The following is a 72,089-nucleotide window of genomic DNA, read 5'->3' as shown; positions in this document are numbered from 1 at the left end:
TTTGACGGAGATTGGAGACTGTAAAGTGGTGACTGGGGAAAGTGTAGTTAGGCAGCATAGGATGATGGTTTGTAGGATGACGTTGATGATCAAGAAGAGGAGGAGGCATGTGAGGGCAGCACCAAGGATCAAATGGTGGAAATTGAAAAAGGGTAATTGTGAGGTGGAGTTCAGGGAAGAGTTAAGACAGGCACTGGGTGGCAGTGAAGAGTTACCAAACAGCTGGGTAACTACAGCAGAGCTAGTAAGGAAGATGGCTAGAAAGGTGCTTGGTATGACATCTGGATGGAGGAAGGACAACAAGGAGACATGGTGGTGGAATGAGGAAGTACAGGACAGTATACAGAGAAAGAGGTTGGCAAAGAAGAAGTGGGATTGTCAGAGAGATGAAGAAAGTAGACAGGAGTATAAGGAGATGAGGTGCATGGCAAAGAGAGAGGTGAAGAAGGCTAAGGATAAGGCATATGAAGAGTTGTATGAAAGGTTGGACACTAAGGAGGGAGAAAAGGACATTTCTGATTGGCTAGACAGAGGGACCGAGCTAGGAAAGATGTGCAGCAGGTAAAGGTGATAAAGGATAATAAGGGAAACCTACTCACAATTGAGGAGAATGTGTTGAGCAGATGGAAAGAGTACTTTGAGGGGTTGATGAATGAAGAAAATGAGAGGGAGAGAAGGTTGGATGATGTGGGGACAGTGAATCATGAAGTGCAATGGATTAGCAAGGAGGAAGTAAGGACAGCTATGAAGAGGATGAAGAATGGAAAGGCTGTTGGTCCAGATGATATACCTGTGGAAGCATAGAGGTGTTTAGGTGAAATGGCAGTGTAGTTTTTGGCCAGATTGTTTAATGAAATCGTGGAAAGTGAGAGGATGCCTGAGGAATGGAGAAAAAGTGTTTTTGTATCAATTTGTAAGAATAAGGGTGATGTGCAGAGCTGTAGTAACTACAGAGGGATTAAAGTGATCAGTCACAGCATGAAGTTATGGGAAAGAGTAGTGGAAGCTAGGTTAAGAAGGGACATGATGATTAGTGATCAGCAGTATGGTTTCATGCCAGGAAAGAGCACTACAGATGTAATGTTTGCTCTGAGAGTGTTGATGGAGAAGTGCAGAGAAGGTCAGAAGGAGTTGCATTGTGTTTTTCTAGACTTAGAGAAAGCATATGACAGGGTGCCTAGAGAGGAGTTGTGGTTACTGTATGAGGAAGTCAGGAGTGTCAGAGAAGTATGTAAGAGTGGTACAGGATATGTACGAGGGTAGTGTGACAGTGGTGAGGTCTGGGTGGGAGTGATAGATGCGTTTAAGGTGGAGGTGAGATTACATCAACTCTGGGCCCTTTCTTATTTGCAATGGTGATGGACAGGTTGACAGACAAGATCAGACAGGAGTTCCCGTGGACTATGATGTTTGCAGATGACATTGTGATCTGTAGTGAGAGTAGGGAACAGGTGGAGGATACCCTGGAGAGGTGGAGATATGTTCTAGAGAGGAGAAGAATGAAGGTCAGCAGGACTAAGACAGAATATATGTGTGTGTGAATGAGAGGGAGGATAGAGGAATTGTGAGGATGAAGGGAGTAGAGTTGGCGAAGGTGGGATCAACAGTTCAGAGTAATGGTAAATGTGGAAGGGAGGTAAAAAAGAGAGTATAGGCAGGGTGAAATGGGTGGAGAAATGTGTCAAGAGTGATTTGTGACAGACGGGTACCAGTAAGAGTGAAAGGGAAGGTATACAAGAGGATAGTGAGACCAGCTATGCTGTATGAGATGGAGACAGTGGCATCGACAAAAAGGCAAGAGTCAGAGCTGGAAGTGGCAGAGTTAAAATGTTAAGATTTGCACTGGCTGTGATGAGGATGGACAGGATTAGGAATCAGTATATTAGACGGTCAGCTCAGGTTGGAAGGTTTGTAGACAAAGTCAGAGTGGTGAGATTGTATTGGTTTCGACATATACCGAGGAGGGACGCTGGGTATATTGGGAAAAGGATGCTTAGGATGGAACTGCCAGGTAAGAGGAAAAGAGGAAGGCCTAAGATAAGGTTTATGTATCTGGTGAGAGAGGACATGCATGTGGTTGGTGTGACAGAACAAGATGCATAGGACAGGAATAAATGGAAAAAGGTGATCTGCTTTGGCGACCCCTAACGGGAACAGCCAAAAGAGAAGAAGTATAACTACAAAAAATACTTGTATGTAAATCAGCTTTGTTAGCATTGTTCTAAACTACAATCAGTTTATCCTGTGTTAAAACAGAAATAGAAACTTTTTTCATAATTAAAACAGTATACCAAAATGATGTAATAACGTCTCCAAGAGATATATAGTAAACAGTATGGAGCCTTTGATGGTATAGAGTTTAAGGAGCTGCAAGATATAGTTACCATGATAATCCATAAACACTGCAGCTGCTAAAAAAAACATGTTTTTTATTTATTTATTTTTTTGTTCATACAGGTTAAGCAGAAAACTTTAAATAATGACTCTTACCAAGGGCTCTTGGGTTCAGTAAGTGGCTATAGCCAGGGTGAAGCAAGAGTGGAGCTTCTGATGTAAAAGCAGTTTGCGAAGCAAAGAAAAAAACAGAAACAACTCCCAGTTTATTAAACAAAGACGCAGGAACACAGGTGTGATGTAGTAGCTTTTATTGGTCCAAAATAGGGTCTGTGTTTAGTGTCTTTGTGTTTTCTGTTAGTGGATCAAGACAGCATTTTTTTATATATTTTTTTCTCATTCTGTCTGCCAACTACAAGAATAAATACATAAAATAATAAAACAAACAAACAAATAAATAAATAAATAAACTTTCATAAGTTTGCAAGGTCTAAGAGTTCAAAATCCTTCAGTATACAAAAATGCAATAAGTTAAAAAATATATCTGTGTTGTTCAGGCTCTTCTTTGTAATCACCTTATCCATCGAAGCACCAGAGAGGAGCAGAGGATCTTTAAGTACATTTCCTGGCTACCATAGCTGCTAAATTGCTCCTTTAGATAACTGGCATACTACAATGGGTGAAACTGTCCTTGTGTATTGAATTAGATGGAGTTGAAATTATAATAGGATAGCATGAAAAGAAGTGGCCTCTGTTGTTAGACAGATTATGGGGTTTGCATTGGGTACATACATCATAGATGCAACTTTCTATACCTTCAGACCAGAGGACTAGTTTCAGAGACTAACAATTTGTCAGAATTACTTTACTGTGGGTATCCTGGGTATCCTAGGTATACAGTAATTACTCTGCACTTCTCAAGCCAATTTTATCCATTAAAGTGCTTCTTAAGGTTAGAGACTTCAAACTTTTAAAAGAGTCTCTTTCAATAGTGGGATAGTACTGAAACTGTTTGTTGCACCTGGCCTGGAGTCCAATAATCACTCTACAATTAAGAAGCAGGACCTTCCAGTTGAGCAGGACCTTCCAGTTGAGCTGCTTTGTGGCATCCAAAGCTGAAAACTTTTAAATGACTCTCTGAGTTGGAGGGGATGCACCAGTGGAACTTAATCAAAGACATCTGAAGTAGTTCCAGACTCCAAATATTTATAATGTGGTTTGGTGAGGCATTCCATAATCTTATAGCTCTGTGATGGAAAAATGAACTATTTATTCAAGGATCTTGACTGGGGTAATATCACAAACAAGTTATTATTCTTAGTAGAGGCATTATTGTTGGAGAAGCTAATTCCCAACATTGCAGCTAGAAAATCATAAGGCACAAGATTTTGGCACTTTGCAGTAATCTGTATCCAAAAGAGAATAATTAAATATTCTAATTGTCTACTATAAGTACATGCTTAACCACTGATATCTTACTAGAAATTTTTCTGAACCCACTTCAGTTACTTCAAATGGGATGAGTTAAATGAGCAGAAAGACCCATGGTGTTGTAATGTAGATCTAAGAGCTGGTTTAAATAATGACATTAAGACTTTGTTTCTCTCTGCTGAATATGCACTGTAGGATATCCTTAATTAATCCATAGCAATGGACTCCCCAGGGTGAAGAACTAATGTACAAACTAATATCTGTGATTCCTATATTCTAACACTTTTGTGTAGTGTAACATATACTACTACAGGCTGTTACAATCAGTCAAGTCTTTGGAATTCATTACTGTGTATATACCTTACTATATAATGTTGCTCTATGACTCCCATGCACTGTCTTTTACTGTTAGGTGCTGCTGTATGACTCCCATGCACTGTCTTTTACTGTTAGGTGCTGCTGTATGACTCCTATGTACTGTCTTTTACTGTTAGGTTCATAGGTTCATAGGTAGGTACTAGACTATCGGCCCAAGAGCCTACTTAAGCCTAGCCAACAAGGTTCACTGGCTTACGCCACCCAAGAAAGTTATTTTCCTGTGCCACTGTTGAGCAGAGACACAGAAGTGATCCACGGGGTGTATTTCCTATTTCCCATCCACTCATCAAGATTTTTCTTGAAGAGTGCTAATGAAGAACTTTGCTTGGCATAGATGGGTAGCCTGTTCCAGAATATGGGAAGTCTCTGGGACAGGAATCTATCCCTCCAGCATGTCCTGTTTATTGCGGTGACAAGGTTTAGGTCCCTAGAGCATGTAGCTCAGAGGGATTGGGATTTCTTTAGGTGTAGCATGTCCAGCAGCTCTGGGGTTGACATAGCTTTATATGTTAGGCAGAGATCACCTCGGACTAGGTGATATGCTACGGAGTAAAGCTGGAGTTTTTTAAGGCAGTCAGTGTAGGGTATTTGTTTGAGGCCAGTAATCCTCTTTGTGAGGTACTTCTGTGGCTTTTCCAGCTGCTGCAGATGTCTTGTGAGGTACATTAAAAAAGGGACATTGTACTCTATAATGGGTCTAATGAGTGTTGAGTAGAGGGGAACAATGACCTCTTTTTTCCTGGATGAGAACCCTTTTATGATGAGGTGTGCCACATAGGACTCCTGACTACTGTCGCAATGTGACTATCAAAGTAGAGACTACTGTCTACCTGGGTCCCAAAGTCTCTTATCACACATTTGGTGTTAAGTAGATTGCTGCCTATGTGGTAGTTCATGGGTACAGAGTTTTTACCAAAGGGGATGACACTGCACTTTTTGGCATTGAGCTTGAGGCCATGGCTCTGACACCAGGCATCTGTCTCAGCGAGGTCCTTCTATAGGATGCATTATACCTTGTTTTGTGAGTTTAGCTATAATTCCAGAATTGGGGATGGTGTCAAAAGCCTTGGCAAAGTCAAGATAGGCTGTGTGAACTACCTTACACTCATCTATGGCTTTGGTGACTGCCTCAAAGAAGTCAGTCAGGTTCAGGAGGCATGATCTGCCTTTCACAAACCCAAACTGGGTGGGATCCAGAGTTTGGAGATTACCAATGCCTTTGTTTATGAGTTCCATGATGATACGTTCCATGGCCTTGCAGACCAGGCTCGTCAGGCTAATAGGTCGATAGTTCCCGGGATCAGTGGTGGCTCCTCCTTTGTGAAGTGGGATAACTGTTGCTGTGCACCATTCAGTGAGCATAAAGCCTGATGCAAGGCTATTATTGAACATAGTGCTTAAGTGGGGAGCCAGTTTGTTCTGAAGTTCATGTAAAATGCAGCCTGGGATGTTGTCCAGTCCCATGGATGCTGTGTTTTTGGCTTTAGAGAGTGCAGCTTTTACCTGCATAGTTGTGATTACAGGGACCCTGCATTCTTCCTGTATAGATATGGGCCCTTTAAGGGGTGGGGGGTATAGTTAGCACTGAACCTATCTGCCAGGATGTTGGCAATATCAGTTGGTTCTGTAATTTTCATGCTGTTGTGCTGTAACTCAGAGCAGATCCCAGTGTTGCCATCGAGATTCTTAACATAGCTACAGAATGCTTTGTGGTTGTCCTTAGAATTAGTGGCGGTTTTGTTTTTGTAGCTAGCTTTGGAGGATCTTATAAGGGATCTCAGCTTCTTACTGAGGCTGACCAGGGAGCTCCTCCACTCATGGGATTTTACTCTCTTTTGCAACAGTTTCTTCCTTCTGTCATACAGTTTGTTTATGGCAGGGGACCACCAGATTGGCTTTCTTTTTTTGGAGGATAGCATCTTGGCTATGTTTGGGATAGCACGATTCATGTACTCGTGTAAGTGCTTATAGAGTGCACCTGTGTAGGATTCAGCAGTTGTAACTGTATTGTCCATCTGCATGGGTGTCATGAAGTTCACCAATTCTGTCTTAAGAAGCATGAAGTTGGCTTTGGAGAAATTTTTTACAGTGGTTTCCTTAATGGGGGGTGGGTCGGGATGTGGATATCAAGGGTGATTGGCTTATGGTCGGATCGGACCAAAGAGGAGCTGACTTCAGGTGTGGAACACCAGTCACTCATGTTGGTAATGACTAGGTCTGGGATATTGTTGCCCCTGGTGGAGGTTTGGATAAGTTGATCCAGGGCATTGGAGTTTATGAATTCCAGAAAACGCTTGAGCTAAGGAGTTGGTGCATGAGTAGTTTTCCCAGTTAATGGTGGGGTAGTTGAAGTTGCCATTATTAGGGTGTTTGGTTGAACCATAATATTTTCCAGTACATCAAGAAAAGAGGAGTGGGAATCCTGGGGCATGATAGGGGATCTGTAGCAAGCTACAATTTGGATTGCAGTTTTGCCCAGAGTTAGTTGCACTTGGATAACCTCGGATGCATTATGCTGAGCAATTAGTCTGGAGGTGTGGATATCCTTAATGAATATGGACACAACTCTGCCTTTGCTGTTTCGGTCCAGGTTACATGGCCAAAAAGTGTGGTATGAGTTATAGTCTGGTAATGCAGGGGTGCTCTCTGGAGCTTAGAACCAGGTCTCAGTCACTGCACAGATATCAATGTTCTCCATTTTAAGGAGTGCCTCGAGTGAGTGCATTTTGAGATTTAGACTTCTAGCATTGAGTAGCATTACCCTCAGTTTTTGCTTGCCTGTTCCTTTTATGGTGGTGAATTTGTTATTTGAACCTTGCCTAATAAAGGCACTATAGGGGCAGCAAGAGCCATAGCCAGTATCCGGAATCCCAGGGACAACAGGTGCAGGCCATCTGTGGCAAAGCATCGTGGTCTGTCAACCATGTTATCCCAAGCAGACAGATACTGGATCCCCTTAGAATGACACCAGAAGCTTAGCCAATTGTTGAAGTCAATCATTTTTCCTTGTACTACAGTATCATTCTGGGTGATGGCAGAATGCTACTCAGGGCTAGGGTCATACCTGCCTGGGCTACAAGATTGTAGATCTCTTCCATGTCTCTTTTCATGTAGTCCAGGGAGGTACATCTCAGGTCACTCACACCAACATGGACAATGACAGAGTCATATTTGTACTTGTTGTGGAGTGACCTGAGTGCGTGGGTTATGTGGTGGATCCTGGCACCCGACAGGCAGCGGACAGTAACCTTCTCGTTGTTTAGCCTGGTGAGTGAGACATCAGTGTGCCTGACTATAGAGTCACCTATATAGTTTGGCTAGATAAGTGCATCTCTCACAGGTTGTAGTTTTGGGTGGTAGGAGGAGAGGGTTGTCTGTGTACATGAAGCAATTTCTACATTGCCTCAAGATGCCCAGATACATCAGATAGACAGGAGAGAACATTGGAAGCTGACCCTTGGGCATGCCTGAATAAAAATACTATTTTCCTCTAGATAAGTGAGTGCAAGAGCTGTTTTTCTCTAAGCAAGTGAGAAAAGTAAGTACAAAAACTGCTTTCCTCTAGGTGAAATGGCAGTGGAGTTTTTAACTAGATTCTTTAATGAAATCTTGGAAAGTGAGAGGATGTCTGAGGAATGGAGAAAAAGTGTTTTGGTACTGATTTTTAAGAATAAGGGTGATGTGCAGAGCTGTAGTAACTACAGAGGGATTAAACTGATCAGTCACAGCATGAAGTTATGGGAAAGAGTAGTGGAAGCTACGTTAAGAAGGGACATGATGATTAGTGATCAGCAGTATGGTTTCATGCCAGGAAAGAGCACTACAGATGTAATGTTTGCTCTGACAGTGTTGATGGAGAAGTGCAGAGAAGGTCAGAAGGAGTTGCATTGTGTTTTTGTAGACTTAGAGAAAGCATATGACAGGGTGCCCAGAGAGGAGTTGTGGTATTGTATGAGGAAGTCGGGAGTGTCAGAGAAGTATGTAAGAGTGGCACAGGATATGTACAAGGGTAATGTGACAGGGGTGAGGTCTGCAGTGGGAGTGACAGATGTGTTTAAGATGGAGGTGGGATTACATCAAGGATCAGCTCTGAGCCCTTTCTTATTTGCAACGGTGATGGACAGGATGACACACGAGATCAGACAGAAGTCCCCATGGACTATGATGTTTGCAGATGACATTGTGATCTGTAGTGAGAGTAGGAAACAGGTAGAGGAGACCCTGGAGAGGTGGAGATATGCTCTAGAGAGAAGAGGAATGAAGGTCAGCAGGTCTAAGACAGAATATATGTGTGTGAATGAGAGGGAGGATAGAGGAATGGTGAGGATGCAGGAGGGAGTAGAGGTGGCAAAGGTTAATGAGTTTAAGTACTTGGGATCAACAGTTCAGAGTAATGGTGAGTGTGGAAGAGAGGTGAAAAAGAGAGTACAGGCAGGATGGAGTGGGTGGAGAAGAGTGTCAGGAGTGATTTGTGACAGACGGGTACCAGTAAGAGTGAAAAGGAAGGTCTACAAGAGGGTAGTGAGACCAGCTATGTTATATGGGTTGGAGACAGTGGCATTGACAAAAAGGCAGGAGTCAGAGCTTGACATGGCAGAGTTGAAGATGTTAAGATTTGCACTGGGTGTGATGAGGCTGGACAGGATTAGGAATAAGTATATTAGAGGGTCAGCCCAGGTTGGAAAGTTTGGAGACAAAGCCAGAGAGGCAAGATTACATTGGTTTAGACATGTGCTGAGGAGGGATGCAGAGTATATTGGGAAAATGATACTAAGGATGAAGCTGCCAGGTAACAGGAAAAGAGGAAGGCCTAAGATAAGGTTTATGGATGTGGTGAGAGAGGACATGCAGGTGGTTGGTGTGACAGAGCAAGATGCAGAGGACAGGAAGAAATGGAAACAGTTGATCTTCTCTTGCGACCCCTAACGGGAGCAGCCGAAAGAAGAAGAAGAATGAGGAAGGTTGAGTGCTATAGCAATTAGTAGCTTATTTAGTGCGTATATGTTCTGAACAAGTGCTGAGCATGAATAAGCAAATTTAAGTGCTAAAACTATAAATCTGTATCTGCACTAGAAGAGTTAGAAGTCAGAAACAAGTGCAAATGCAGGCTTTGAAATCAGAAAGTTGAGAGAGATGGAAGAGATTGCCCAAACGGCCAATAACTACAATTTCTGGACCAGAACCACTCCTTATGTGGTACACAGGTTACCTAGCGCTTACCACTCCCACTGATAAGCTAGAAGGCTTCCCTCCAACACAGAAAGACTTGGGGGGCTCAGAAGCTTATATACAGTCCTGAATACAGCAAATCTGTTAGTGGAACACTAGTTACAGGAAAGGTAGGAAACAAGCTTACAGTTTTTTACGGAAAAGTGGCAAAAACAGTAGTAAAAACAATTCACATGCAGTGCAATTTAGCACACTTGAGTATGTAGCAATATTGGACCAAACACAGTTTAAAAAATGCAATTAAATTAAAAAAGGACTAAAAACAAGTGCAGAAAGAGTTTATTAGGTAAAATGTGGTAAAAAGATGGGACTGGGGGTGCGTCCCAGATCAAATCTACAGTAGGGCGGGCAACTGCAAAAGCCACCAAATTTAAAACTACAAGCCAAAAATAGGTAGGGTGGGTGGGACAAAACAGTTTCAACAGAGATCTAAGCAACAATTAACAGTACAAACTCTAAAACAAAAAAATATATACTCAGCTCTGTATATTTGCAGATAGATTGGAAGGCAGTGTCTCAGAACACAGGTTCCAGCAATTAAATGCAGGCTGTTACTAACAGGTCTAATTTTATGCAAGTGATCCTTGAGTCAGATAACACACAAGCTGTGAAAACCAGTTATACCAATTGAAGACACAGCAGAGAATAGGGGTAGGGTGGGGAAAACAGTTTCTACAGAGATCTAAGCAACAATTAACAAACTGTAAAACCAAAAAAATATACAAAAAAATATATACTCAGCTCTGTATATTTGCAGATAGATTGGAAGGCAGACTCTCAGAGCACATGTTCCAGAAATTAAATGCGGGCTGTTACTAACAGGTCTAATTTTATGCAAGTAATCCTTCAGTTAGATAACACACAAGCTGTGAAAAGCAATTATACCAACTGAAGACACGGCAGAAAATGGGGGTGGGGTGGGGAAAACAGTTTCAACAGAGATCTAAGCAACAAGTAACGAACTATAAAACCAAAAAATATATACTCAGCTCTGTATATTTGCAGATAGATTGGAAAGCAGTCTCTCAGGACAGGGAGACAATAGTTTCAACATAGATCTAAGCAACAATTAACAAACTCTAAAACCAAAAAAATATACTCAGCTCTGTATATTTGCAGCTAGATTGGAAGGCAATTTCTCAGAACACAGGTTCCAGCAATTAAATGCAGGCTGTTATTAACAGGTCTAATTTTATGCAAGTGATCCTTGAGTTAGATAACATACAAACTGTGAAAACCAGTTATACTAACTGAAGACACGACAGAAAATGTTGGGGGGGGGGGGGTGAGAGTTTCAACAGAGATCTAAGCAACAATTAACAGTAAAAACTCTAAAACCAAAAAATATACTCAGCTCTGTATATTTGCAGATAGATTGGAAGGCAGTCTCTCAGAACATAGGTCCCAGCAATTAAGTGCAGGCTGTTACTAACAAGTCTAATTTTATGCAAGTTGTTGTTTTATGCAAGTTTATATTTTGAAATGGTTATTTTACTATGCTATATGAGTTTGCTACTATGTGCTATGTATGCCAAGTAATGCATTATATTCTCTGTATTATGTACTAACTGCTATGTATATTTGTAATCTGCAGCTTTTCTCCCCAGGCCTCTGCTGAAAATGGACCTGTGTCCAGTCAGACTATCCTAGTCAACAAATGTAAAATAAAATAAATAAACAAATAAAAATAACATCTTCTTTCCAACCATTTGGGATGATCCTTAAATCTAAGGCCCGAATCTACCTTAATCCCCAGGTCCCTTCCATAATTGACAGAAGTCAAACTACAATTATTTAGAGCAGAAAGATAGCCACAGTTATTATTCTCAAAATGCAAAACTGTACACTTTTTAGCATTAAACCTCATACCCATAGTTTCTGACCAATGCAAATAAATATCAAGGTATCTTTGACAGGATCTATTAATTGAGCTGCTCTATATTCATGTATAAATATATATTTTTGTTAAATCTAGAGAAAATGGATATAATCCTAGAGAAGGAAAAACATAAGTCCTGTCATTAAAACTATTTTCCTTTGACAAACAATAATAGTAAACTCTTTTGCAAAAGAGTAACTCCCTGGACTGCTTATGTTTCTGTATTCTTTGAGTTTATGCTAAGGAAGGACCAATGTGCCTATGTTCTAGATTTCTAACAGTCCTCACTGGAAGATGCCATTCTGTTTTACCTTCCAAGTAAAGACATGCTGGCATGGCTGATGAAGAAGACTCAGCACCAAAAGGCATGATAAACAACAAAACCTGAGATATTGAAGCCCAGCCAGCTGATCAGCTCTCTGTAAAAATATTCAGATATTTCTGATAAAAGGACCCCTTCCCTCATTCTGGACTAGTGTTTAGGTAAAGTTAAAGGCAAGCTTCTACCATCTGAAGTATTCAGTTATCTAGTCAACTGAGAAAACTATGCATGACCACTTAAAAGACAACATATGGAAGCAATATTAACAGCTAAAGCTGAAACTGCTAAGTCACAGTTCACCAAAATAAACTGCTTAAGTGGGCAGCTCATCATATTTGACATCATGACACTTGCAAACAGTGGTTAAACCCATCCACCCTTGTCCTCTGTTGAAAAAGTCCTACATGAATTTCAGTTAAATGCTAATTTGGTCACTTTTCCTGTCAAGATTGTCTTCAGATCCAGATTTAGTTGCTTGAATTACTACTATATTTATGTCTTCTGCATTTATGTTCATATGATCTCAAATGTTTTTGCCTTCTTTGGCTAAACAGCGACTGTGTATATTGGGGGGGGGGGGTCACGTTCTGTGGAGTAATTACTTGTCTGTGTATATAACAAAATGTTTGCCAGAATTTTTTTCTTTCTTGTCTGCTATGTTTGTACACTTGCAAAAATGAACTGATTTCAGTACAGGGAAAAACATTGCTAAAACACACTCATACATTGCACACATTTGTGCTTTCTTAATTATCTTTCAGGTGTAAAACAACTGTACTTATTAGAAGGCAATTTTGCATCAGGAATGCAAAGTATTTTTTGTCATGCAAGCATAGTAGAATTATTGCATTTCCTGAAGAAATGTATATGCACTTTCTCATGCTGGTGATATTAAAACTCATCATTAAATGCAGGCCTCAGCACTTCAACTGTTGAAGAATATCTGGAGTTTACCAACATAAGCCAGGCTAGACTGGTAACACAGGGATAAATGTCATAGACTGGTTTAAATTATATAGTTAAACAGCTGGCAAACAGAGGGTTCCTTCAAAATATAGGAGCTCACTTTTGGAAATTGCAATTTTAAACAAAGAGGGAGTTCAGAGCATCACTGCATGTAGGATGGAGTTAAAGCTCATCTCTAGTGTTGAGAGAGCTCGGTCTGTCAAGTATAGATCCAGGTAGGGTCAAAGAGTATGGGTAGATTCAGTCCAGGAAGAGAAGATGGGAGATGATCTTCTGATCAAGTATTGTCTGGAAGGGGCAAGATGGGTATACAGGAGAGACTCCTGATAGCACAAATGTTTAAGGAACACGACACCTCATGAGAAGGGAAAGAATTAGCAGATTGCATACAGAAAAATAAGACATGACTTTGCTTCATGAAATAAAGCTTAAAATAACGGATGCACAGAAGGTGGGGTAGAGACAATGGTTTACTGCACTGTGGTTTATATACAGTGAAATGTGAAAGGAATCAGGGTGGGATGAAAATTATAATGTCCAGAAAGACACAACTGGGGGATGGGTAATAGCTAGGTTACAGTGTTTTGGAAAAAAGTGAAAAGGGGGCATATTTGCAGTCCTAGTGATGGCTCCTTTCAATTCTTCGTGGAGGTTTATGAGCCATGGTTTGAAATATCTGGAGGTTATTTCAATGCGTCTTTTGATTAATTATGAGATAGAAACTTTAAATGAATGGAAAATAATAGGAAAGCACAGAAAGTACTGTAGGAATGAGAAACCATAAAGGATGGGTGGATATATTAAGGAGGATGCACAAAGAAAAGAGGCAATGTATTTTCTTCGGAGGAGAAGAGAAGCAGACAGGTAAACTAGGTAGGTTTATGCTTAGACAAGAAATAATCTGGTTAGTTAAGGAAGCAAAAATAGGGAATACGAATCTGTCGGATTATACTTTACTGAGGATGCAGGTTAAGGTGTAGGAAGACAGAAAGCTGGAAAGTTGGTGGATACGGAAACCTTGGTTGTGTAATGGTACAGAAAAAGGAGACTAGAAGATGAATCAATGTTGCAGGAGGTGAAATAGCTGAACTCAATAGAGGAAATAGGTAAGACGGGCATGGTGAGATGCTGGTAAGTGTGTCATGAAAAGGCAGATTTTGTCATTTGAGGGATATTGGGAAAGACAGGAGAGTGCTGATGTGAAGCAGCTGGAATCTCAGTTGAAGAGACTACAGAAGGGAATGGATGAAAGAGAAGAGGGATTGGTCAGTTGAAAGTACTTGTGAAGAAATAAAATTTAAAGACTGAAATAATAGGGAGAGAAGCTACAGCAGTAGAAAGAGTACTAGTTGATAAGGTGAATTAGTGGTTTGCACATAGGTAGAAGTTGTGAAGGCTTTTGCCATGGGGCTACAGAAAAGAAAGCAGATTCGGAGTCCAAAAGGGGTGAGAAGGGAAGAGAGTGGTGTGAAATATGACAAGGAAGGTATCAAGGAGATAATGTGGAGCTTTTTTAAAATACATCAGACTAGTTAACTTTGGAACGATAAGGGGAAAGACTGAGAACTACTTCAATGCACTTAGAAGGGGACATTGAGGGAAGGAAAGTAGGTTAGAGTCTGATACAGAAATACAGTTATTGGAGGTAAAGAAGGTATGTTTTTATGTGGTTAAAGATAAGAAAGGCCACAGGAGAAGATGGGTTATCTGGAGATTTGTATAGGTGAAAGGATAGTAGAAGAGGCAATACAGGCTTCTTTTATTAAAACCAGACTATTGTTGTTGCTGAAAGAGGAACAAGAAAAGGTTGAACTAAGAAGGTGCAGACCTATCTCCTTAAAAAGTTATGCTAACATTTTTGTTTCAATACTTGCCAAGAAAATAGAAGGAATTCTAATTAGATTGATGGGGCAAGACAGAGAGGGTTTGCTAAGAAAAGGACATTGTAAGAGAGTAGGTGCCACCTTTGAAAATCTATTACTCAAGGGATGGCAAAAACCTGGGAACAGGTAGAGTTTGTCTTGCATTTGTAAGGCATTTTCTCTTGCCTGAGTGCAGATTTTTATTTAGTCTTTTAGAAGAGATAGGCAAGGAGCCAGGGTTTAGGGGGAGGATCAAACCATGGTAGTACTCCTCTAAAGTGAAACTTTTACTAAATGGAAGGTAACAAGAACACTAAAGGTAGGGAGGAGTTCAAGGCAAAGGTGCCTTTTGACCTCTGTCCTATTTTTTTGTGTTATAGTTATTAGCACAGATAATAATTGAGTGTTTGGAAAGGGTATCATGCAAGTGGAAAATATTTAGGCTATTTGTGGATGATTCTATGTTTGAAACAGACAGGTTGCATCTGAACACACATGGGTTGGAAGAGGTCTGTAGGATATTTGAAGAATTTTGAATGAATTGAAGAAGAATGGCAGTGTCTTAAAACAACATTGAAGACTATAGAACAGATATACAGCTGAGCTAGGTATTGAAATAAGGTACATAAGAAAAGCTGGTAGTGGAATGCACAAGTCCAGGAGGATAACAAAATAAACAAGGTGCACAAGAAAAAGCAGGAGATATAAAAGATGGACCAGGTTAAGCAGGATTACTGACTGGCTAACCAAGAGACTAAGAGGGCAGTCACAATAGCTAAGTAAAGGCATCAGAGGTACTCTACCAGCTTCTGCAAAGAGACTCATCACAAAGAAACTCTATCAGGTTTCAAATGTGAAAATATAAAGAAGATAGTCATCAAGAAATGTTCGTAAGGAATACTGACAATGATCTGCTCGCCAGTCCACAGGATATCAGATGCAGATGGAAGGAATACTTCCAGTAGCTTCCATACGAAGAAAAAAAACAAAAAAAGATTATTTCCCCTCCCAGCCTGCAATGAAAGAGGAAATCACAGCAGATATGATCAAGATGCCAGGAGAGTTTGAAGAGAAATGGCTTGTAAGCAGTAGACTTTAATATTCCAAAATGTATATGTCTACAAATTACTGCTTGTTACCACGGTGGTAAATTGCCGCAGTGGTAAATTGCCACGGTGGTACAGTGGTAGCGGTGTTACCTCACAGCAAAAGGTTCTTCTCTTCAATTCTCGGCGTGGCTTGGGAGTGATCTTCTGTGTGGAGTCTGCATGTCCTCCCCATGGTTGGGTAATGTTCGAAAGACATGCGTGCGTAACTGGGCATGCCTTCGTTGAAGGATGGGCGTTGAGCTGGCACCTCGGCATTTCGTAAAAATCTACTGCCTGTCATTAGCAGACTGGAGTTCTGCTGTGGCGACCCCTTACTGGGAAAAAGCCAAAAGACAAACAAACAACCACAACACACTGTATGTATACGTCTCCAAAGTACTGAATGTATCAGATGTGTACCTGTAAATGTTATATATGACTATAAGATTGTACTATAAACTGTCTTATATTATGTAATGTTATTATGCCTTATTTCTATGTAAATACCATTGTTCATATTTGCTTGTTCATGCATGTTTTTACTGGAGCTTTTCTCCCCAGGGTTCCGCTAAAAATGGACATGTGTCCAGTCGGACTTTCGTGGTCAACAAATGTAAAATAAATTAATAATAAATAAATATGTACTGCAGGGTTTAGTATTGCAAACATTCCAGTTTGATATTTTATACTCTCAATAGATAACAAGGAGCATGTTTGGATAAGCAAATTTGTTGATGACACTAAGACTGATAGCATTATAATAAATGTTACTGATCAAATATGATTTCAGCATTTTGTGGACTATTTGGTGAACTGGTCCAAAAATAGTAAGAGTCTCTTTCAATACAAATTAATGTAATGTGATGTTTTACACTGTAGTTTTAAAAGTAATAAATAAATGTATGTTTAAGATTGACATCATCCTTAATGGTGTTGGGTAACTAAGGAATTGGGGTTGTATGCAAAAAGTAGTCTTGGGTTTGATGAAAAACATGGCAAAGGTTATTAAAAGATGTTGCATCATTGTACAAGATTTGTTATATACAATATCAAGTAGGAAAGCTGATGCAGTACTGCCCCCCCACAATGCAAATCCTTGATAAGGCCAATAGGTTGAAGACTTTAAAATTATTTTCTGTTAGGTGTAGGATTTTAAGGGGTGATTTAATGTTACTATACAAATCAGCCATGCACTGGCATCTTGTACTGGGGGTGCCATTCATTTACAATCCCACATACCTAATAACACACAAATGGTTGATTTATTAATGTATTCTACTGGACTGAAAAAACAATAGTTTTAATGTTATAGCAGGAAGCCTGTGGAATTTGCCTCCTTTATCAGACATGTTTTAAAAGTTTATCAGATTCAGAGAAAGGAGATTGGGTATTTGAACCACAAATGAATGGAAACAAGTTCCTTGATGACCTTAAAGGTCTCAATCTTTTGTACTCAATACATTGTAACATTATAATATGCCTGTTTACAAATACTATAACAAGACTGTCTTACCACACAAGTCTAAATTGATAATTTCATATCAGCTAAGGGACATGCTGTTCTAACTGTTTTGCTATAACTGACATCAATAATATACACTCTTGGCTTAGTAGAGAAACAGGTCTATATAAGGAAAACTGAATAGGGTGCTTGTTGTCATTTGCTATAATTGATGCCACAGCCCCCCAACACGATTAAACAATTTTGCCATGTATGCCGTTAAACTTTCTGTATGAATGATCCAGAATCATATAGGAAACTATTGCTACCAGACATTTTCCCTCTTGCTAATTATTTAAATGCATCTGTTTTTTTCTGTATTGGTTCACTTTTAGCATTCTAAAACCTTGAAAATAATTTTGAATCTCATTTTATATTTACCTTGAGACCTGTATAACTCCTAATAATATTCTTGAAATATTTCAAAAATCACCACCTGGCATCAACTAAAATTAGTTGTCCCCTCCCTTTTCAATTCTTCTTTAATCCTATGTGATCACTCCTGTCTCATTCAAACCACTAATGTATTCTGATTGTTGAGTGAACTCTTAAAATTCCTAACATTTAATGAGTCCTATACAAATGTGCATTTCGTATGCAGCCAGTTTTCAGTCTATTGTTTCATTGCTTTAAACTTCCCTATGCAGGATGGAAATAACCTGCATTTATTTATTTACTTGGTAAGTGAACTAATCTGAGGACCCATTTCATCAATGGCCAGTGCTATTTTGACAAAAACAATCAACAAATGGACATCAAAATGTAGAATTTGTTACAACTAGAAGAAGGCAGAAAACATAAAACATCATTAGCAGGCATCAGAAAAAATAAATATCAGACTTTTTAAGTATCACTAATGCTCAGTAACAATGGAAAATAAGCAGTTTTACATGAAATGCATATGCAGTATATTAACAATAGCAATGAGGGAGTACGCCCATGGAGATATTTGCTTCTACTAAGTCTAATGTTGTAAGACATATAGCAACAAGAATCCCTGTAACTTGCAGAAGTGTAAAATACATATACAGGCAAGAACATACTCAGCAAGTTTAAACATATTGCAAATAAGCTGCATATAGTTAGATGTTTAACTTTTTCAAAGTATGTAGTCCTTAGACCTAAGTTGAACAAACTGCAACTATTCTCTATGTTAGAATTACACTTCGATATATGCATCTACATACTCACAATAACAACATGAATCAGTCCTAGAGTTGTATTCTGTGAAACACTTAAATGGAGAGAATAATACATGTTTAAATCTAGGCTGTGATCTAAGCAAACTATGTATGTTATATGCATATATACATAAGTGTACAGGTACAATTTCTACACAGAAGACCATAGTATAAGCAATCTACTTATGGTCTCTAAAACTATTTAATTATTATTTATTTATTTATTTATTGACATTTGTTGACTGGGAAAATCCACTGGGTCAAAACCCATTTTGAGTGGAGGCCCGGGAAGAAAAGCTCCAGTTACAGATCATAATTTTTACAGCAAAATAATATTTACAATAATAAAACAGTGTACAAAAAATAAATTTTATGTAATTTTCTAGTGATTAGTAATGCACAGAGTACAACGTTTTATACAATCTTGTTGGGTTTTAGTAGTACACATACAATATTTTAATGGCATTCATTATATGGAGGGAAAGACAGTAGATACATTCAGACTAAACAGTTCTTTTTTGTACTTCAATACATGGAAGTTTGGGGTTTAGCCTAATAATGATTATAAAGGCAAGAGAGTGACTGACATTCCTTAACTGTTGTAGAAAATTCAACAAATTTTTACCTGAAATTGAAAAGAGTAATACTAGTAGGCAAAATCTTAGGGCCGGATTCACGAAGGTTTGCATAGAGTCTAAGAGTAGAGTAAGACTCCATGCAGCCAACATGTCCGCCGAGTGATCCAGGAACAGCCGGTAGGGATGTGCAACAGAGCTCTTAAAACGAGTCCTACATGGACAGGGCTTGGATATGCAAATTACCTCAATTTCAGGTGAAAGCTATGCAAATGAGGTAAATTTGTGATCCAGGAAACCCGAAGCTGTCAGAGTAGGAGTAGTGTTATTTGCAGAAATGTACTCAGTTGACAACTGAGTACGGTTCTGCAAATAGCAAAATGGAGCCATGACAGCTCCAAAAAAATGATGCATTTACATGAGGAAACATGCCAATGGCCAAAAATATGGCCATTTGAAACGTTCAGTGATGCAAAATAAAAATAAAATAACTTTTTATTTTTCGTCCCGATCTCTGGGGTTTAAGTGTAGCGCAGCGCCGCGCAAACGCGCTGTGCCCTAAAAAACAGAAAATCAATAATTAAGATCCACAAATGTGGATTTTATTGCTAATATGAATTTACAATGCAAGGGAATGGCAGGCTGAAAACAACATGGCCACCGAGTAGAGGTTGCTAAGGGGGGAAGCTCAGTCTAAGAGATGTAACCAAGCATTAGTAGGCAATCCTATGCAAATGAGGGTTAGGATAGTGAATCGCAAGTTTACATAGCAAATGAGCACAGTCAGTGGAGTGTAGGAGTAGGATAAGGTGAGTAACAGAGTAGAAGATAGGTGACATCACGAGGCGGGTATGTATGAAAGAAGTGAAGCTCATTGGAGCAGAGTGGCGTGTGTCAGCTGTCATTTACACATCATTGAAAGAGGTGTGTCAACAGGTAGGCTAGGTAAAGGCAAGAAATTGAAGGTGTATGCCGTGGATAACATTAAAGTTTCTTGCTGAGCGTGTATGTGCGTGGGTGCATGCCTGTAAACCCGAGTAAGACTGTGTGCATGCGTGTAAGCATGAGTGAGTGCGTTTAAGCCAGAGTAAGCATGTAGAAGGCTGTTTAAAAGAGTTGTAAGCGTGTTTGCGCTTGCGCCGGTGTGCGCACGTTTTAACAAGAATCAGCAAGTTTTAGTCAGTGTAAGCATGTGCGCATGCGTGTGAGCTGCTGTGCGCGTGTTTGCACTTGTGTGCATGGCACTGCCCCCCTTAGGAAACAGAAAGGAAAAAGGAAGCACAACAAATAGTAGGAAGTTACCAGGGAGTACTAGCAGCGCTAGCAGGTGAAAACAATCAGAATCAGGCAATTACACAGGCAGTACACTAGCCCAGCCCAGCACTTAAAACTTTGCAAACAACATTCCATTATGTTTCTCTCAAGAGACACTGCAACACTGCAGTAAGCTAATAGAAGTGAAAACTGAAAAAGCTTTACTGAGACAAAGAAATGTTAGGGGCTGCCATTTCTGTTATAAGACGACATATGCAACATGCTGAGGGTGGTGACAATGCAAATGCTGCTAGACAAACCACAGTGAGGAGATGGAGAAGAGTGTACAGGCCCAGGGTAACCTACCAGGGGCTACATGAGCTGGAGATAGTGGAGCGCTATAGAGTGGACAGAGACCTCTTGCAGCAAATTGTTGAGCTGTGCAGGCCATCCCTCACACACAGAACCAACAGAGGGGAACCCATGCCAGTGGAAACCAAGGTATGTGTTGGCCTACGAATATTAGCAACAGGTACCTTCCAGAGACCAACTGGTGATATGATGGGGATATCACAGGCATCAGCATCCAGGGTACTGCACCAGTTCCTGGATGCCATGTCAGTACATGTCGGTGATCATGTATATTTCCCCAATTCCCGTGAGGTATTGGCCAGCAATATGCGTCTCTTCCAGCAAATAGCGGAATACCCTGAGGTAGTGGGTGCAATAGACTGCACGCATATATGCATCAAAGCACCAGCCAGTGAGCGGGGTAGGGTCTACTTCAACCACAAGGGCTTCCCTTCCATCAACTGCCAGGTCATGTGTGCTGCCCAGGGCATAATACTGAATGTGTGTGCTGGCTGCCCTGGAAGCTACCATGATTCCCATATCTGGCATCTGATGCAGCTATACCAGACATTTGCCAGTGGGGACATCCCACATGGTCACCCAGTGGGGGATGCTGGCTATGCACTGGAGCCGTGGCTGATGACACCCATCAGAAATGCACACACCTGAACAGGAATGCCATAATGAGGCACACGCACAAAAATTAAATGTAATTGAGCGTGTGTTTGGCCTGCTCAAGTCACGGTTCTGGTGCCTGGACACATCTAGTGGAGCCTTGCAGTACTCACCAACTACATGTACCCAAATTGTCATGGTATGTGCTGTGCTACATAATATGATCCTGTGAAAACAGCTGCAGCAGGACCAGCATAGACCCAGGCCAAACAGCCCCCCACCATTGCCAAGACCATCACAGGCAGAGCGTGACTCGGAGGATGAACAACTTGAGCCTGCCCCAGTAGGCAGAAGGAGGCATGCCCAGTATGCTTTGGCCTTGGCAAAGAGGCAACGCATAGCACATACACTGGCTCAGTAGGAACTCTGGAAATGATACCTCTCTCTGACTCACACATATAGTAAAAGGGATGCCTAACTTGACACTACCTGTTTTCAAACATGTATAGGGAGTGTAGTATGTGCATCCGACATAGGCAGCCCTGCAGCACCACCTGAGGCATGATTGCCATGTGTTAAGCAATATAAAGCAGTGCTAAACAGCATTTACCACCATGTAGTATATGTAAACAAAATCGCACACACCAACTAGCACAACTGTGGTCAATGTTGAGTAATATTGGGCAACGTTCAGCAATGTTGGTTAACGTTGAGCAATGTCGGACAAGCTTGGTCTAAGTAGGGCATAGCTGAACAAAAGCCAACATGCTCATATTTGCTCTACTGGCCCTTAAGCAGCCTGGCCTGCTCAGTATGAAAATATAAAGCAGTGACGGGCCTCGAACCCAGGATACTGTGCACTATAGTCATAGTACTGAACCACTAAACCATGACAGTATTGCAGTGGGCAGCCTCTATGAAGAAATGTTGATAAGTCTATGCAAAGTATCTCATGGAAACCCTGCAGGCACAGCATAATCCCTGTCAAGTTATGACACAAAGGTGAGGCCTGCAGTAAGAATAGAACCTGACTTTCAACACACACAGTATAAATGTTAATATTGGTCATGTTCACACACATCAACAAATGTAGTGGACCTCAGACAGCAACATACTGAAAGGTCACACTGGGCATGCTCACACACTTGAATAAATGAGACAAATGTCAGGCAACAAAACACTGAAAGTCCGAACTGGGCATGCTCACACACTTAGGCCATGTCTGAGTACAACAATGGCCCACACATATCCGGCAGTTGCATGTGTTAACCCAGGAACCTCTCACTATTCAGCAATCCGCCCTGTGCACACAGTTATATGACAACAGACACATATATAATATAGTGGAATCCTGTCATAATCAAATATGTTCTGCAGATGCCTAAGTTGTTCATAGAAAGTGGGAAAGCAAAGAAGATAAAAAAAAAACTGCAATCAGTATCATCAATAAACAATGTGCATCCCGAACATTATCATAGGTTCAGAGGTTGATACTAGGCTATCTGCCCTAGGGCATATACAAGCCTAGCCAGAGTGTGTTTGGCCTTCACAACCCTGTCAGATTAGTACACTGTGCCTGTGAATAGTAGGTCACGCAAGATAGCCCATTTACGTTTAGTCTATTGTGCCTCTGTCTAGCAGGGACCCAGAAGATATCCCAGGGGTAAACATACGATCACCCATCCACTTGTCAAGATGTCTCCTGTAGGTGGTCAGTGGGTGGCTGTGCCTATGTGAAACTGGGATTACATTCCGGAGTGAGTGAAGCCTCTGGGATAAGAATCTGTCCCTCCAGCATGCCCTATTAACATCTGTGCTGAGGTTTATGACCCTGGAGTGTGTAGCTCCAAGGGATTCGAATATCCTGAGGTGGAGCATGTCCATTAATTCTGGGTTGGACATTTCCTTAAACAGCAGGCAAACATCAAATCCGAGTAGGCGGTAAGTGACTGAGTAGAGCTGGAGTTACTGTATCGGAACTGCGCAGGGCATCTGTGTGAGTCCCTAGATCTTCTTGTTGAGGAACTTTTGTGGCCATAACAGTTGCTGCAGGTTTCGGGTAAGGTACATCCCAAATGGGGCATTGTAACCAAGCATGGTCATGATGAGTATAGGGGCACAATGACCTCACTTGATCTAGATGTGAAACCATATGGGATAAGTTGGGCTATATAGAAGGTCTGTCTAACCACTTTGGCAACGTGATTGTCAAAGGCGAGAGTACGAACAAGTTGTGTCCCCAAACCCCTAACAACTCCTACCGTACGTAATGGATTACCACCTATGTGGTAATGTGTGGGCATGTTGTTATTCTCAAAGGGGATGACTATGCATCTAATGGCATTTAGCTATAGGCCATGGCTCTGGCACCAGTCATCCAATTCTGTGAGACCATGTTTGAGTATGCATGTGCCAGCTGGAGAGTTGATTATGGCATCCAGTTTGCAGTCATCTGTGAACATGGTCAGCCATATTCCTCCTTTGTTAGCCTGTATGTCAGACAAATATATACTGAACAAGAGAGGTCCCAGAACTGAGCCTTGTGGGATGCCATGTGTAACTGGTGTATAGTCAGACATGGCACCTGCAATACTGACCATGTGGGTGCTATCCCTGATCCAGTTAGCAATCCATCTTGTGAGATATGTGTCGATATCAACGCTGGTGAGCCTATGTATAATGGCTGAGTGGGGTATTGTGTTGAAGGATTTTGCAAGGACCAGGTAGGCTGTGTGGACAACCTTCCCTATGTCTATGGACCTGGTAACTGTTTAAAGAATACAAACAGGTTCAAGAGGCAAGATCCGTCCACAACAAAGCTGAAAAGTGTAGGACCCAGTGTCTGTAGGTTCCCGATGTCTATGTGTATGAGTTCCATGACAATATGCTCCATAGCTTTGCAGAACAGGCTAGTTAGGCTTATAGAGTGATATTGTCTGGGGGCCGTTGTGGCACCACCTCTGTGGAGTGGGACCACTGTTGCTATACGCCATTCCTTGGGTACATATCTTGTAGTAACTCTGATATTGAACAGTGACTTAATGTGAGGGTTATGTTTGTCATGAAGCTCGTGTAAGACGCAGGCCGGGACACTGTCTGGTCCCATTGATGCTGTGTTGTCTGCTTTGGGGAGGGCAGCACTCACCTGTTCATTTGTAATGTCAGGGAGGTTACACTCTGTTGGGATGGGCAGTTGCTCCTTAGGGGGGGTGGGGGGGAGACAATCTGCACTGAACCTGTTTGCCAGGATGTTGGCAATGTCTGTGGGTTCAGGGTATGTTTAGTCAGTATGCAGTAACTCACAGCATATCTGTGAGTGTCCACCCAGGTTCCTGACATAACTAAAGAAGGCCTTGTGATTGTCCTAAGTGTCTGGTGCAATTGTCCATTAGAAGCGGGCCTCAGATTAATTCATGAGTGATCGTAGCTTTCTGCTAGTACAGATCACAGATGCCTCCCCTGTCTGGGATTGTGCTCTATCATGTAGTAGCCTCCTCCTTTCATTGTATAGCTTATTAATGGCCGGGGTCCACCAGACAGGTCCCCTGCCATTGGAGGAGTGAGTCTTGTTGTTATTTGGGATAGCACAATCCATGCAGTCCACTAGGTGTCCATAGAATGCGTTTGTAAAGGATTCAGCGGTCTGATCCATATTTACCACTGTCCCAGGGTCATTGAAGGATACCACCTTGGTTTGGAGAAGTGTGACATTTGCTTTTGAAAAGTTCACCAAGATTACCTAGGATGGGTGTGGGGACGGGATATGGATGTCCAGTGAGATAAATGTATGGTCTGACCTTACCAATGAGGGGTATACCTCTGGTGTGGAACATAGAGTCCCCATGTTGGTGATGATCAGGTCCAATATGTTTTCCCCTCTTGTGGGTGTGGTGACCGGTTGTGCCATAGCATTTGAGTTTACAAATAGTAGCAACTGTTGGGCAAGGGTGTTGGGGCTTGAGTAGTATCCCCAGTCAATGTTTGGGTATTTGAAGTCACCCAGTATAATGGTGTTTGGGGAGACCTTCATATTGTCCAGTGTTCCCAGGAAAGCTGAGTGTGGTTCCTGAGTTTGGGAGGGTGGTCTGTAGCAGGCTACAAACTGAAAGGCAGTTTTGCACACTGTAGTTGCACATGTATGGTCTGCGATGCTTCGTGCAGTGCTACTAACCCGGAGGTGTGTGTATCTCTGATGTATATGGATACTCCCCCTATTTGTGTTGGCTGTTCCGAGTCTTGTGGTCAGAAATCATGGTATGAAGTATAACCTGGTAGTGCTGGTGTGGATTTGGGAGCCTGAACCAGGTGTCTGTTACTGCACAGATATCGATATTCTCCATACTGAGGAGAGTCCTGAGTGGGCGCATTTTGAGGGTAACAAATCTGGTGTTGAGCAGCATTACCCTTAGTTTCTTTTACCCTGTAATGTCTATGGAGGTGGGTTTGTCTTTTGAGCCTCACTTAAAAAAGGCACTATGGGGGTGGCAAGAGCCTTAGCCAGTATTTGAAAGTCCAAGGGTGACGGGTGCAAGCTGTCTATAGTGAAGCTACGTGGCATGTCGAGCATGTCACCCCAGGCTGACAGACACTGGATCCCCTTTGAATGACACCAATATGTTAGCCAACTGTTAAAAGTGATCAGTTTGTCTGTATACTGTGACATCATTCTTGGTGAGTGTAAGATTCTACACAAGGTCAGGGTCATACTGGCCTGGGCTACATGATCAGAGAGTTCCTCTATGTATTATGTCATGTGGTCCAGGGAGGAACGTCTGAGGTTATTCACAACAGCATGGACAATGATGGAGCCATTTCTGTACTTGCTTTGGAGTGACCTGAGTGCATGTTTTATGTGGCAGATCCTGGCACTCGACAGACAGCTCAAAGTGACCATCCCCTTGTTCAGCCTGGTGAGTGGGACATCAGTGTGTCTGATAATAAGTGTCACCTATTACAAGTGTATTAGGTGTGTTGTTTAGCCCTAGGGGCAGTGACTGTGTGGCACACTGACTTTGTGAACTATGTGATATGTCAGTATTGTAGTGGGGTAGCAGTTGTTTGTGTGTCTGCTTTGGAGGTCTCTGCTGCTTAGGCACAGTTTATTTGGAGCCTCTGAATATGTTTATGTGTGATAATGTAGTTTGATCGCTGTCACTATAGGTCTATGTGAGACTGGATTTGTGGTGTGTGTGGTTACCTTCATCACCTGATAGACTGTGCCAGTCATGGGTCAAGAGTATGTCTATATAGTTGCATCTCTCACATATATCTGAGTTTGTTGGGAGGAGGAGAGGGTTTTCTGTGTACATAAGGCAGTTGTGACATTGTGTCAAAATTCCAATATTCACCAGCTGGACTGGAGAGTACACACGAAACCAACCCCTGGACATGCCAGGATATTATGATGACATACTCTGTTGACTGATCACAAAGGATCAGTAGGGTGGTAAGTGTGTAAAAGAGTATAACAGGGGTTTAGTGCTCAGGTTTGTCTGTGTTTTGTAAAGAGTAGCTGCGAAGAAGTCCAGACTGAACCATGACACTTTCTTCAGCTATGTCATAAATAGCCATGTACACTCATATATGTCCTGAGTCAGGGCCAACTGTACCTGACTGACAATGCCGACATCCTGTCATCCACTGACAAAAGGCCCTATCATCATACCAGGAGATATCACATGTAGAATGGGTAAACAGCTCCCCCCAAAGCCGAAAGCATGGCAGCAATTGGATTACATTGTTTCCCTATATGTGTCATGAGTGAACTACAGAACAAACAGACCCTGCACCTGAAAAGCCTGTTGAGCCTCACCCTCTCCACAGGATCTGAAACCATTGAATGTGTTACAGCAACATATGGCACTCCCCCGCAAGTGTTGGTGCACAACACACCATGGGAAATATAGTCCAATAAGCCAATGAAGTCTGATCTGCAAAGCCATGGAGTCCATCATGATTGAAGTCATAAACAGAGTTATTGGAAGCTGACAAACACACAACCCTACCAACTGTGGTATGTTCATGGGCAGATCATGGTTCCCAAACATGCTTATATTCAAGGGAACACAATGTATGTTACACCAGTGTAATTACCAAGCTTCTGAATGCAGGAAATGATCTTCTGTAGTAGTTGTATATTTTGTCAGCCATGTTGTGGTGAGAAATATCACTCAGGAAAAGAAGGTGAATTGGGAAAGCCAAAATATATAGAAAGATTGCAGTTTTGCCCAATAAATGAATGTAGCAATGAATAAATGATGGAGCCAGATGTCATCATTTTAAGGTGCATTTGTTTACATGGTAAATGAGTAAAATAAGATAAATTTCAAAACAACATGGTTAGTGAATAAAACAGAAGAAATTTCAAAACAAAAATCAGGTACAGCAAAGTAGCTTCACTTCTTTTTCCAGATAAACTTCATTTCAAATGTAGTATTCTTTTAGATTCAGGTTCAGTATTCTTTTCTATACAGTGTTCTAGCAATAGCAGTTAATGCCAGATGCAATTTTCCCCTAACACATACGGTATGGACAAAACTATCTAGTTGGAAGGAAACCAACAGCACTGAAGGGAACTGTAACTCCAGAAATCAGTTGATTTGTTTCTCATTACTCTTCTCCACAGACCTGATAAATGGAGTTACCATTACTTTGCACTTCCAGACAGTAATAGATACCTTTAAGCAGCTTCAGGTCTGTGGGATAAGTGTTTATCTCCCTCACAGGAACACTGTTGCTATTTCCTTACTTATGGTACATGTAGCTCCTCCCAGAGTCCTCCCTCTGACATTTCAGACCATAGTGTCACAAATCTATTGAGTAATATGGTACTTGGTTATAAACAGCCCAGTCTCTACCTCTCCCTCATGAAGTTTCTGCTCATTTCTAACCTTACTGTTTACCTTTGATTTAAGACCCTTAAGGTAACGGTGCCCAGCAGTTATCACCCACTGTGCCACAAATGTAATGATGATGGAGATCAGAGAAACTATTACATTGTTTAAATTATGGTCTGTAGTAGCATGGGTTATGAACATGATAGCAGGCATTGGGCCAAATTCCAAAAGACTTAACTCCAGTGTAAGCTTGCTTTATAGATAGGCCTTGTTACCAGAGTATGTCACTTACACTAAGAGCACATTTTTTTTTCCAATAGGAGTAGACTTTCACCAAAGTAAGTCACTTATACCAAGAGCATGTTTTTTGGAATCTGGCCATTTTTGTTGTCCTTTTTTTAATCAATCCTGAAGAATCTATGTTAGAAAGCAAAATCTTTTCTAAAATGTATTAATCAAAAACATACTTTTAAAAGAGTGTTCATGTTATTGAATGAAATGTGTACTTAGACATTTTGGCACATTTGAAGTGAAAGGATTTAATACTGTCAGCCTGAAAAAATTGTTTTGAAGTAAAATGATTGTTATGACAGGCTGGTGGATATAGGTACTGAGAGTTAATGGGAATAATGTGAAATTTGATATAGTCAGAAAGTAATTTTAGAGTTTTGAGATGTCAAAATACAAAGGTAAAGGTTCAGTGCAACATTTTGACTTATTTTGATCAGCAGAGGCTCTAGTAGGTGAATAAACATCAGCCATGTAAGTACAAGGCTAAAGATTTCTGTTGTCATTTTTTCATGCACGAATTCTAATATTTTGGGCTGTGTGACTTTTTAAGAAGATAAGAATGCAAACAGAATTCATATTTAAGAGCAAACATTGCATGTGGTGAAAATCAACCACACTGTTAAAGAGACATATGTTGTTTTGCTCACAGACATAGAAATCAGACCCTACACTGTGACTAAAGCTCATGTCTCTAGCAAAGTACGTTTAGCAATCAAAAATAAAATAGATCATGAATGGAAGAGATAGCATATCCTAGAAGGAACTGCAGACAATAAAATAAATGTAAAGAACAGCCATAGTTATAAAGAAAGACAAGATTTGCATATGCAATGATCCTCCCACTGCTAACAGATGAGGACGTGGTCAGCTTCTAAAAAATAAAACTAGACAAAACATATTAAAATTGTAGACTTTTAATGCATTATTAGGAATACCGTTCCTTTGAATGTCTCTCTGATATTTTGCCAGAAATTGAGGTTTTCCATGAAGCTCTTGCCAAAGTAAGTAAAAGATAAGAGGATGCTACAAACTTAGTTGACTTTCTGAAAAATGTTAATAAGTAAAGATGGTCTGAGCAAAACTTATCAGCATGGAAGGAAATTTATCCTTACTTTTCATTCATGGGAGAAATACGTTATGTCCAGGGTTTAATGTTTAAAGCTGGCAACATAACACCACATTCAATTCAGAAAACAAGTGGAGAAGCAACATGCCATTTTCTTTACAATTTTTGAAGGTGAACAGGCACAGCTTTGTTCCAGTTTACATAAAGCTTGTGTCTTACCCGTGGAGGTCCTTGAAACAGTCAGACTCACAGAATAAGAGCAGATGCAATTAATTTTATTTTTTGAAGATCAAAAGTATTATGATGTTGTCATATCTGACAATTTTCCAGAAGTCTGTTCTTGTATCTCTCACAACCTGAACATGCATTGTCCCTGCTTATTATTTATTGTTTCTTGTTGTTCTTGTGTCTTGGATCAAATCAGGAAAGAGTCCTTGGACCAATGAAATAACCCAGTTAACAAAAGGTACATAAAATAAATAAAAATGTGCAAGTAAGGGTTTTTAAACTTTGTGTGTGAGTGGGAATTAATATATATATAGCATCCATTCAAGAGTCACTCAGTCACCCTCAATTAAACAGATAAGTGGAGAGAACTCTTGAAGCAATGAATAATCTTATGAGAAAGAGCCATAGCAAAAGCTTTGAGGGTTGTCAAAACACAGTTTTGGACTACAATAAGAATACTGCACTTCACAGGCACAGTCTCGCTCCAACTCATCTGTTGAAGGCAGGGGCTTGAAAAGCAGATTATGTAACATGGCCATATTACTGATGTCTATGAACTGACATTCTGCAATAAATATGCTGTAAAGGAATCAACAGTGACAGAAATATTTTGAAATAAATTGCAAAGGGCTCCAAAACTTACAGGTTGGAGACAGAACCATTTTCTAGAAGCCAAGAGAAAGTTCACAGCTCGAAGCTAATATAATTGATAAAGCAGTTGAACAAGATCCTACGTAATTAATAGGGTGGGTGGTAAGGTGCATATAAAAAAATGCAGACACTTTTCTAAGAAAAAAATATTAAAATTGAAGTTGCAGAAAGAGCAGTGACCACTCATTATGCATGAAAGAGAATTTTGAAATTTGTAACAGTTAACAATGATTCCTGAAGTTGTATTTTGAAGTGAAGATGTAGCAAAGTAGGAAATTTTCTAAAATCATGAGCAAAATAGTCATGTTAAAGTCCCTAGAAATGATGTACCATTTATAAAAATCAGGGTTATATATGGGGAGATACTTTTCAGCTACAACCCAGGCAAACGTGAAAGGATAAATACAACATGTTTGGACAGTTTATTGTAACAAATCAAATAGTATGTTTTTTTTCTTTTTTGATAGTAGTACCTGAAGAAAACCTAAGCAGACAAGGGGAGAGGATGCAAACTTCAAAAATGCAGTATCTAAAATTCATGATAGACTCCCAGACCCTGGGGATGTGAGGTAGAGATCTTATTACTACTAGTATGTTGCTAAGTTAAATGTAGATCTATAGACTGAAAAATTACATTATTAAAAATTACTTTTTCAGTGTGCGCTAATATTTCAGATTTTGGTCTAAATAGCTATGATGTGCATTTTATATATTGTTGGGGCAGTATAAGGGTTGGGAAGTTGGTCTAATGGTTAAGGTGCCTACCTTACAAATGCAAAGAACAGGGTTTGATTTTCATCTTTGAAAGAGAAATTAGGAAGACATAAAATGGCCCGCCAGGCCAGCTAGTCTAGTACTTACCTATGTTTATTTACAGTTATCAGTATGATGTAATGCATGATAACTCATGGATGCATATGTAGAAATATAATTAGCTTTAACAAGGGAAATGAAGAATATGGAGTATGCACTTTTAAATGCTGATGAATTATCTACAGTGATTAGTATATCATTGGTAGACTGTGTTTCCAAATTACTCATTTTGTCGACCTCTTGGATGTTACACCACTTCTCCTGTCTCTGTACTATTTCTTAAGCTTCTGATCACAACATCAAAAATTCATCACGTGACAATAATTCATCACATGTCAGGACTTTAATGGAATTAATAATAACTGTCAGCAGCTGTTTAATGTTACAATAGTGCACTGTATACCTATGCTTGTAATGGTACCATTTGTATAATAACTTCTTTGTACTAAAATGCCTGATGTTTGCATTTTGCAGGTTTTGTTTTGGATTTAATTGTAAGCAAGTTACTTTTTTTTTCTAGATCTTTCAGCAGTGCATGACACAGGGCTGGAAAGCAAACATTTGCTGTAGGTTAATTAGCACTGGCACTAAGTATTGCTGGTATGAAATGCCCATACCACTGAACAGCTTGACAGGATTGCTCTTTATTTTGAAACTCATTTTGAAGATACATGGGTAATGTACATGCTTTCTAAAATTCACACATTGTTCTTCATAAAGAACATAGCTAGTCCTTAAGACAGTGAAATGAATTCTTTAGGAAATTTAAAACGATGACAAAAAGTTAAGTCTCATAAATGCTCATTTCCATGACAAAATGTATACACCACTTGGAGATATTGTACCTTACCTAAGACAAATCCATAAAGCTTGCCTTAGACTAAACTGGACAGCTACAAGAAAGTTATAAGTTGAAGTCGTTGCTACATCATTATAACCATAATGGCAGCAAAACTATTTGTTATGTTGATCTTATTTTCAAGCCAGTATAATTGAAGAAAAATACTCAATTTTCTCATAGCAATCTAGAAATAGTATATGTAAGTGCAAAAAATTGTCATTGTTAGGTAAAAATGTAAATTCTCAAATTTGAACTATATTCCTCAATATTAAATAAGTACATCAGTCTGTCTATTGTAATATTTAATGGTAGCATCACAAAATAATGAATTTAGGGTTTTTTTTGTTCTGTTTTTTTTTTTCAATTACCAGTGATGGATTTAATTGTATTTTGTATTCATTTAATAACTTTCACACCTCAGCCCACCCTCAAACTCTTTCTTCCTACCTTCTATTCTAATGTATATAATTTTTTAGCAAAATGATTGCATGTTACTTAAACATCATTGTATAGTATTCCATTGTATAGATTGCATTATCATGATCTGTATAATGTTGTGCTATTATACTGTGTAATTTTGTGCTGCTACACTGTGTACTTGTATGTATGTGGTGTTTTACGTGGAGCTTTTCTCCCCAGGTCTCAGCTGAAAAGAGGCAACTAGCCTAGTCAGACTTCCCAGGTAAACAAATGTTAAATAAATAACTTGCTTTCCAAAACAGTTTCAAAATTAGGGTTCTTCTGATTTGCAAACTGAAAGAAATGAGTATGTCTTCATAAAATAACCTTTCCATTAGCACAAAACTAAATTCCATTGCTTTGAATTGAAAAATTCATTAGAATGTGGAATCTCCGTAACCCACCAGTTATATAGCCACTTCAGTACAAGTATTACTAACAATAAATAGTCATGTAAGTAATGCTTAAGAGTTTGCATTTTAATAAGGGCTTAATAGCTATCGGCATATTATGCTCTTTGCTGCATCTCAACATTTAGATTATTAGTATTTATTTTGTATTCCTTTAACAGCTTCAGGTCACCACATCTAATATTGGAATTTAATTTCTTCCAAACAATAAAATGTAAACTCCAAATTTTTCACATTGCAAAACAAAACAACAAATACATTTTACACTGGCTTAACCCAAGTGTCTGAGCCCTGGGTGCTCAAATACCTTTATCTCATAGGCAGGGACCAGAGCTCTGAACCTCATACTTCCAGAAATAATCAGGAACATAAAATATTAGTAGTATTAACTTGAAAATATGACAGAATTAAGAATATGTAGAAAAACATGTTTTATATAGTAAAATAAGTCTATCATTTTAATAATTGCAATTATGTTTAAAGCATAATCCATCACATTTCTCTTAAAATTCCTTAAAATAGGGACAGTTGAGGAGTGGCAGAGACTTGTGTGTCTTGTAGCTCTTATAGTCATTTGCTCACATTCAAACTCAAATACTGTGGCAGCGATGGAGAGAGAAAGGAGCTGCCACACTTCACCTTAACACTGTAGCCTAATTTGAGCAAGGTTAGAGTGAAATCTCTGAGGTGGCAATGGAATGAGGTGGGAATGCAGGTAAACAGTTAAATGTTCACAAATTAACTATATACCTCCATATAAAATAAGTATATCAGCATGTCTAGTGTACAATTCAATTTAACATCACTACTTAATGATTTTTTAATTTTATTTATTTGCACATTGTTGAGCAGTTTAATTCCACTAAGCCAAATAGCTCCTCCATCAAGGTGGTGTTCATGTTGATGAGGGCAAATTTAACCAGTATATCTGGAATCTTCCCCTACTCTTTGGAGGAGAGGAAGTAAAGCAGTCTCTGGAGCAACTATGTGGTGCTAAACACTGCTGATGTAGTTCCTGGAATTCCAAGATAGAGGAGCATGCAGCAGAGAATGAATGAGGTGCAGGAGAAAACTTACTGAAGGAAGGATGAGATGAAATAATATTTAACTAGAGGACTGGAGAGACATGTGCTGGTAAATTTGATGAAGTAAGCAGTACCAAAGGAAAGAGAAGAAGTGTGATGGAGTGACATGGTGGAGAGAGTGTAACAGGAGGAAGAAACTGAGAGATTGAGAACAAAATCAACAACTGGTAAAGAGAAAACACTGGAGGCATTCTTGGTTGGTGGAGTAGCCAGTTTTAAGGATTTACTTCTGCAACATGTTTTTTTATTACAAGAAAGAAAAAGTTCTGCAGATACAGCAAGGCAAGGAAGAACAGAAGAAGGAACTGTGAGGAGACAAACATTTTCAGTTTCTCATTTCTCAACAGCCAGTGAGAAGACTACCACCTGTAACAATAAAAAGTACAAATGATGGCAGTGTAAACAGGTATTGCATTATAGATAGTATTATTTGGCTTCTAGGGTTTAAAATTAAAGGAACAAGAGTATTCATTCATTTGGGAGTTGAACATTCTTGTGAAGTGACATTTGAAAGCTTTAATTTGCTAGAAACATTTATGGCTGAGACTGAAAAAAGAAATATAGTAGCAGAATGGAACACCTACTTGGGACAATAAATAAAAAAAAAATAATAATTGTGCAATTTAGGACTTTAGTTATGGATGAGCATGAGTTAAAACTATTTTTCTTTTACTATGTTCTAAAGTACATGAAAGTAAAAAAGTATCTTATGAAAGAAATGTATGGACTTGGGGGTTGGGAAGTGTTGATAACAACGAAGATTAAGAATGGGAAAATTCAACATATTTCAAATACAGCAACTATGAACAATAACAGAGGATTTGCTAGGTATTGAAGCCAACCCAAAATATGTTATTTCTGTGGGGATGAAAACCATTTACCACAAGACTATGACAAACAAAGGAATGGCCAATGTGGGGTGAGGGGACATTCATTAAAAACTGTAAATATGTGGACACTTATGGTTTTATTGTCCTATAGTAGAAAAGGAAAGAGCAGCTAAAATAAAAAGATCATTGTGGAAGAAAGGGTAGAGGGTGGAGAATAAATATTAAAGTAAGAAAGAATGAAAGAAATAGACTTATTTCACTAAATACTTTTGGGCTGATATCTTGTAAATAATTCTGAGTATGAATGAAAAAGGAGAGTATAACAGATTGATTTAAAGCTTTTATTATATGCTATAAAATGAATATAAATGTTAATAAAATACCGCCTTACTATTTCTGGTAATTCCTGTGCATGACAGTCTTGAAGGTAGTCACTTTATAGCACAGGAAATAATGGAGTTTACTGAACAGATTTCTGACCAAGAGTTGGTTCAGATTCCTAAGCCTGATGAAGGAATATTATTGAATGACAATTGATCAGTATGCTAATGAAGGATGTGAGGCCTTCCTTCCTGTGTCAGAGGGTATAGGTCAGATTTCAAGCTTTAGTTCAGTTTCCATCACAGTGACTTCATCATAAAGAACTGGCTGATCCTGAGAACAGTTTCTTCTAGAATACAGTCATAGGTGGTTAAGTATTCTTCTTCTTCTTCTTATATGAATTCTGCTGTTTTACAACATGCAAAGAAACTAATTGTGATCCAAATACTTTCTGAAAATAATGAAACTGTTAAAAGATATGTATTGTTCATACCACCTGCTAGTTATAGATGTATATACTTATTTTTTAAACTGACTTGGGATACTATAATATCTCCCCTCAGGTTTTCTGCTTCAGAATTATAGATCCTAATTCATGTTGGTGAAGACTCATTTTGTGATGGTACCCTTGAAGCATTCAAGTTTGTTGAAGGCTTTTTAGCTAAATATGACTTAAAGAAATGTTGTACTACCTAGGCATAGTATGACAATGAAGGCATAAATAAACAGCCAAAAATGTATAATTTTACAATTTAAAACAGATGCTATAAAGCTTGCCTACAGTCATTCTCCTTTGCAGCATTATGCCTTTCTGTTTTACATATAAACAAAATTGTATGATCACAGATTGTCGGGGGTAATATCTGACAATAGACGCTGAAAAGTAAGGACTACAAAACAGTAGTGCAACCAGTGCTACTGTCTGACACAGAAACATAAACGTTGAAGGCAGAGCAGTTGAGGAAGCTAGTGATGGAGATGACATACCTGATACTGGTGGTAGGATGCACACAGTGGGACAAATAAAGAAATGAGGACATAAGAGCAGAAGCTCAATGAGTCCCAATTGCAGAGAAGGTTAAAGAGAACAGAATACCATGGTTCAGGCACATATGCAGTAGAAGTCAATCTGTTGAGGAAGATTTGGGACAAACAAGAAAGCAAGAGATGGACAAATTATGTGAGAAAAGACCTGTGATGGTCCAGGATGAATGTTGAGGAAAGTGGGAGAGTGGTATTGAATCAAGAGAGTTGGTAACAGTTGATGCAAAACTCCATCCCCATGTAGAAAATGTGAAAAAGGAGGCTGATGATGAATGATGGTGATTAACAAAAGTATAATTTATGTACTGAAATGGTATGTAATATATCAAACAACTTCCAGCTTTTATGATTTAATATGCTTTTTTCAGATGAGACATTAAACTGAGGCCCCATCTGCTAGAATTGGTAGTAGCTCAGGTGGACATAAAAAGATCCCATAGCATCTATCAAAAAAGAGTATGGGTTTTTATTTGTATAGGTATATACAATTCATATTTTTGCATATTTACATATTTATAATATTTACATATTTTAACATCCTTCAGTATATTTATATTTCCATTTTAAGTATTCCCCCACTCTTTTACCAACAACCATAACCATATTTTTCCAGTATATTTTTGTCACTGTCCATTTTCCATTGTATCTGATTTCATTAAGTCTTTCATTCCATATAGTCCATGTTAAATAGAATATGATTTTGTCCATTTTCTTAGCTTCATTCCGGGATCTTGTCCCATAAACCCATACTCTATCATATCCATATTTAACATTTCAAAATTTAAATAACTTTTAATCAAATCATGTTTACATACTTCTTTACACAGTTTTTTAAATTCTGTCACATTAAAAAAAAAAAAACATGTTGTATAATTTCCAGTTGTTGACATTTATTACATATTCTATCCTGTTTTCTCTTGTATGGTTTATTAGCCCCAATGATAATTTTCCTACGTACAACCTCCACCAAAACCAAAATCATTGTATTCTTTAATTATTTTATAATTTCTGTATCTCATTATTGCTTTCTTCTTATCTCTCTTTGGATCCACCAAATAAAACGATATCATAATGTTAACATGCCATTATTTTCTGTTTTTTTTTATCTCATTCTTTTTTTTAATTTCCACAATACAATTTTACTGTATAATTCTTTCATTTCTTCATTAAAATCACTTTTACTTCTTTTTTTCATTTCCATTTCTGCCAACATTTCTCAATATTTACAATACATTATTATTTCTGTCAAATCTGTATTAGTTTTCATTATTTCTTTTAGTACTTTATACATACTTAAAGAGGCTGCATTCACAATCAGATTTATTAGCCCCAATCCCCCTTGTTCATCTTTCATATACAAAATTCCCCTCATAACCGGGTTCAAGCTTGACCCCTAAATAAATGAAAAAAATATCTGCATAATTTCTTTTTCATATTTCATTGCCATCATATAAACATTTGCAGTATAAGCTATTTTACATATTATTATGGTGTTTATTAAATGTGCTTTCTGTTTGTATGAAAACCTCTATGTCTTCCAGAATGTGATCATGTCTGTGATTCCTTTAATAAATTTATCTCATTGTTCATGTCTGTATTCCGTCCTTCTAAATACTATTCATAGAATATGTGTACTCTTTTCATTATATTCCACAACTCCTATAATACCTATATACCCAAATCCTTTGCTTTTCATTTATTTATGCTTAAATACATTTTCTTCAACCGGGTACTCAAATTTTTATTAATTTTTCCCATCCAGACTTTATTTATTGCTATTACTACAATATCATCAGCATAAGTATACATTATTGGTAACTGTATCTCCTCCATTATTCTATATCATCCTTTACTTGGCATTTTATTAATTTCCATTACTACTGTATTCATGACTATAGCAACATTCATACTGCTTGCAGAACATCTTTGTTTTATACCACACTCTATTTACAAATCTTCCCCAATCCAACCATTTATGTTCAATTTCACATAATTATTTTCATATATTGCTTTAAATGCCTGTAATATTTTTCACTTACTTTGTATGCTTGTAAAATTTCCCATAATGCTTTATACTGAATATTATCATATGCCTCACTGACATCACCTATCATGTGTTTTGTTTCCACTATTTTATTAATAATAGCACCAATTACTTCCCTTATTATCCACAATAGGTCTTGACTCCCCTTCCCTTTTCTCCCAAACAAATTCTGATCATATAGTCTTTCTATTTTACACTGTAGTCTTTTAGGTACTATTCTCATTAAAATTTTATAATCTGCATTATTCAGTGTAATTGATCTGCATGTTTTATTTCATCTTTATCTCCTTTCTTTAATACACATTTTATCACAGCTGTGCCAATTTCTTTGTACTTAATTCCTCTTTCTAACCATTCATTCAGTACTTCTATAAACACCATGTTTGCCAGTCATACATTTCTGTGTACATACTATATTCAATTCTGTCCAAACCTGTAGCTGAATTAATGTTTATATCTTTTAAGCTCTCAAGCAACTTACTTATATTTATTTTTCTCTCTAAATATTCAGTATCTCCCTTATTTAATTTTTCACCATTATAAATTTATTCTATGTTAACTTCTTTTTTACATTGTAACTCTAATACATATTCTTTAATTATTTCATATATTTCTCCTGTTTTTTTAACTTTTTCCCTTCTTTATTTTTAGTTCTCTTATTATCTTTCCTTCTTTTGCTATCTTAAATAAGCATGGAGCTACTTATTTTTTTCCCTTGTAAGCAATATTTTTGCTTATATAACAATTTATTAACCTTATCCTGATTTCTTCTATTTAATTCTTTTTATTTTCTTAAAACAATTTTTTACCTATCAAGTATTTAAATATTTTTGATTTAATATTTTGTATTCCATTTTTTTCTTTTTTCCTTTTCTTTTCTATACACTCTAAAATATGTTTTTGTATTTCTTTTTGAATTGAATCCACCATATTGTCCAGTTTTCATAAAAAAACTCTCATACTGATATGTTTTTGCCATAGTTCTGTAATTTATTTTCTTTTACCTGAATCTATTTTTAATTTATTCTTTTTATGCCTTTTCCTGTTTTAATATAATCCTCATTTTCATGAATTCTTATCCAAATCACCACATGATCAGAGAGGCCATTATATTTCATTCCTTTTTGTTTAATTTTTAGGCCTTCTGATATCAAAAAATAATCAATTCCAGTCTTAATTTCATTTGTTTTTTTTTAAGTCTAGTGTTTATTTTCCCATATTTTTAATTTTCCATTTTCATAATTTTAGTAACCATTTTAACATCCAAACTATTCTTTTTATTTCTCAAATTAACAATTAAAGTCAACTGTCATTGTTATATCCATGTTAACACAGACATAATTCAGTACACTATTAAACATTGTTTCTCTTTCTTTTTTTTTTTGTTAAAAATGCATATAAATCTATTAATCTATATATGTTTTCCATCTTCTATCTACTACAGTTAATTGGCCCAGTTCTACTATTGTAATATCTAATATTTTTATATTTTCTTGACATATACATATATCTAAACATGTTTCTTTGCTATATTCTGAATAACAGTACCATTCCAAAGTTTTTCTGTTTGTATCCTTTCTTCTTCTGTTAGCGTTCTATTGTCTTCTAGCACTATTACATGAGCAGCTACTGCAGCACATCATTATAAAATACTAATTCTTCTTTTAATATTTTTCATACTCTTCACATCCAAAGCTAATATTTTCCACTTTATAGAACAGTTAGTAGAATAATCTTCTTATTCCTTACCTTTCTAATTATCTTTTACCATTATATTTTTAATTTTTTTCTTTTTTTTTTCCTAAATCTATTTCCTATTGAACTTTTCTTGCCTTTTACTATATGCCACACTAACTCTTCTTCACTTGTTTCATCTGTCTATTTTTCTTTCTGTTTCTCTTTGTCTTTTACTTTAAATTTAAGCACAATTTCTATGTTTTTTCTTGTTGTGTTGTGTGTTCTTGTATAGCATTCTTTTTTCTTGTATAATTTCATTTCCATTTTCATTTCCATTTTCTTTCTCATTTGGTTATATTTCCACCTCACATTCTAACCATGAATGTCCTGTATTACCATATTTTTTACATTTCACTTAACATTTCTATGACCTGTCTGACAACATAAATAACATATTTTTTGTCAAATTCATTAATTAAATTATCAATTTTACTACAAAAATAAGCCTTTGGTTGTCCTCTGTACCTCACAAAACTTCTGTTGCCATGCACTTTAATAATCTAGGTATATGTATCACATTGTCATGGTCCATATTTTAAATTATTCCACATTCCCAACCCCCAGTCCATAATCCTGTTTCATCATAGATTTTAGTAGTATCCACCACTTCTTTACATATTGTTAACAAATATTTTCTCAGTTCTTTTGCTCCCACTTCAGTTCTAAACTGAATCAAGATTTATTTTGCCTGAAAAAGGCTTGCACAACATATTTTGAACATAGAAAGTCTGTTTTCTTTTTCTCATAGCCCCCAAATGTTTTCCATAGACTAGACAACTTCAAAAAAATAGTCACAAAAAGTTTTTTTATTAATTAAAATGAAAGATCTTACCAGCTTTTACTCCCAGAGGTGCAATAACATTTCCCATACCGTATATTTGTCCAGGCCTTTTTTTCTTTTTTATGGTTAGTTTAGATTTTGACTTTGAAGATGAATGTCATAAGTTGATAGAAATGTTTCTAGTAAGAGGGTATCCTCAAAAATGTTGAATTAATTGTATGCTGAAGTCAAATTTAAGAGGCAGAGTGGATATTTCATTCCTATTCTTAATAATGTCAACAATAAAACTGTTATGGAATGAAATAAGAACAAATATGACGATTCAACATCTTTTATTGCAATATTTACCACAGATTATTATGGGATTAAAGCTATACTATTGAAGAACCTGGTAGAGGAAGGCAGACAAGTTAAAGAAAAGTTAAAAATAGGTTCAAAATTGTGTCAAGAAAAGACACTAGTTTGAAAAATCTGATTGACATTAATAAGACAAAAGATAATATCAGGCAGTTTGGTATGAAAAAATGTGGAATTTTTGTTGCCACATATATGTGGGTGAACATTTTGAAATAAGGGGTACAAGGTATAAAATAAAAGGCTGGTTTCACTGTAAAACTAAAAAGGTTGTTTATTTAGCACATGTAAACAGTGTCCTGCCTATTATGTTGGCAAAACAGAGAAATCATTTAATGAAAGCATATGTGAGCACCAGTATGCAATAAGGAAATTGAATTTAGCTAATGCACTTACCAAACATGTTGCTAGCTATCATGACCATGTTTTTCAATTTTGTGTCATTCAGCAGGTAAATGAGAACATTAGGGGGAGTCCATGGTCTCTGCAACTAGAGAGAAGTAAACTAACATGGCAATTGTTAAATTCTCATGTATGGCCAGGGCTTAATGAGTATTGTTCAATTAATAGCATTTTAAAATTGAAGACACTAAGTAGGTAAATCAATTGTGATATCAAGCATATCAATGTTCATTTTTTGTTAATTTATACTTGCTAATTTTATCAGTTTTTGTAATGACTGATGTGATATCAATGTTGACAAATGCAATTGTTTTTCGTTTAATTAGATAACATCACATTTTATAAGTATTTAATATGCAGTTGAAGTGATGATTTATAATTGTTGTGATTTAAATTAATTAAGAAGATATTTATGGCAATGCAAGTGATCTAGTATGTATATGTCTTTAAGAAAGGGTTGATTTCACATCATTTTTGGTTTTTGAACTTTTTGGTGGACTTGTAAATATCATTTAAGGTTTGAGTTTTCTACTAGGAGAATATCTGAAGAAGTTTGATAGTTTATTAAACAAAAGCCCTAACGTTGTAAAATAAATTTGGGTTTTAATAAGCCACATGTTTTGTGCTGTTTTATTATTGTTATTCTTTTTTTCTTTTTTACTGCTCACACAAACAAACATTTTTTTTTCTTTACTCCCTTCATCTCTGTCTTTTCCTTAGCTCCTTCTTCCACAGTTTGAGCATAGGACTTTTTTCTGTAACCTTCTCTGGCTCTTTTTTCTTCTCTTTTTCTCCCTCTTCTATTTTTTATATAATGTCAATCCAGGATATAGCAGTACCACTTTCTGGCTCACTCTGGTTAACTAGCTTCTCCAGATACTCATCCCACAATCCTCCCAACTGTAGGACTGAAATAACACGTTTTGCCATTTCAAACATGTTTTTTTCTGGGAATGTTCTTCTGAATCCATCTCCACCACTACATTTAGCTCCATCTCCTTCCTGATCTCCTCACCATCAGTAGACAAGGTTTTCTCTGCTCCCACATTGCCTGAAGACATTTCTGGTAGTGATTCTACTATTTTTTCTTCATTTTCAACACATTTAACTTCCAAATTTCCTTGGCTGTTAGCAGCCATATTTCTCCCTGTTCCTCCTGGTTGCCTCCATGCCTGGGCTGGAAACAGAAAGCCGGGATGTGTAACACCCAATCTTGTCCCCTACTGCAAATAATAGGGGAAGATCCCTAATACTGAGGCCAAATTTCCCATTGTAGTATAAATTAGCACCTCTGGTTTCCCCTGAAATGAGGCTACTAACCTGGTTAACAAAGGACAGACAGATAGATAAACAGGGGTTCCTATTAGAATGACAAAAGCATATTTTGTCTAATGCATTTTCGTTGACATATGTAGAGCAAACAGGCAAAACAGCGAAGTGGCTGTTCAGCGAATTCTTTCCCTGGGAAAGAAGTCGCTTGACCGCTTTGTTGCTTTGCCGTGTTCTACAGTGTAGTGTGGTCTCTTGTCCAGTATAGCTCCCGAGCATGAATGTGCAACAGTTACTGACCTCAGGGTTTGGGTGCGGGTTAAGGTAAGTGCATATGTATGCAAGTGTTTACTGTTTTTTATCTTGCATTAGATGTATGGTTGAGTTACGTGTGTATGTGTTTTCGGCTGTTTACTTTTGTTTTGGGGGGGGGGTAAAATTAGGGTTAAGGTAAGTGTGTATGTGTTTGGAACTGTTTATGTAAATGTGTGAGAGTTACTGACCTTAGGGTTAGGGTGCAGGTTAAAGTAAGTGCATATGTTTTTAAAATGTTAACTTTTTTTTTTTTTTTTTAGCTGTATGGTTGGGTTACATGCATATGTGTATTTAGTTGTTTACTGGTTTTGTGGGTGGAATAATTAGGGTTAGGGTATGTGTGTATGTGTTTAGAAGTGTTTAATGTTTCTTTTCTTTTTTTTGGGGGGGGGGGTTGGAACAGCGATTTCTTTCCCTAGGAAAGAAATCACTGTTCTGTGGTTTCGACATTTTCAGCTTTCACTGAAAATATGTTGATGAAACATCGTTCGCTGTTTTCAGCATTCAGTGTTTCAATATAGGCCCGATAAACAGTATTAAAGAGTATAATTTGTGAGATGCTATTTCTTACAATATTATATTTCCAGTTCTAGTTCTTTTGCTGGTGAGTACATTTTTAGTTCATAATTAGCTCTGCAGGATTTGATTTTGCTCCTGAGGCATTTGTTAACTGTTTTAAAGTTGATTTTAACACACTGAATTTTTATTCTATTCTTTAGCACTATGAGCTTTTCCTTTTATTTGTTTGTTTAAAATCACCATACCTTACAAAGATGTAAACACAAAGTAATACAAAGATATAAACACCAAGTAATCCTACCAGTAATGCTACTAAAACATTATTAAACAAAGAAGCTAGACATTCTAAAATAAATATTAACATAAACTGAAACAGCGTCCTACATCCACCTTAACAACATTTATCAGTGTAATATGTACTAAAATGAAAAACAATCCCAGCAATATAGAAACATTACTTGTGTAACAGATAAATCTCACACCAAAAGTTGCAGGACGTCTCACCCCAAAGTTGTAGGAAATTACCTAAAGATAATAAACAATGTAATAGGAAGTAATTAGTGCAATAATAAGTAGCTAATTGATTAATCTGCTAGCAAAAACTGCACCGACATTTGAAGAGGAAGATGCCACAACAATGGTCATATGATCCCTATATCCTGGTATTATGCATGTAACATACCCATGTTCATACTTGTCCACATGCACATCCATAAGCAGCTATATCCCTAATAGTCATAATAAGGCTTCCCAGCAATGACCTACCATTTTATGTCATATAAATGTCAGGAAATAAATGTTTAGGATACTCAGAAAGGGGGAAGAGCAAGCAGAGGAACACACAGAAGGACATGGAGAAAGAAAAACTGGGGTAGTGATGGGAAAGAACGGTACCCTTTTTAGAAGGGTAGAGGGTGAGATAGTAAGGGGAAAAGTGGGTATGAAAGACAGTATAAAGTGGTACCAGGGACAGACAAACAAAGATCAACAGGGGTGGCTCTGACACAAAGGGGGGGGGGGTGACACAGTGAACAGACCCAGACAGACATAGGTAGGAACAACTGATGAGTGATTAGGGGGACTGGACTACACATTGGTGAGGAAATTGTAACACATGGAAAGTAAGAAGCATGATTACAGAAATGGAGAGGGGGTGATAGCTTCCCTTTCCACTGCTCAGGGCTTCACCCAGCTAGAGGTCTGTCCATTCTGCAACTGTCCTCCTAGGTCAGCCCTACCTCTGTTGATATGCTGGCCAGGGCCATGCAGAACTGTGACTCTACCAGTAAATGACATTCACAGGCAGCCAGTGCAGTTGTCAAGCAACCAGTCCACCATTGACATCAGCACATCCTCCATCTCTTGTCAGGTAACATACTGAAACCTATTGGGAGTGTTCCCAGATGATGTGATAACAGACACTTCTCTGTGCTGGACCTTCTGAGGACAAGGTGGATGCCTCAGAATTGCTCCTCAATAGATGACTTTCACAACCACCTGAAGAGGTAGGCCTAGAGTATGAGTATGAATGAAGCATAGAATGAAAGAGCCTCACAAAAGAGAAAAACATTAGCAGTTCTGTGTATGTGTGTATCACTATCTGGCATAAAAGTAACTAGTAAAATTAAAAATATATATATTGTTGGTTAAGCAGTAACAATATGGAAGATATTTCTGCCTGGTAGACTACAGGGTATTGTGGAACTGCAGGTAGTGGTTCACAAGGGCCATGAGGACATGATTCTTTCCCAGGCCCTCTACGTTTATGCAACAGTACAGTGCAGTTGGGGCAGCTGCTACATGCCATAGTAAAGGGATAAGGAAGGGCACAGTAGACATATAAAACTGTGTGGTGTCCCAGGGCAACATGTTGATCATATCATAGGATCATAGGATCATAGGATCATAGGAAGTTACTAGACTATTAGCCCTGAGGCCTTATAAGCCTAGTCTAGCCTAAAGTTTAGCCCATGTATAGACAATTCAGCACCCAATGCCCCTGTCTAGCAGGGACACGGGTGGAATCCCAGGGATGTATTTTCTATTTCCCATCCAGTTATCCAAGTTGCACTTAAAAACAGGTAAAGAGGTTCTCTGCTTGACGTGGAGAGGGAGTGTATTCCACAGATGAGGGAGTCTCTGGGACACAAATCTGTCCTGCCAGCAAGTCCTATTGATGTCACAGACCAGGTTGATGCCATGTGTGTGGGTTACCCTAGTGGAGCTTGACTTGTGGATATGGAGCAGTACTGTCAAGGTGGGGTCCGAGATCGCCTTGTATGCCAGACAGAGGTCACTTCTGAGGAGTCTGTATAAAGCAGAGTAGAGGGATCAGGCTTTTAGCCTACCTGTGTATGGCAGATTTTTGAGGCCCTGGATTCTCCTGGTGAGGAGCCTCTGTGGTCTCTCCAGCTGCTGCATGCGCTTTGTGAGGTACATCCTGAATGGGGTGTTGTACTCAATAATGGGCCTTATAAGGGAATACTACAGGGATGTTATGACCTCATTTTCCCTGGATGAGATACCCTTACTTATGAAGTGGGCCATGTAGAAAGCTTTCCGTACAATGGAAGCAACATGGTGATCAAAAGTCAGGTTGCTAGCAATCTGGCTGCCCAAATTCCTCATGACTGACTGCGTGCTTAGGACATTGCTATTAATGTGATAATTTGTGGGGACATCACTTTCCCCAAAGGGGATGATGATGCATTTTTTTTGTATTCAGCTTTAGTGGAATGCAGAAGCACCAGAAAAAAACAGTGACCTAAGCAAGAGCAACAGTCAGCACTTTGCAGAGAATTACACATATATATAATAGTTAGTCGTCCAAGTTAAAGTAGCATGCCCTAATTATAACAGTTATAAGAGGCATTGCCATGGCCTTTAGTTAATGCAGTGCATGCTGAACACAGAGAAATGTGACCAATGCACCACATATGACTGGCAGGGCTGTGGCAATGCACACAGCATGACAGGGAATCAAATCAATGAGAATGTGGTAGGGCATGGCGCTTGATATGTTGGAAGGTCAGGCTCTGTCAGGCATGCAGTCCGCATCCTGATAGTATGCACATCTCAGACAGATCAGGTAGGCAACTATGCCTACATGGACATTGCAGGTGTGTCCAAACTCATGTATTCCTGCAGGCAGTGGGTGTTAGTAGTAATCACAGCATATTATCTGTTGCTGTGACATAGGTTCAAAGGTTCATAGGTTTTGTACTATGCTAACAACCAATGAGGCCTTTCTAAATCTAGTCATGCTTACCTCTGCAAGATTGTTTACCTGCCTGCTACCTTAGATATTGCATAGAAACTATAGTTTTTAACTTGTGAAGGTTTTAAGTGACCTGATTCATCACTATGTACTTCTGTGTAACTCTATATGTTTTTGATATGATAGATTTTATGTTGTATGCTTTCAACAGTGATCTCTTCATATTGTTACTCTTATTACTTATGTCCTATATTATGAATAGTATTCTGTCTAACTTTGTATGTTGGAACTTTCCTCCCCAGGCCTCTGCTGAAAATGCTCTGTTGTCCAGTTGGACACTTCCAGTTAACAAATGCAAATTCAAATATATATATATATATATATATATATATATATATATATATATATATATTTATTTATTTATTTTTTTTTTTTTTTTTTTTTTTACCAAGACAACACCTAGCACATGAAAATCACTTCCCTGTAAACATCTATGGAGCTCAGGTATGACCCACCATTCAGAGAAAAACTATTTAATAACACTAGAGAAGTCACTCATTTTATAAAGGTGCAAAGCTGCTACAGTCTCTTGTTAAATATTACTCATTGTAAAGCATGTAACATCTGCATATGCAGCTAGCACACATATGATGGACAGTTATGCATTTTGTAAGTATATATTTCAACATTTTATTTTTCCATATGTGTATTTTAGCAATCCATTTACATCTACATGTCAAAACTAGCTTCTTTTTTTACTCAAAGAAACTTTATTAATTCTTTTTTAACATAAATAATAAATATTAAGGCATTGTAATACTATAACAATAATAGTAAAAAGATAAAATATAAACAAAGAAAAAATAACTATATACAATATTTATAAAGGCCAGATATCAAAGATGTAATTAACAAAAAAAAAATGAAATATCTCAAGCTTAAACAATCAGAGGAAGATTCATCTGATAAATGTCAATAAGCTGTAACACTTTCTTCCAAAGATTGATGATAACAAAACCAACTTTTGAATTGTGTATGTTATACTGCATTGTAATATTTTTATCACTCAGTTTAATTTCTCCAAGTCGGTTGGGTTTTTAATACCGTGATGGGTATCAAACTCATTTCTATGTCAGGGTATGATTAAAGTTCATGACATTAGTATTGTTTCAATCTCGGATGATAGGCAAAAGTGCTCTTCTCAGCACCCGCAATGTGGCCAGAAATGACTCCTGTAACTCATATGAAGTTACATGCATTGGTAGCATATGCAAATAAGACTGTGCATTACTTTTTATTAGGCCTGTTGATCCTACTAGTACTGCAACTTTCTTAGTATCGTTCTTTCACATTGCTCTTATTTCTGCCTGCAAATCCTTGTATTTTATGACTTTGTGTCTTTCTGTACATAAAACAGATCAGGTAGTTGGACCTTACCCCAATTATTGTTTTAAAAATTATCCCTTTCTTAAACGTCAGCTTTGTTATCGACCTAAAACGAAAGGACCCTATGTTTCTGATAGGGAGATGGGAATGTTCCCCTGTGGATCTTATATGACTTGTATTCATATATCTGGCATGAAAACTTTTGTACATTCCATTAATGGGTATAGGTTTACATCTTGTTTTTGCACAGATTGCAATAGTAAGAACTTAGTCTACCTGGCTCACTGTAATTATTGTACATGTTTTTATGTAGGAAAAACCAACTGCATGCTTAAAGAATGTATTGTGAAGTATATTAGCTACATTAGGAATGGTGATCTTAGTAGTGCCTTGTATAGACATATTGTTGACTTTAGTGACCAAGATTTTAGTTTCGTAGTGTTACAGGTGGTTGGTATGAGCCCTAGAGGTGGTGATATTGTGAACAAAGTGAATGTAGCTGAGAACAGATGTATTACTACCCTGCAGGTGCATAGGGTTCCTGGTTGAAATATGAATGTACCTTTAAAATCTCTGTTGAAAGCATGTGAATTAAGGCAACATGAAAGTGGTTACATTCATTAAATATACTTTTTTTTGTTGGCTGTGTTTGGATGGTGTATGTTTTGTTTTATTCTTGAAAAATTAAAAGTATTTTTTTATCACATATGTCACATTTAAGTGGCACTAAGCGATGCGCAAACATACTAGGTTGCAAAAAAAAAATTAAAATAGTAAAATATGATATTTAAAGCTATATTGAAGTTTCCCATTATACTGGCCAGCATGCAGAGTCATACAATGGCAGGTTATAGTGGTTGCTAAGGACATAGGCTCTGGTGTAGTAGGGCATATGCAATTATGTGTATGTAAATGAGCTAAGTTTATTGAATACCAAAATGGGCCACCTTCCCCGCAGGTGCTAACTGTGTAAGGGCTAGAAGCATGGTAGTGTAGGCAGAAGAGACAGCTGACATGAAAAGGGTGTGTGTCAGGGTTTGTGTAAGCACATTGGAGATCAGCAGCTCCTGTTTGCACTCATCTAAGCACAGCTAAGTGAGGGGTGGTGTCTGAGGCTGCTAAGCTGTGCTTAGCTGGTTAAAGAAAAGCTAAGCATGCTCATGTACAGGATAGGGCCCTTTCTGCTCAGCAATGTTAACACTAGATCCATGGGTTTGCATGGTGGTCTGCAGGACTGAGCAGTAGAAGAAATTAAAAAAAGGGAAATAGCCTGGGAATGCCAATCAAGCATAACTGCCTTATAAGCCCTGTTCAACTGACACTGGCCCATTCAAAACCCTTAATAATATAGGTGGCAGGTGGAATGTATCATAGTCAGTTAATGCACAGGCTGCATCTGCAGCACATCAGTGTAAAGTATGCACACACCTTACAATCTGATTTTTCCCACATACTCTGCACCATTGGAATACACACTTGGAAATGCTATCAGACAAAATGATAGGGGCTGCTGTGCTCTGCTACATCTGTATGCACTAGAAGCTGAGGTCAGTCATGATGATGATGATGACAATAGGCCCAGACTGAGGAGGAGAAGAGTGTTCAGGCCCAAGATACCCTTTCAGGGACTATATGAGCTAGAGATAGTAGAGCACTACAGGGTGGACAGGGACATACTACAGTAACTCACTGAGCTCTGCTGGCCTCACCTCAGACTCAGAAACAACAGAGGGGAACCCATCCTAGTGGAAACAATGGTATGTGTAGCCTTAAGAATTCTAGCTACATGTACTTTCCAGAGACCTACTGGGGACATTGTGGGGATCTCACAGGTATCTACATCCAGGGTACTACAGCAGTTCCTGGATGTCATGCTAACAGATGCCAGTGAGCACATTTCTTTCCCCAACACCCCTGAGGAGAGGACCAGCAATATGCATCTCTTCCACCATGTAGCACACTACCCAGAGGTACTGGGTGCCATAGACTGCACTCATGTGCACATCAAAGCACCACCCAGTGAGGAGGATAGAGTCTACTTCAACCACAAGGGGTATCACTCTATCAACTTCCAGGTCATGTGCAATGCCAGGGGCATTGTCATCAGTGTGTGTTCTGGCAGCCCTGGCAGTTATCATGACTCCCATGTCTGGCATGCATCATAGCTGTACCAGGCATTTGCCAGGGGGGGACATCCCATATGGGCATCTAGTGGGGGATGCTGGTTACGTACTGGAACCATGGATTATGACACCCATCAGAAATGCACACATACCAACTGAAGAACTCCATAATGAGGCATCTACATAATCTAGGAACATACTTGTAAACTGAACAGGCAAAAACAGACTACTGAAAAACAAAATTAGAGAAGAAACCATGCAATAGCACAAAACGAAATGATTAAGCGCTTTTCGTTTATTCCAGTAAACAAACTTCTTCAGATGAAGAAGTTTGTTTACTGGAATAAACGAAAAGCACTTAATCATTTTGTTTTGTGTTACTGCGTGAATTCTTCTCTAATTTTGTTTTTTAGTAAACTAGGAACATCACAGAGCATGTGTTTGTGCTGCTCAAGCCATGGTTCTGCTGCCTTGACATATCTGGTAGAGCCTGCAGTACTCTCCATCCTCATGTGCACACATGTTCATAGTATTTACCATGCTACACAATATGATCCAGTGGAAACAGCTGTGGCAGGAACATCACAGGGAAGGAGGACACAGCCCCCCACCATTGCCAAGGTTCCCACAGGTACAGGGGGACTAAGAGGAAGAACTCCCTGAGCCTCTCCCTGTAAGCAGACATAGGTATGCCCAGTATGCCCTGGCCTTGGCAAAGAGGCACTGTGTAGAACACACATTGACACCCTAGGGGCCCAGGGACTGATACCTCACTCCAACTCACATACACACAGTAAAATGGATGCCAGCCACATCACACTACCTATACCTTACCATTTATAGGCTGTGTACTGCCTGCATCTGACACAGTTAGCCCTGAAGCACTGTCCTCTTAACTGCTACTGGCATAAGGTAAGTCATTCTCATTAACAATAAATGAATAGGGAAGTAGACTGTGGTAGCATATGTGTTCTATTGCCGCATAAATGCATGGGATTGGAGTGGGTTACCAGGATAGCTGCAGATGATGGACAGCTATGTGGGACAACAGAAACTGTCTCCCAAATATTGGCTGCCCCACAATATGCAGTAGGCCTTAAACCAGCAAAATCCATTGCACTATGTGAGGCACTTACAAACACTGGAGTGAAAGGCAAATCATGGACGTCAATGTTGGAGTGCCATACATAGCTCTAATCCTCCTACAGCAAGAAATCTGTACAAAGCCATAAAAAATGTGGGGCAGAGGCCCAAAAACAGGAACAGGTCTTACATATTGCTCTTGCAAACATATAAAGTTGATAGAATAACAGGTGTTGCAGTAGCATAAATTCTCAGACAGGCAAGATGTCTGAAGCTCAAATGTCTGTCATTACTTTCTAACATCAGTCTTTAATGATTTCACTATTATTTGCTACACCACCACAATTTTAAGAAAAATGGACCTAAAATATGTGAAGATGTGTATAGTTGAGAGGTATGCCCTCCCTCCCCTCAACACACCCGTGTTCCCATACAACTACAGTAACATTTATGTTTGTAAGGTAACAGCAGCAGACCACACATTTCCAGGGCTGTTGGAATCAACTTGATAACTTGTTCCATTTCTACAATATGCAGGAGTCAATGTGCTATGTATGTTTGTGATTAATAGTGTCAGGAAGTAGGCAGCATTTACTGGTGGCTGCTGTGGTTTAATGGTCTAGGTACAGTCTTGTGGCTGTCAGGGACTGTGGTTCGGGCATGGCCATGACAACTATTTTGCATGTCAGCTACACCAATGGTAGAGTTGTACAAACTGTCCAGAAGTCAATATTTGTTACTGCAGGAAAGCTGGACAATGGAGGGACAGGGGGCCACACATATGGACAGTAGACAGCTCGGAGTAACCTACAGAATGCCTAGTAGAACAGCAGGTTGTGACAAGTTAATCAAGTGCCAGGATATAAAGGCTGCCATGTTACTGTGTCAGTAGTGACAACAAGTCATAGGGCACCATCCATACCCCTGGAATGACAGGATGTCACAGAATGTCCACACGTATGCCTCATATATCTGTTCTGCTTGTCATAACATTGTATGTGCCTGCCAAACTATTTGCAAACCAATAAAGATTGATCTGAAAACATCAATGACAGACAGCTGAGATGCAGATGTCATATCCATAAGTAAACGCAAGCTAATACAAAACCATTCTACCAACTGTCTACATTTTGAAGAGCAATATTAAAAGCCTGCCCCATGTCTGGGCCTGTATCTGACTGTTATATATGGGCCTGTCCAGATGTCTGTCTGTAAGAGTTTGAGACATATGGCCAACATGTAGCCTTATAATAACAGTGCAACACAAACCATCTGAGGACCACAGCAGATATATGGGGCACAATGATGGCCAACCTGCTAAACAGGTACAGTCAGAGGTGTGAAGTCTGTAGCCCTGTATGTGATGTTACAACTTCTACCCCACTCACACCATAACTACAAATACATAACAGCAGAAACTGTGGACAAAGGCTGTGAGTGGACTACAGAAAGACAAAGAGACACATATAAGGGTAAGGGGAACCACTGGCCAGACAAACATAGAATCAGCACACTAGAACAATTTGTGCTGTAACAAAGTTCCCTGCAGTGTATGGGGTCAGTAAACAAATGTCTGTCAGTGCTCCCTCACATTAATCTATACTGATCTGCCACTGACATACCAGTGAATCACAGTGCTATGTAGAATATACCACACATATTATGGAAAGTTCTGCTCAGTCCAATGCACTCTGTACCTAGACTGGGATATGACTCAGTTAATAAGGATAGCACACAGCCGGGAGATTCCCCAGCCAGTATATCAATGAGGTGCTCAACTGTTTACACAGGTTCATCAGGCAATCAGCAGTAGCACACAAAATCCTGTACCAGAGTACAGCTAGCTCTGGAATGGAGTCCAACTCTGACTGTTGAAGGTCATACTGGGCATGCTGTTACACTTAGAAAATAATCGTCCATGTGTCCATGTTGAAACCCACATCTGACTATACAACTGTTGCATACAGACAGCTATGTATGCCTTAACTGTCTCTCCCCACCCCCATCAGACAGGATTACCCTAAGCTATCTGGAGGTGGCACATATGTGATATACCTGCATCTGTTGAGTGTGATTTTATATATATATATATATATATATATATATATATATATATATATATATAGGTAATATATACAAATATATCAGCTATAGACAGGCAGAGACAGAGGGAGGGAGGGAGAGACAGACAGACAGATAGATAGAGAGAGAAAGAGAGAGAGAGAGAGAGAGAGAGAGAGAGGAGTACAAAGAAAGAGATACCCTGAAAGGCATAGAGCGATGTCCTGATGCAGACATTTGCACACCAATTGTAACCACTGGCATCTGCCAGTACGAAGGTGAGCTCCACTGTCTAATAGTAGTGAGGTGGGGGTTGTAATTTCACATGACCTGCCATGTGTGTGTGTGTGTGTGTGTGTGTGTGTGTGTGTGTGTGTGTGTGTGTGTGTTTCTACGTTAAAGCTTTTTGAAGTGTTTTCACCCAGTAAACCCCCTATAGCCCTACTTTACAAGACTTGCTGATGTCATTCACCTTAGAAGCACCTTTGGACACTTTTCACCCATATAAGTTCTGTGATGCATGTGATAAGTACGTAGCACTGTAGTACATGCAATTAGATAAGTATGGGTTCTAATCTCAGTATTGGTAACCATGTGCTTCTACGTTGAAGCATTTTGAGGCCTTTTTCACCCAGTAAACCTCCCATTGCCCTACTTTACAAGGCCTGCTGATGTCATTCATCTTAGAAGCACCTTTGGACACCCTTCACACATGTAAGTGATCTCTGGTGCATGCAATAATGACGTAGCACTATATTTGGGTAGGGGTTCTAATCTCAGCACTTGCAACTGTGTGTGTGTGTGTGTGCGTGTGTGTGTGTGTGTGTGTGTGTGTGTGTGTGTGTGTGTGTGTGTGTGTGTGTGTGTGTGTGTGTGTGTGTGTGTTTGCTTCTAGGTTAAAACATTTTGAGGCCTTTTCCACCCAGTAAACCTCCCATTGCCTTACTTTACAAGGCCTGATGATGTCAATCACCTTAGAAGCAATGTTGGACAGTCTGTAGGTATATAATCTCCATAGCACATGCAATAACCATGTAGCACTATAGTACAGAAAAATAGATAGGTAGGAGTTCTAATCTCAAAACTGGCAGCTGTGATTGCATGTGTGTGCAAAGCATGTCCCCTGTATGTGTTGGTTATACCATTTTGAGGCCTGTACCACCCTGTTTACAACCACATTGCATTACTTTACAGACCCTGTTCATGTCATCCACCTTAGATCCACTGTTGGACACTTTCAATATATTGAAGCTCCGTGGTACATGTGATAAGTAGGTAGTATTATAGTACATGCAACTAGGTAGGTAGGGGTTTGAATCTCAATACAACCAACTGTGTATGGGTGTGCGTGTGTTTGGGTGGGAAGCATATCCCTGTGGCTGTTGTGTGTGTTAGTTATACCATTTTTAGGCCTGTTGAGCCCCTCCCCATAGCATTACTTTAAAGGGCCTGTTGATGTCATCCACCTTAGATACACCATTTTAAAGTCTACAGATCATACCACTCATCTGTACAGATGTATGCAGAATGTCCAGATGTTTGCAACATATATGTGGTCTGTGTCTCATAACAATGGGGTTTTATGTCACATCAGTGGCAAATCAGTGAGACCTGACATCACAAATAGTGACAGATATGTCAGCTTCAGATGTCACACCCTTCTGAACCATCATGCTGATGCAAAACATGTTACCCTATCACTTGCCTAGGTTTCTAAGAGCAATATGTGAGAAGTGTCCCTATTTTGGGTGGTTTCTCCTACCATTCATGAAGGCATTCCCATGATTAATTGCTGTAAGAGGTTTTGAGTTATTTCACTGGCATGTAATGTCCATGGTGCATGTGATATGTACATAGCACTATAGTACATACAAGTAAATAAGTAGGGGGTTCTAATCTGAGTATTGCCAACTGTGTGACTGTTTGTATTTCTGTATGCATATCCCCTGTGGCTGTCTTGTCTGTGTGCATGTGATGGTTATACCTGTTCCACCCTAACTCCCCCATTGCCAGCCTACTCAGAGCCCCTACAGATGTTATCTACCTTAGATGCACAGTTACACATTTTATGACACAAAGGCACTGTGGTGTGTGCAATAGTCATGTTGGTCTGCATTGTACATAACAAGATAGGTAAGTGTTCTAATCTGAAAAGTGTCGACTCTGTGTGCATGTGTGTTCCAATGCATGTCCCCATGCAGCAGTGTGTGTGTGTGTGTGTGTGTGTGTGTGTGTGTGTGTGTGCGTGTGTGTGCGTGTGTGTGCATGTGTGTGCGTGTGTGTGTGTGTGTGCGTGTTTGAGGTGGCTCTACCATGCTAAAGGCCTGTTATCCCCCCATTGGAAATCCTAACAACCCCTGCAATTATCACCCACCTGAATAGTAGTGGCAGGCACTGCAAAGCTATGGTCTCTCTGTGGTGCTTGTGTTATATATTTATAGTACTATCCATATGGAAACCTAGGCAGGTAGAAGTTCTACTGTCAACTAACGCAGGTCATCCATGGGTGTGTATGTGTGTATGTATATATATCCCCTTGCAGCAGTCTAACTGTGTTACAGCCACCAGCATACCTCTCAACCTCTTACAGAAAGACATCTGATTAAAGCCATACATAAAAGTGGGTCAAAGGCAAAACACTGAACACAACCTTGACATATTGCTGTGACATGCATGGAAAGTAGATACCAGAACAGGTTGTGCATTTGAATGCATTTTCCAAAGGGTATGGCTTGTGGCATGACAATATCTGTCATTAATCTCTAATGTTAATCTTTCATGATTTTCCAGTAATTTGCCAGAAAACCACAATGTTATGACAAACGGAAATAAAATATGTGGCAAACAGCTGGACATTCTGCAGAAATATGTAGAAGTGAGAGGTATGGCCACCATCTGTACCACCCTGTGGGTTGCAGTCCATGTTTGGCAATGTGTGACCTGTGACAACAACCCAAACAATACAAAGGTCCCCAGAGTGTAGGACAACAAACATTTCATGAAGTTGTCTAATAATTGCATAGAGCAGTTATTATACATCAGAAGCACCTTAATGTTATGACATCTAGTGTAAGCTAAGGTAATGTCACACAAAGAAACTGTCATATGAGCAAATCAAAGGACATCCTGTGTGTTGCACTTGCCGTGGGTATGGTATGTTCTCCCAACTGTCACGTTACTATAAGATGTGTCCCAAAGTCGACATTTGATAAGGTGTCAACCACAATCTGTGTCATCTATCTGCATGCAATATGTAGACATGGAAGGTTCGGTGACTACCTGCTGCCCTCAATGACCCACATGTATTTAGGCATAAATGCTAACTGCCACCACACATATATGCAGGTACTGTTTAAGGCTGTGTCAACTGTAAGTAGTGTGCAGTCTGTCATTGAGCCACAAACTGCTGTTAATACACTGCAGTGGGCCATACAGTGGGCATGGAATGGTGCCAAGGTCCTGGCCTCAAGCTGAATGCAGACAACAGTGTCAGCATACCATACAGCAAGGACATGGATCTACTATTTCCCACATCAGCAGCAACCCTATAAACCCACATACTGCGATGACAGACCTGGGTACTCAGCATGCTAACAATGTTGCATTCAGGCAACAAGTAGTGGCAGTAGTCAGAAAAGGCTTGTATGTGGTTCACCACATAGGTAAAGGGACTGCATTCAGAAAAAAGTTGGACATTACCTCTGAATAGTCCTTAGTCAGTACAGCAATACATTAGCAGCATGGCTGGTCTGCTATGCACCTATGTAGCCATCTGCAGGAAATGTAAAGGCTATGTTAGCACCCACAAAAGTCATCCATGACCCTCAAAATCTGTGCCATGCAGACAGCCTCTAAGCAGTACTGCCACAGTGGTTATTGGTCAGGTTGTCCACAGCTGTCTGTGGCATGCCTAGATGGCAATGTTGTAATCAGTCCTTCAACAGCTGCCCCATATATGAGAGCATAACCATGCACACATTACCAGCACAACAGGCCTGAATCACATATGACACAGCACAAAATGCTGATGAAGAGACACGTTTGTCAACTAGAGGGTGCTCCCTCTCATGAATGCACTCCCCAAACATGCCAAACACAGTACCATGCAGACCCTCTTCAACTGCTTCAAGGTTGAGTGGATGGGAAATAAAAACAAACATCTTTCCCAGGGCTCCAACATGTGTCTATCAATGCCATGGCCAACATGTGCTGATTGATGATTGTGTTGTGGGTGAAATATGGGACCCAGGTCCAGTACTCTAGTAACCTCCTCTGTAACAATGAACCTGTGATGCTAAGGAACACTCAGGTGGCATGTATCAGGACTAGCTTGCTGTGTCAAGGAATATGCATGCAAGATTACACTGTCTGTCCCCATTGTCCCTCACACACTGTTCCACACATACCTTGGAGATGAAAAGGTGTCGGTGTTGCCACCCTGCAATCTTGAGCTTCTGTAATGGCAGCAACTCACCACAACTTATGCACACAGACACCTAGAACAGAAATAAAATAAGGTCTGTGAGACAACAGTCAGTCAGCAGTACTAACAGCAATAAAGCATCATTGCACAAAGGTGCATACACTTTGATGTGTATGCATGACAATTGGCAGCAGACAACACCTTACAGGGCATAACACCACTGCACTACAAAATTAAATTACCAGTACTAAATTCACCCCGTGCATCAGACACATATTAGCATATCCCTGCATCAATGGTATGGATAACAGGGATGTGGCACAGGTATCATCACATGCACAGGGTGTGGTGTTGGGTTGCCAAAGGCATAGGATGTGCCATACAGTTGACATCGTGTGTGTGTGTGTCTGGAGAGGTGTTGGTCAGCTGGACCATGGAGAGGAGCTGTGTGCATCTGCCAGTGACCTGCATGTGACAGTCTTGTGTAAGTGTGTACATGCACACAGTCAAGCCATGTGCTAACCCTACATGAGGGTATGTTGGACAGCTGTGGACCGTACATGGAAAAATGTACAGTTCACCATCTCCATCCACAAATATGGGAAGTGGTACTGCCAGGAGTGGCACTGGCACCACCATGCCCAAGACCAGATGTGGTACTACTTCCTGATAGTGACTGGTGTCTGTTGGATCTGTGTCCCTCATGGGAACACCCAGTACCATGTGCCTATGTCCTGCCATGTTGTGATGTGGAGAGCACCCTTCCTTCATTAGTGCTGGTGGCCACTACGGTAGTGTGAGTATGCATGGCCATGTGGGCTCTGAGCTGATGTTGCTAATCTACATCCATGTGTCCGATGCCCTACTCCTGCCACATGTTCAAGCACAGACACTGCACAATTAAGGGCTAACAATATCTCACCCCATTGTCTATCCACTACATCAGCAAAATGATGTAAGGCATCACCAAGGGTGTCATGAATGCTAGGCAGTGCTGCATCCATAATCTGAAGCATCCATCTGGTGTACCATTCACAACATGCCTGTGCCTCCATAATGGACCAAAACATGCATCAGGTGACACATGCTGTGACTGGATGTGCTGGATGGACAGCAGTCCTCATTCAAGCTCCCCTGTCACTCTGCCTGTGTTGGACCTCACCAGCTCTCTAACTATGGCTAATGTCTACAGCCTCAGATGCCATAGTTGCCACACTACCCTGTTTGATGCCACCACCCTCCAACTGCCCAATATCTGTGGCTGCTGGGGACTGGGTATGCGTGGGCATACTGACTATGTGTGAGGTCATTTGTGTGAAAGCAGGATGTCAACCAGTGGGACAGATGAGCCCCCAACAACCCCATCAGTGCCTCATAATGGCAACCATGATTATCAGTGTCCAATGAGACTCTGACATCAGGTTGTGAGGGGGACACACTCCAACCCCCTTGGTCACCTATGAGGAGAAGATAACATGACTAGATTAATTCCTGCACTATAATGTTTGATGATCCACACACATACACACACACACACACACACACACACACACACACACACACACACACACACACACACACAAAAACACAGGTGAGGTGCCACAAAGGCATTATACAGACCACACCTTCTGACTGATGCCATGCACAACACACAATCAGACCACAAGAGACACACTGTGGACAGGCCCCAACAACATGTGGTGCAGCTATGTCCCATTAATGTTGCTAGTACTATACAACCGTGAGATACATGTGAAGTTGGAGTATGTGAGTGACAACATATGCGTTCACAAACAAAGGGAATGTCTGAGGCAAAGACACACATGAACGCCACAGCCATAACCATATAACACACATGGCCACACACCTGTGTCCCACAACCACACAGGCATCAGCCCATTTCAAACATGTTACACATAGGGAACTCCAGTCGAGACACACACTGGTGTGCTTCTGACCTAGCTGTGTATGTGGATGGTCACAGTTAGTTTTGTGTCAAGTGACAGACTCTGCCATAACTGCATACACACTGCTATCTCTCACCAACAGGTACTGTCAGGTCTGTCACAGTACATGTTGGTGTGTCTGACCTGACATATACATCCCTGGGCTATATGGAGTGAGACATGAGTGTGTGCACAGGTTATGTGTCCGAGGCAGGTATGTCCGTAGCCTTATGCAGCATTATGCTGTGACCCAGAAGGATGCCACAATACAATCAGGAAATGCTTGCCCTTAACATGTCTACATTTCTCCTGCAATATTCCAGGGGTTCCAGTACCTGTGATTCAGGATGATGTGTTAAACAGACCACGATGCTCTGCAAGAGGTGGCCTCCATCTATCTTCATAGGTCTTCATGCATCTGGCAGTGTTTCCCTCCAGCCTCATAGTGTCTCTATGAGCAACATTGGTGAAGTTATCGCTACCAACACACAAGTGTCAGTGCAGCACATATTGAAGAGCATGCTGCTAAACGCTAGAGGTGTAGACATGACTTTGCCCTCATTGCAAGCATTTCTAACCCTGGGAACTGCAGTCATCTGTGCAGTCACACAGACCATGGTTAAAACATGCAGATAGCACCCCCGACTTACATGGTCAACCATCCTATTATACATGCAGAAGCCAAAGAGTAGCCAGTAATGCCATGGGACATGGGGTTTCCGTATATATTAGGCACATACACACCTTCACGCTGTACAGGCAGTAAGATGCATAGGGGACACTGCAGGGGCAGTTCACCATTGTCAGCACTAACCTATTTAATTCACAGATAGCTACTGGCACATGTGACCAGGAAGCCCATTCTGCCTATATGGACCTCATCAACTTTATTCAGAGTTGGGTCTGTACCCTGAACCTGGGTCAGTTGAATGACCCTAGCATACATTGTAAGACTTACCTATGCCAGCACACAAATGGCCAGTAAGCCATCATCAGTGGATGTATGAACACCTTGGAGTGGCCAGAGGCTTTCCCCACATGAGGTGAAGGTGTATTGCAGTTGACATTACACAACATGGGTTAACACTGCCACACCTCTACAGTGTCATCCTCCATGGTAAAGCAACCATCATGCAGTCATATTTACAGTCACCATCTCCCACAATACCCATCCACCTAGGACAGCCATACATACACCTCCAATGTGAAATACATCCTCCTGGAGGGGTATACACACCCTCACAGACCCTAAACCAACATCAAGAACTGGCACCAATTTGCACACATACGCACAAGTACTATATGTGCATTTGTACAGATGCATATAGTCAGGTATAACCAACAGGCTTACATCATTCTCTGCTAGGATATGTACACCTGTCTGGTGGACATGTGCAATACATTATGTCCAGTACAGGGAAGACATACAGGTGTCTGAGATGAAGTAGGGCAGGTGCCCATTTTGGAGCACTGTCTCCTTAATGTGTGCAAGAGAATTGGACCTGTCATGCAAATCTGCCCAACAAACACAGAGCCTACATTGCCTACATTCACTACACACAGTTATCTCCCCTACTGCACATATGTCTGCAATAGCACAGGAAGCAGTTGCACCTGCTCACTTGTGATGCTCAGGGACAACAGCTATACCACTGCTGTTGGTATTGCATACCGGATGCTTGACAGAGTTGGTGTAGGCTGAAACCCCTATTTCCCCCATGAGTATATCAGGATGTCCACAGTACATCTGCTGTCTCCTATATGTGGTGAACAGGTCATCAATGCCATGTCATAGTCATGGTATGCATCTGCCATGGGAGCTTATCACATCACAGGATGCTTCCTACATGACCCCAAGCATAACCTTGAAACACCATAAGGAACCATATTCAAAGGAGGACTGACTACCACCTTTGTTCCAATCATTTCATTGATGGCCACTGTCAGCCCTTTAGACTAAAGTGGCCTGTCCCCCACTCAGTCACATGATAGACATAGCAGCCTAACTAGGCTATTCTGCAAGGCTATAGCACAGTTTCAAGTGAACCCCATTAACAAGGACATGTGCAACCTGGACACACTCCATTATGGACAGATAGGCTTTATCAAGGAAGTGTTCATGTCTGCTACACTCAGGTGACCTTGATTATACATTCACCAAAGATGTGGACTGGTAGTGACACTGCAAAATGCCTACCTTGAGCTGGGCAAACTATGTGACAGTATAGCCCATGTGGCCATCATAGATATAATACACTGCCAAGTATGCATCACACCATATGTTACCATAAGTTAGCACACCAGTGCACTGACATGACTCACCCATTCCACATAGGGAAATGCATCTCATGCGGTTCACCCATAAGTAGGTGTATAACCTGTTGTTCCATGTTTGGGCCTCTGTTAAGTGTGATGTGCCAATCTGAATTGCATGTTCATAGGTTCATAGGTTCATACTAGGCTATCTGCCCTAGGGCATACCTAGCCAGAGTGTGTTTGGCTTTCGCCACCCATTTTAAATTAATTTTGCTATGCCCTTTTTTGAGGTTAGTATGCTGTGCCTCTGTCTAACAGTGACACAGAAGTGATACCCGGGGTAAACCTACAATCCCCCATCCACTCATCAAGATTCCTCTTGAAAAGAGTCAATGAGGGACTCTGCCTAACCTGGACTGGGATTTTATTCCAGAGTGAAGGGAGCCTCTGGGTTATGAATCTGTTCCTCCAGCATGTCCTATTTATTTCAGTGCTGAGGTTCAAGTCTCTTGAGCGCGTAGCTCGATGGGATTTGAATTTTCTGAGGTGCAGCATGTCCATTAATTCCGGGTTGGACATGGCTTTATACGTCAGGCACAGATTGCCTCTGAGCAGGCGGTATGCCACTGAGTAGAGTTGGAGTTTCTTTAACCGGGCAGCATATGGCATCTGTTTGAGCCCTTTGATCCTGTTGGTGAGGTACTTTTGGGGTCTTTCCAGTTGCTGCAGGTGTCTGGTAAGGTACATCCCAAAAGGGGCATTGTACTCAATTATGGGCCTGATGAAGGATGAGTAAAGAGGCACGATGACTTCTCCTGATCTAGATGTGAATCCCTTCATGATTAGGCGGGCTATATAAAATGTTTTTCTAACCACTTTGGCCACGTGGTTGTCAAATGAGAGATTGCTATCAACTTGGGTCCCCAGGTCCCTAATTACTTCTTCCGTACTTAATGGATTACCTCTTATGTGGTAATTTGTGGGCACTTTGTTTTTGCCAAAGGGGGTGACTATACACTTTTTGGTGTTTAGCTTGAGGCCATGGCTCTGACACCAATAACAGCCATTAGCTGATGTCTGACCATGTCTGTGGATGACTGCATGCTGTGTACCATCACCAGATTCCCTACTGATCTGGACATCTGCCTAGGAGGGTCTCACACAGAAACATGACTGTTGCCAGACACATAGGGAGAGAGTGATGTCACCACATATTATGACAGTACAAACAACATCCTAGGCATGCAATCAGTTGTCAGTGTGCTGTGGACACAACTCTTTGGCAACATGACATGTCAACACAATGTTGCTTCCATTGTAAGATAAACCTTCTACATGGCCCATGTCATACATAAGGGTATGTCTGCAATGATGTCCCCTGCACGTAAGGAGTTGCACGGCAAAAGGAAAATTCAAGTAAAGGAAAAAAGCCAGCAACTAGTGAACCGTTCAACAAGGTAGTTTAATAAAAAGCTACCAAAAACGCATAAAAGCTCACAGACATACCGGTTTCGGCCCAAAAATCAATATGGCCTTCTTCAGTGTATAAATGTAGAGCCAGTCATGCAGTGCTTTTAAATACACATCAAAAAGTACTGATTGGTTAAACATGAAATACTTAGCTCATTAATATTAATCAATGATATAAACATACATAAAAGATCAGATGCACAAATTTTAAGTACATGTCAATCAAATATTGCATATCAAAATATCATATCAAAATTAAGTGTATTAGATGTATGATATATATAATATGTTAGACCAGATATATTTATAAATATTCATTCAAACCTGGACTAAATAGTGCACCAAGTTTGGTGATCCATTTCTTTTCTTTCATATCAAGTTTCCTATGCCAGCCACATTTATTGGTTCTGTCACCAATAATTTTATCAATAACTGTAAAATGAAATTTGGCCTTATTATGTACAAGTGTGTGTTTGTATAATGCGTTGGATGATTTTTTACATCTAATGTCACTCAAATGTTCGGACACCCTTAATTTAACTGATCGAGAGGTTTGCCCAACATAAAATGAGTGACAGGTACAACATGCCATATAGATGGCCCAATCAGTATTACAATTGGCAAAGAATTGAATATCAAAGACTTTGTTACTATTTCTGCTTGTAAATTCTTTGGTTTTTATCATGTGTTTGCAATTCACACAATGACCACAAGGAAAAGAACCAATAAGTTTATCCCCCAAAATAGTTGTTTGATAAACCTGTGTTAAAGAGGAATCAAAATGATGCTTATAGTGATTAAAGTATCCTGCCAGGTTCTTTCCTTTACGAAAGGAAAATGAACATTTGTTAGGAATGATTGCCTTAATTCTAGCATCTGCATCTAGTATATTCCAATTGTCCCTGATAATTTGAGTAAAATTATTGGTATTTCTTCCATATGTGGTTGTAAATCGCACTGTGTTGGTCTTGACTGGTTTCTTTTTGTATTTCAAAAGCTCTGATCTATGTAAGCCTGAGGCATGGCTATGTGCCATTGTAACATACCCTGATTTATAACCCCTGTCCTGAAATCTATTACACAAATCCTGAGCATGGTGATCAAAACTAGTATTGTCAGAACAACTGCGTCTGATTCTAATGAATTGTGACTTTGGAATATTTCTGGCGATATGTTTTGGATGAAAGCTGGAGGCATGGAGTATAGTGTTATATTGGGGAAATTTTCTAAATACTTCAGTTTTTAAAGTATTATCCATGTTTCTTGTTATCAAAACATCCAAAAAAGTTATAGATTCTTGATCATGTGTGATGGTAAATTGTATTCCCCACTTATTATCATTCAAATAATCCATAAATTCTTGAAGAGATGAAACATCTGATCTCCAAACCATCCAGCAATCATCCAAATATCTTCGCCAGATGTCAATGTCAGGTAGAAACCAATTGTGGGTGTCATCATATATCATAATTTCTTCTATATACGCCATGAATAGATCAGCATAAATGGGGGCAAAGGAGGCCCCCATTGCTGTTCCTCTGATCTGCAGAAAACATTCATGATTATAGAAAGACATTTTTTGTCAACACATGCTCAGTCAAGTTCAATAGTAAAGTATTGAATCCTGGTTGATACATATTTGATCGATAAAGCCAGAATTCAATAGCATCTAGTCCGACCCAATGTGGAATATTGGTATATAAGGAGCATACATCTAAAGTACAGAGTATCCAGTCTGAATCTAACTGCATATCATTAACAATGCCCAAGAATTCCGTGGTGTCCTGTATTCTTGACCTCACAAATCTTAATAAAGGCTTCAAATGCATAGTTAGAAAATCAGATAATGGCTCAGTTAATGAACCCATACCTGATACAATGGGCCTCCCTGGTGGATGCAAAAGATCTTTGTGTATTTTTGGTAGAAAATAGATGTATGGTCTAATGGGGTCAGAGATTGTTAAATGGTTTAATGTTTTCATCGATATGATGTCATTGTCATAAGCAAAATGTAAGAAATCATCTATTTCTTTTTAAAGACAGGAGTGGGGTCCAGTGGCATTTTTGTATAATATCGCACATCATCTAATTGTTTATGTGCTTCCATATCATACTGGATCCAATCTAACACCACCACTGCCCCTCCCTTGTCTGCATTGATAATGACCAGATCCTTGTTACGTACTAGTTCTTCCAAACAAGACCTTTCAGCATCAGTCATATTATTAGCCATTGGTAAACAGTGATTGTACTGAAAATGTAATTCATGAAGTACACTGTGCAAGAATAAATTAACAGTTGGATGCATGGGGGGTGTAAACAATGAGGTATGATATTTAAATGACTCTGTTTGTGACTGTTCAGCATCTTTTGTATCCTGAAAAATAATTTTAGATTGATTAGTCTACAAAATGAGAACAGGTCTTGTGTAAAATTGTCCTCAGACACAAAAAAACCGGGAATGAAAGATAATCCTTTATTTAACAATGAAATTTGGTCATCTGTAAGTACAGTGTTTGAAATATTGTATACATTATTTATTTGTTGGTCAGTATTTCCATCAGGTTTTGTAGACTTGTAATTTTTCTTGTGCTTCCTCCCTCCCCTCCTCCCTCCATGTGCCCTAAAGGGGGTATATAGTTTTTCCTTTTGGGAGTGGGGGAATCTATAGTGGACTGTGTCTCCGTATCTGTGCCTGATGAGTTGTCATAGTCGGTTGATTCATTATTACTGCCACATCCTTTAAGTATAGAACGCGGACGTTTCCTTTTTGGGTTGGGTGTATATTTATTTTTATTATGTCCCTCCTGAAATCTAACATGTCTTACATTTTTAAAAGGTTGACCCTTCTCATAGTCAGAAAGATCACGTGAAAATTTTTTGACCTTTCTTTCCTTCAGAATGTTATCAAAGTTTAATAATTCAATACTGAGTTTCGATAGTAAGTCTGGGAAGAAGGATTCATTTTGGTAGCTGTTACATTCCTCAATAGATTTTAACACTTGACTAGTTTCTTTGTCAATAGTCCTAGTGTAATAATCTGATAATGAGCTTACAAACTTCATTGAGCATTCCTGCTGAATGGAAGACCATTCACTAATAAGACTCTCATCTGGGTCTGCCACCAGCGGTTGAATTTTAACCCTGAGACCCCTTGGGCAAATGCCCTTAGTCAAATAGGCTTTTAGTAGTTTGTGGTGCCAAACACAAGATCTTAGACTTTTCATATTTTTGTTAAGATCAGCAAAATGTTTTTCACATTTTTGTTTCGGATTCAAAGAATTAGTATTTTCAGAACCCACTGAATTGTTGCCAATACCAAATGGTGCAAGGTCATCCTTGTCTGCTGATAAATCTAAAAATATTTTGTTTAGATCCATAATAAATTCTCTGATTCACAAAATGTGACCACGTCCTGTATATATTTCTAATAATAATCAGACAATAATGGCAATATATTGATGGTGCCAAATGCACCTCTAAGCCACGTCATATACAGAACAATAATGGTATTTAAACATGAAAATGGAAATTAGAATTAAGTCAAATATTTGGCACACAAATCCTCAGCTTCAAAATATAAATAAAGTTGTTGGTTTGGTGGTCACAGAGGTAAAAAAATTTTTAAGCCCATATATAGACACTGTAATATAATTAAATGTGAATGTGTTGTAGCTATTCTATTTCTTAATGTGCATAAAGAACAGCATCAACCGAAAATGACAACTACTGAATTAACAATTAAAGATATGTTTTTGGTAAAAATGAAAGTGTAATATTCGACTCTGGTAGTATTAGGGAACCACAATACATAAAGGTTAAAGGCCCTGGTTTCAAAATGGAATATGCAATGTTATGTTCCAAAATAGTCTCACACACCCAATAGTAAATTGTATAAATAGAAATTTGTTAGATAATATGCTTATCAAGAAATATCAGCTCAAAAGATAACTCCTATATTATAGTTATACCTTAGTTTGACAAAGGTTTAAACTAAACCTAAAATCATTCTGTCCTTGATTCTACGTGAGACAAGTATTTCAAGATTATATATTCTCTGAGAGGATCTGCATTAAAAGCATCCACTTTAGATGGAAATACATAGACCATAAACTCAAAAATGTTACTTGTTATTCATTCAATATAAAGAATATTTGTTTCAAAAATTATTGCCAATATTATAAAGGATGTACCAATAGTAAATTATGGTACTACAGTTGTATAAAAATGGCTAAATTGCCTAATATATACCTCACATGTGCTTCAGGCAATCTAACTTAACTGCTGTTAATTGTTGGATATAACAATCAGAATCACATGAAACAATAAGTGTATCGATTGTCAATGTTATAATGCACTTATACTTAAGATAATATAATTAGACATCAAAAAAATTTTTTATATAGCAGGATCCTGATATAATAATTGTAATTTATGAGAAAAATTCAAGGCCCTTTAGTTAACCATGAATACACAGAAGATATTCAGAAAAAACTGTTCTGTGTTTAATAGTATGGCCCTGTATACTATTTTATCTCAAGAATGATATAACAAGGATATGAGAATAAACTACAACAAATGCTTGTCTTACTTGAGCATGAACCGTAATTCCAAGAAAAGAAAAAAGGTTTGTCTCAAAAACCAAATTTTGGAACAGTATTCTCATTTGTCCGTTGTAAAACAGCTTCCTATAATGACCTATTTATATTGGTGTCACCCAGAGAAAAAAAGAAATAACATACACAATGAATATCATAAATTGTTCGTGTTCCAAACAATGTATAATGTATGTTAAAAGTCCAAAGTCCAAAGTCCAGTATAAATCGCAGTTCCCTAGAGCCTTACATAGATATTCACTGTTGTGTAATAGATAATATGAGACACAACCTAATCTACTGAAAATTATCCAAAGTAAACATGAGCTGTTGCACATATATTAAAGATGAAAAAATAGTCACAAAAGTGAGTGAAATCAACACCCGCCACTTTGTAAAAATGAAGATAAATGTACTTCAGCTTGTTGATAATTCTCGTCACAGTTAATTATCTTGCTGAAATGGTAGCAGTCTCAATATTCAATACGACAGTTGCCCCAAGCAAAAAAAGTCCTAAGAAAGGGATTTAAGTCGTTCTTTTTCTTTATATAAGCCAATTCCGCACCATAAATGAAAATGTTGGATGCAGATAAATACCGACTCACCACCTGACATGTACGAGCCCTTCGAAGAATGGCCGACAAGTAACAACTCACCACATCACATTTGCGAACCTTTCTGGGGTTGGCTTCAAATTGTACATCACCAGCCTCGTTAGATTTAAATTGTTTAATATTGTGGTAGTCCGGATTCAGGAACCAATCATCTAAACGTGTATGGCATAATATATCCAAAGGTCTAACAAATAAAGTTCACAAAATAGAGCAATTAGTATTGTACACCAACCGAAGTGCGAAATACGCCGACACAGTCCACCATCATTCCCCCAGCAGGAAGTAAGTAAACGTGTAACTGCAATGATGTCCCCTGCACGTAAGGAGTTGCACGGCAAAAGGAAAATTCAAGTAAAGGAAAAAAGCCAGCAACTAGTGAACCGTTCAACAAGGTAGTTTAATAAAAAGCTACCAAAAACGCATAAAAGCTCACAGACATACCGGTTTCGGCCCAAAAATCAATATGGCCTTCTTCAGTGTATAAATGTAGAGCCAGTCATGCAGTGCTTTTAAATACACATCAAAAAGTACTGATTGGTTAAACATGAAATACTTAGCTCATTAATATTAATCAATGATATAAACATACATAAAAGATCAGATGCACAAATTTTAAGTACATGTCAATCAAATATTGCATATCAAAATATCATATCAAAATTAAGTGTATTAGATGTATGATAAGGGTATGTCATCATGGGGCATGGAGTATAAACATTCCCACATCCCGCACCAATGAGGACTCTAAATGTCTATAAATCACTGCTCATCATTCACATCACACAGCACATGCAACAGCTTGGGACATCGCAAAGGTTCCCCAACAGAGAATACCAGGCCATCACATATGTACCTCACAGTGATAGGTCATAAAGCCAAACCTCTATCCAGTTTCATACATAATCTTCATGGGTGACCTCAGTGTGGCATGCAAGGCACTCACAGGCTCCACATTGCTGGGACTGCTGCATAAGTACAAGTCATGCTGCACTCTGTTAACACACACACACACACACACACACACACACACACACACACACACACACACACACACACACACACCCTTAACCTGGTGTGTGACATGAAGTGGCCTTGGCAGCTCAGATGAGTGACCCCCACAATCAGCCTATGGTGGAATGGCCACCCTATCCACATCAGGCAGTGTAGCTATTTCCACCTCTGAAGATGTAGCCTGGAAAACTGGATGGTTAACTACACATACACCTTTGGGATACAGCCTGTGTCCCTGATGGATGGGGGCATTTTGTGCTGCCTTGCATACACATGGGATAACATCTGGCCTGGGCATATGGCTGCTCAGGGCCCATAGCCTAGTAATATGATATGACACTAAGAGTAGCAGATATGGCCTGAGTGGTATGACACACTGTGTTGGTATGTGTCCACACCCATCACTGTCATCAACTGTTAGGTGCCCCCTATGGGCAGCATGTTAGTACCATGTCATCCAGCCTACATCCAAAAAATAGGTGATTGATACTACAAGTGCATTTGGACATTCCAGCAACATCTGTGCTACACAATAACTGAGAGCAGTGCATATGTAGTGTAGTGTGTCCTCCTCATAATTGTCTGACACCAGCAGTACCCGGATGTTTGCAGAATGTGTACGTGCCTCATAGATGTAGACCTCCTGCCGAACAAATGTCTATTTCTAGACACCAGTTGGACAATACATGATGGTTGCCCCCAGAGTTTGGGGAATGTGTCTGTGACATGGCAGACCTCTGGGAACACAGTAATGGCATATGAATATCCGGTACTGTATGCATTCCCTTACATTTTATGCTTTTTTAATTTCTCCAAGTCTTTTGGGTTTCTAATACTATGATGGGAATGGACCCCATTCCTAAGTCAAAGTACGATTAAAGTTCATGAAATTAGTATTGTTTCACTCTTTGATGTTAGCCAAAAGTGCTCTTCGCAGCACCCATAATGTGCCCAGTAATGACTCCTTCTGTAATTCATATGGTGTTACATGAATTGGTAACATATCTAAATACGATTGTAAATTCTTTTTTATAAGACCATTTGCTCCTATTACTATTGGAGCTGTCTAGGTATCTTTCTTCCACATGGCTCTCTTTTCTGCCTGCAGATTGATGTATTTTATGACTTTGTGTCTCTTTGTACACAAGACACTGTAGTCACTAGGTGTGGCGATTTCAATGATCAAAACTACTTTTGTCTTCTTTTCTTGGCCCACTATATCTGGTTTTCAGCCATCTATCTTTTAGACTGTTGATATTAGGTGATCCCATGTGATGTAAACTTCATCGTTTTCTATGATTCTCTGTGGCTCGTTTCCAGTGTTTTTAAGCCACTTCGATACCATAATGTTTGCACAGTCTCCAGTGTAACAATCTCGCCACATTATTATGCTTTCAGTATACAGTCCCTCTGCCGTAAGAGAGCCGCAACCAGCAATAAGGTGTGTGACTGTTTCCAATTCGGTTCCACAAAACCTACATAAGTCTGTTTCTCCCACGTGTTCAATGGATTTACTAAACCAGTGTGTACGTAGCCCACTATCTTGGGCTGCCAATATTAACCTTTCATTTCTTGATGTAAATTCACCTCTCCTTAACCATTCCTGTGTTCGTTCTTGATCAACATGAGGCTCTTCCAGAAGTTTTCTATACTTGCAACTATATTTATGTTTTTTCCACATTTCTTGCTTTCTCATCTGGTCCTTCACCTTATATTCTTTCTTTTGTTTTTTAGAACATTCAGTTGCTGCCTGGTTTTTATCCACTTCTGGTTTGATTCCCATTCTTGATTGACGTTGATATGCTTCTTCTAAATTAAGCAGAGATATTGAGACATTGAGCAGCACTGTTTAAATTTATTCTCCTCATGTTTCAAAACTTTCACCACATTTGGATCTTGTGAGGTCAGTAGATATGTGTGGAGTCCCACGATTGCTGATCTATACATGTAATCAATTTCAAGGAGGCCCATCCCTCCTTTAGAATGGGGAATATATAATCTTGGTATACACTGATTTTTATAAATCATTTGGTGAGCATGAAGCATCCTTCTTGTTTTAATATCCAATCTATCCAACACATTTTGGGGTCAGTCAATCACTCCAAAACTATAAGTTAGGACAAGAAGAGCAAATTGATTTATAGCTTGGATCTTATTCCTAGGTGTCAATGCTGTTTCCAGGATTAATTTAAGTCTTCTAAAGTACTCCTTACTAAGTTTTATTCACATTTGTTCATGTTTTATTGCTGATCCTTCATCAGTTCCCAAGTATTTCTACACCCCCTCTTGCTCAAGTTCTTTAATATTACATTCTTGTCCCAAATTGATGTTTTCCTGGTGCTGCAATTTTCCTTTTTTAAAGGTTGCTTTTGCACATTTATCAAGACCAAATGGCATTTCAATATCATCTGAAAATGTTTTGACAACCTGTAGCTGTGATTTCAGTTCCTCATCTGATGAGCTATACAATTTTAAATAATCGACAAAGATATATATATATATATATATATATATATATATATATATATATATATATATATATATTTATAAGTCATTAGACTTTTGTTTTCTAGAAGCCAAATTATAGCCATGACCTAAGCTGTTAAGTAAACAGCTTAATGGATTAATGGCAAGGCAAAATA

Source organism: Protopterus annectens, chromosome 10.part0 (genome assembly GCF_019279795.1).
Source record: "Protopterus annectens isolate FY-2018-M chromosome 10.part0, PAN1.0, whole genome shotgun sequence".
NCBI lineage: Eukaryota > Metazoa > Chordata > Ceratodontiformes > Protopteridae > Protopterus > Protopterus annectens.
This window is presented reverse-complemented; position numbering follows the sequence as displayed.